Source organism: Martes martes, assembly GCF_963455335.1.
Source record: "Martes martes genome assembly, chromosome: 14".
NCBI classification, from domain to species: domain Eukaryota; kingdom Metazoa; phylum Chordata; class Mammalia; order Carnivora; family Mustelidae; genus Martes; species Martes martes.
The window spans coordinates 85,172,413-85,243,608 of NC_137902.1; the positions used below are offsets into that span (position 1 = coordinate 85,172,413).

General features: G+C 52.1%; 1 long non-coding RNA gene across 2 annotated transcripts; it reads right to left on the reverse strand.

Annotated features, from left to right (window-relative positions):
• Positions 1–8,263: 8,263 nt before the first annotated feature.
• On the reverse strand, positions 8,264–21,502 carry LOC308355088. Of its 2 annotated transcripts, none has more exons than XR_013967922.1 (3): positions 21,346–21,502; positions 14,388–14,706; positions 8,264–8,993 (listed from the first exon to the last, which is right to left on the reverse strand). It is a non-coding gene; the product is annotated as an uncharacterized lncRNA (long non-coding RNA). The 2 variants fall into 2 exon arrangements; XR_013967923.1 differs by lacking the exon at positions 8,264–8,993 and adding an exon at positions 11,806–12,625.
• Positions 21,503–71,196: the final 49,694 nt, after the last annotated feature.

Consider the following 71,196-nt stretch of genomic DNA (forward strand, 5'->3'; position numbering starts at 1 on the left):
CCTTCGACTCCTCGTCTGACCTAAATTCCCACCACGTAACTGGAGCAGGAGTGACACTCCGGGACAGCTAAGCCCCAGGGGGCCACGGCCGAGGGACAGGAAGCGCCCAGAGCACGCCACGCACCTCTTCCTCGTATCAGGGCCACCCTTGGCCTTGTCACCTGCGGTGGTCCTACCCTGCGACATGAACTCCGGTTTTGTAGATGACTGTCAGACCTCCTGTTAGATGTCCTGGGCTCGCTTAGATCTCCACTTTGGCTCTCCTGGCGTGAGGTCTCTGTCCTGCGTTAGGCTGGTCATCTCGTGTCGAAGGCGGCTGTCACACGCGCTCCTGCATGGCAGTGAGGGTGAGAGGGGAGATGCGACTGGAGTACCGGAGCGCCTCAGACAAGGAACGCGGGCAAGTTCACAGCGCCGGGCGCCCTCGCGGCTGAGCAAGACGCCGAGCGCGCGGGGGAGACAGGGTGCCTTTGGGTGAGCTTACGGGTGGGCCTGTAAAGGTTTGGACCGAGGGCTCTGCGCGTGTGAATAAATACGCGGGAAGCATTGGGGACAGCGGGTTCTCTGGGTTCGCCTTCCCTTGCCTCTCATCCAGCAAGAAGAAAGCACGAAAGAGCCTCCAGTCTAATAACCGTGAAGACTTTAAAACCCAGAGCAACAGAGAAAATGACACTTTTTCACACAAGCCCAAAGCCAACAGCAAGGGACCCGGTGACAGCTTCAGCTGGGTCAGCCAGGGAACAGCAGAGCGTCCGGAGGAACAGAATCCCAGGGCTCTACGCTCCCCTCTTTCCTTTGGCCACATGCCCGAAATGCTCTTGATTGTTAAGGAAAGATGAGGGACACGAGGTTGTCCCTCAGATGGGATCTGCCGGTAACGGTGCCTTCGAGGGGTCGGTAGCCCAGGTGATAAGGAAGACAAGAAACCCGAGGGGCACCCAGTAATATAAGAAGCGCTACATGGCGGGGTGCCTGGGTGGCTCGGTGGTAAAGTGTCTGCCTTCAGCTCAGGTCACAATCTCTAGGGCCCGTGTCAGGGTCCCTGCTCAGCAAGGAGCCTGCTTCCCTCGCCCTCTGCCCCTCCCCCCACTCAAGCTCTCTCTCTCTCTCTCTCTCTTTCTCAAATCAATTAATAAAATCTCAAAAAAAAAAAAAAAAAAGAGCAATGTCCAAATGGGATGGGAAGCAGAAAGGAAGGGCTCATCAGGTCACCCGGAGGGGGGCAACCTGGAATGAGGCAGCCGAGGTGAGTCTTAGTGAATCTGGGGAAACTAGCAGGTGTCCAGGAGGGGCGGGCAGGGGCCAAGGCTAGAGGCCCGAGGGGAGCACAAGCAGTTGGGTAAGGCTGGAGCCCAGAGCCCGAGCTCAGAGACCTATGTGTCTGGGGCCTGGCTCAGATTTGCATGTGGGTCTCGGATGAGAGTGACGTCATTGCAGCATGTGACCGTATTTGAAAGATTTCACCAATGGCAATGGCAATGCAGAGGTGAATGGGGGCGGGGGAGCAGAGCGATGAGCAAAATAGCAACAGACGCTCCCAGAATGCAGTAGGGATGGTAAGAGTGGGCACAGGTGTTGGCGGGAAGACGATGACATGACCCACCTTAACGGAGCTGCAGCGTATCCACGTGGAGATGTCCAGTATGTTTGGGGGAATCACAGTGCAAAGCTCTGTGGCGTGGTCTTTGCTAGAGATGAAAATCCGGGGCTCATTCAAATGTAGAGGTATGTGGGGGCCACAGTTAGGGTAGGGGTGCTGAGGGGGCACGTGCAGCTGAAGGAGAAGACGGGACCCAAGAGGCTGGGAGCCCCAGTGTCAGCTGGACCCACAAGTTTCTATGAGAGGCGGAAAAGCAGAACAGAGTCGTAGCGTGGACATCGAAGGAGGGGGAGAGTTCCAGGGGAGACAACGAGCAAGTACAGTGACAACTGTCACAAGTAAGGGAAGAAGCCAGTTTTCACTGGACTAAAAAGGAAGAGGAGGGGAATCAGTGGAAACAGCAAGAAAGATACAAATAGAGATCTTCCTAGACCCACGACGGGGTTACTTCCAATAAACCTGCCCTAAGTTGAAAATACCCTGAGTGGAAAACTCACAAATGTCATAGCTCAGGCCAGATGACCTTAAACGTGCTCAGGACACTCCCATGAGCCTAGAGCTGGCCAAGCATCTCTAACACAAAGCCTCTTTGATAATAAAGCATTGAATATCTGTGCAATCGTGTGAAAACGAGAGTGAAAACAAAATGGCTTGTGGGGGTGCCTGCGGTGGGAAGCGCGTCTGCGACTGACCCTCGCGATCAGGTAGTCACCCGAGAGTCGAGGCCCCGCCCAGCTCAGGAGAGATGATGGTGCTGCTAGGCCGGGAAAAGATCCAAATTCCAAGGACATTTTCTACTGAATATGTATCCTTTCCATACCATCCTAAAGACAAAAAATCACAAGTCGAACCCTCAGAGGTGGGAGGCCATATGTACTCAGGAGTGTTGAGACGACCGCGTGGACACTTCGCTTCTCTGTCTATACCTTGTGCAACTCCAATTTTGCAATAGACACTAGCGCACCTTCCATGTGACAATCTGTTCAGCACTGGGGATACAAACATAAACAAAACAAAGTCCATGTGCCCAGAGAACTTTCCATCTAATGGTTCCAGAGAGAAGTCTGGGACACAGGCATCAACATGCAAGATGATACATTCCGGACATAGCACAGTCATTGTCCAGCGGGAAAAGACACAATCCCTCCTCTCAAGGAGCTCACCATCGGGCTTGCCCGCAGACAGCGAGAATGTAGAAGAGGGGAGGAGGCTTCCACTGAGGGGCACTGCACTCTGGGCATCCAGACAAAATAGTGAAATCAGTTTTAAGTGGGGATTGAGCAAGGTTTCCAAGAGAAGGTGGCGTTGGAGTCAGACCTTGGACAGAGGGCTATCGGGTTAACGGGATGGCAGAGATGGCCCTTTCAGGCGAAGGACGTAATATGTCAAGAAGTCTTATGGAGAAACGTCTGGAGACGCTGTCTTAACGTAAAGGAGGAAGCATACAGTATGCAGCCAGAGCACAGAGTGGGGACACCTGGAAGGGGTCAGTCGGTTGAGCATCTGACCCTCGGTTTAGGCTCAGGTCGTGATCTCAGGGTGGTGAGATAGAGCCCCGCGTCGGGCTCCGAGCTCAGCGGGGAGTCTGCTGGAGGTTCTCTCCCTCTGCTCCTCCCCCACTCATGCCCACTCTCTCCCCCTCTCTCTCTCTCTCTCAAATAATAACTAAATCAATCTTTACAGCACAGAGTCAGACTTTTTGGAAAAGTTCCTTAAATCTTGGCCCCATCACATCCTGTCGAATCACCCCGATCCAAACTCCAGACCTGCCCTCGGACGGAGGCTGGCGGCACACGGCAGAGTCGATGCCGACACTTTGCCTTGCGGGGGGCCCGTCCCCGCGGCTCCCCGGCGAGGGCACAGGCACAAGTCTGTTCTTTGTGCCTGTCTGTGCACATCTGTGTGCGTACCCTCCGCTGCCGGACTGTATTCTCGTGGCCTCTCCCCGGTGCTCCTCGGGCGATGATATCACGTTGGCATCAAAGAAAATAAAACAAACACGTTGGTCCACAGTGGGTAGAGATAATTGAGGAAACCTGTAATGAACTCGTGCGTTCGGGTCTGGTTTGTGGTTCTATCACAAAGATCACGTATCCTCGCTCTTAAAAAGACCTCACGTCTTGATTTAAGTGTTCGTTTTTGAAAAACGTTGTTTTGTAAATACCATATAAAGATAGGACCTTGGTACAAAATAGAGGACTGTGGGGTTTCAACATAGTTGGATAATTTTTAAAAATCAGAGCCCAACTTTTAATTAAGGCAAGGGAGCTTAATTTAAACAAATAAATGATTAGAGGTGACTACCAGTGTATAAACAAGAGCATAATTTTTTTAAAATGTGATCCTCATTCTTTCCATTTGAGGTAACATCCTCGTCTGACTTTCTAGCCCTGTTCTCTCTATACAAGAGGCGGGGAGCTGAGGTTTTGGCTTCTATTAGCAGCCACTTTTTTGGCGAACAATAGGACAGAACACACAGCAATCAAATCAGCCTCGAAATTGGCCCAAAACATCAAATAGGCCTGGACATGATGGTGTATTTTCAGGCACATATAAACTTGGCCTGCATTCTTCAGGGCGTGAGTCTGGCACCTTTCTGGATCAGTAAATAAGCTTTTTGAAAAGCCCAAACAAACCATAAGGAAATCCTGCATTTTGAAACAAAAGGTATAAAAGCTAAGTAAAGACACACACTGCCATTGTCTGCTTTGCCAGGATGTGAGCTGTTACCTTGGGAGAAAGATAACAAGATGCCGTATTTGCAGGGCCAAGACTCCAGGTCCCATGAAAACAAGATAAAAAAAAAAATAGCAAGAAACAAGAAGTGCTCCCTGGGCTCTCAGCCGGCCCAGGAGAGAAAAAAATCGGGAGAGCGGCTCCACCCTGAAGTTCTTAGAGAAATGGAAGTGGCAAGCAAGGAAGACAAGAGAGAGCAGCAGGACGAAGTTAAAGTTTTCCGGAAATACACGAGGGCAGACAAAGACCAGAAAAAAAAAAAAAGGCAGAATACTGTAATGCCAGCCAAAGGAACTGAGGGGAGAGGGTTTGCTTTTAAAAACGTGTACTAACAAGTTTGCATTTTATTTTGCATCGCCGCACATCTGCATATTTAAAAAACTCTTACCTCTTCAGTAGTAATCGTTCAGTACAAGAAGGTGTTACAGTCGGTGTCTCTGTGTTCTAATTCTAAGTGTTCTTTTATTCCAGGTCGAATAGAGCAGTTAAGGCACCTATAACAGCATTTAAAAAAATATGTTGTAAAATAATAAAGGTAATGTAATTAAAAAAAAAAAAGTGTTTGGTTCCCCCCCCCCACCTTTTTTTTGGTTCAGGGGGAAGAGTGTGGAAAAACAAAATGTAGGCCCATTTCATGAATGAAGAAGAAGTTGAAAGATAAATGACTCCATATTAGCTGAGCTTTAAAACTGCTTTTTTTTTAAATGATCTCTCTTTTTTTAAGATTTTATTTTTAAGTAATCTCTGCATCCAGCGTGGGGCTCGAACTCATGACTCCAAGATCAAGAATCGCACGTTCCTCTGACTGAGCCAGCCAGGTGCCCCTAATTTTATTTTATTTATTTAATTTATTTATTTAATTAATTATTTTATTTTATTTTATTTTAACCAAGAAAAATCAAAGTAAGGGGGAAGGACACCTGGCAACTAATGAAGATGCTGTTGATAACATTTTTTTTTTTTTATTTATCTGAGAGAAAGAGAGAGCACAAGCAGAGGGAAGGGCAGAGGGAGCCGGAGAAGCAGGCTCCTGACTGAGCAGGGAGCCAGACTCGGGGCTCCATCCCAGGACCCCGAGATCATGACCTGAGCTGAAGGGAGATGCTTAACCGACTGAGCCACCCACGTGCCCTTCTGTCAATAAAGTCTTGATAAGGGCATGTTAAGGGGGTATCTAGAGAAATTGAAGACAGGTGAATGAGAGGTTGAACTAACACGCGTCCCAGGGTATTCAATGAAACGAGCTAAAGAATGTACAAGAGCGCGGAGGCAGTTATTTTCGAGTGCCATCCAATATGCAGGAACACTGAGAACAGGTGTCTTAACATTATATCGTGTTTCATGGTAATATCATGCGTGATAAATGCATCACTTGTTCTCCGAGTCAGACACGTTAGCCTGGGTCTCATCTTTCCCTCCTCTCTCAGGAGCAATGTGATAGGATTGAGTGAAGCAAAAGATGCTTCAAATGCCTTTTGGTTTTAAATAGAAACAGAAACATGCTTCCCAAAAAAAAGAAGGGAACTGAGGCATTGGAAAACCAAGGGAGTTGCTGAAGACCAAAGACCAAGTCAAAGACGAAGTTCAGACCCACTGTCTGAACCAATATCCCCAAAAAATCTCCCCACAAAAGAACAAATTCTCCCCAAGAAATCTCCCCCGAAGATGGGAGAGCACAGAAGGTGACCCGGGTCTCAGGGGTTAATGCAGGCATGCCCGTGGGGGTGGGGGAGCCCACGTTTTAGCTGGAGCCGTTAGCATGGAAGCAAACCTTGTCTACCGCTCTACTGGTTCTCTCCAGCCGTTTTCCTATGCCAAGGGACACTCGGCCAATGGCAGAGCTAAAACTGCAGACCCCAAGTCATTCTTTCACTCCCTTCCGCAAACACATTTCAGAAGGACCCTCACTCTGCTTGGTGAGCTGCAGAATGAATCTGAGCCTGCCCCTTACACTGCACGGTCGAGACAGGGGGGTGAAGAGTTTTACCGGCTTCTGCACGTCAATGAGACCAAGGGAGACATTAACCTCAGCCAGTGGTAACCGGAGGCAGGCTTTGGGGATGTAGGTGGGTGGAGGAGAAGACGGTGGGTGGGCGCCCCAACGCACTTGATAAGGTCTCTCACCGAACCCCTCAGCACAGGGCGGGCAGACGACAGATGCAGACCCCGTCCTGGATGGGTCTCTGGGGCCCCCTCCCGTTTCGGCCCCTCCAAACCGGGCAGGGCATCCCATGCCTCCTGCACACACCTGTTACCCGTTCCCAGGCCCCCAGCTGGGAGGGCCGGCAGGGTCAGGCATGACCTGCCTGCTCGGGCGTGCTGACAGGGCAATGACCGTCAGCAGAGAACAGCCGTGCCAAGGAGGAATGTCCTCTTCTGGGCTGGCTCAGCTGGGGGCAGGAAGGCAGGGGCAGCTGGCGTTAGGTGAAGCCCTCGATCTCCCCTTACGAAATATTCGCCGAAAGTGGATTTGCGTTGGCCTGGTTCTAAGAAAAGTCGCTCAGGTGGGATTTGAACAGCAGAGGCAGTGTGTCAACAAAGCCAAGTGATAAGCTGCTCGCCATTGCTCTGCGCTAATGTGTCCAACTGTGTACCACGGGGATCGGTTTTATATCTCTCTACAGATCGGTGTGTTTTTATGACAACCGTCTCCATAGCAACCAGGTGTCCAGACACTAAATGGATCTCAAGGATATTAAACCCGAGCCTGGTGCCGGAAGCCCACTCTGACGGCTGTGTCCCTGGGGCCGTTACTGGTCGAGGGCTGCGGGGAGGGCTCAGGGGGCGTTGGGGGGTCCCCCAAGACCCAGCTCCGCGTGGGGATGGGGTGAGGGGAGAGGAGCTTCCCTCTTCTCACAAAAGAGTGAACAGCAGGTAAACTCCACTCGCACGGAACTAAATGGGGACGTGCTGCCAACACCAGAGACTGGAGAAATTATGTCAATGGCCATGGAAGAAATAACCAAGCGAGAATTCTCCTGGAAAGGCCTGAGTGGGCACGTCTGGGGGCCAATATTCCAAAATGAGAAGGTGTATGGGACTTACAGTGCAGGAACTGAGGAAATCGGGGTGGCGGGGGTGGGGGAGAAAGAGGACGGGGAAGCTTCAAACAGGGAAACCACACAGGAGCACAGAGCGAAGGGCTCAAGGCTCTGGTGGGGCTGAAGCTGGCATCCCAGTCGGGGAATGAGCCCCCTCCCGGCTGCTGGGGTGAGGCCAGACAGCCGACCCAGGGAAGAGGGGCAGGGTGGTGCCGGGGACATAGGAGGAGACCAGAGCATCCCCTCGACGTGCTGTGGCGGCCGCTCTCTGTCGCTGGAGTCGCAGGGGGCTCTGCCCATAGGTGAGCCCGGCCGATGCCGGGTCCTTCTGCCCCCAGCCACGCTGCACCTGCGGCTTCTTTTGTTTCGAGGTGATACCCACGTGCTAACTGATAATGCTGTTCCAGGCAGAACCGGAAGGAAGGCACCACAGATGGAAATGGAACGGAGAATTAGGCAGTTGGAACCCCGGGAAGAAGTTTCCCCAGCGACATCCAAACAGGCTGCAAATGGCCTTTTGCAGGGAACTCCCTGTCATAATCTAAACCAGGACTGGACTAGGCGGGGTGGACGGCCGAGGGCTGCGAGGGAGGACAGCGAGGCCACCTCATGCTCCCATCTTTCTCTCCGCCGTCGTCCCATCGGCCCACGATTCGTGCGGTGGGGCTGTAACGTGGGGTTCGTCGCTTGCACGAGGACGCCTGGGTCCCCCGAGCTAGGTGTGTCCCTCGAAGAGAGCCGCCCTCTCCCGAAGGAAAGCTCGGGGTTAAATCTGCAACTGACAGCGTGTCTGGCAACCGAATAAAAGGAAACCACATTCTCCATGAATGAAGGAAGAAGCAGGAGGAAGGTGGTTTTTTGAAATTTTTTTCCTCTTTCTTTTTTTAAAACATGAGTAAGATCCTCAATATGTTTGAGATTATTTAGCAAATTCTCTGAAAGGGGCCTTGGGTCACAAAGTAACAGATTGTGGAGGTAGAAACCACATTCTCCCGACGTCCCCTCCCCTCCTTGACCCCAAAGATAGCAGGGTGGGCGTCGTGGGGGTCTCTGTGCAGTTAACCGTTCACAATTCATAAAAGTCCAGACCTCTGCACGATAAGTCCAGTCCTTGGAATGTTATTAGAAAATCCTATTTCTGGTCTGTTATGAAACAGAGGTTTTGATGTGCTGCCAGGTTTATGGGGAACTCTGGAAACAGAACACTTGCTGTTCTGAGGAGCTGAGACCAGTGGGTGTTACATAAAGCTTTCCTAGCAACTCAGGTTTATCACAGAATGGGAGGCTGCAGTGGAAAAAAAGCAAACGAGTTAATGCAAAACATGAGCCAACCCACTATCCCCATTTGCTCTGAGGCCAGCCAGCAAATTTGTGGGAGTGATTTTTAACCCCTGGGGCCCTGCAGGCCCGGGACTGTGGACTGTGGTTGGCTGCAGGTTCAGCCCCAAAATGCTTAGACGGCTGGGAGCCGAAAGGCACCTTCACGCAGAACTCACGGAAATGCAAAGCAGTTCTTTTTTTTTTTTTTTTTTTTCCCTCTGAACCAATTGCTGATTGAAATTCACACAAACACATCTTCTTTCCCCTTCTTGGGCCGCTCTCAGTTTCTCTGGGCGCTGCAGGCATAAAAGGGAGGAAGGTCACATCATCGAATCCCTGCCAAGGAAAATGCATCTTATGGCGCGACTGTGTGTCTGAAGTAAATGGATAAGAATCTCATTTCTAAACTCTTGGATCCAAAATTATGCAGATTAGCATCGAATCCCTTTCGGAAGGTGGCTGCCAACTTCTGTAGGGTTTCTGAAAAGCATTCGTCCAGCCGATTGTTGTAAATCTCTCAGGGGTGGGAGGGTAGGGGTGGGAGGACTTGGGGGCAGAAAGCACACAAAGTACCGTTTGAACCGCAAATCGAGGCCAATGGCCTACGAGGATCTGCTCACACATGAGCAGTGCTACGGAGAAGAAGAGAAGATTTCTCGACCGTGAGGGTGGGTCTGACATGTTGGGCTGGGCGGCCGGGGCGTGGGGGGTGGGGGGTGCTGTCAAGAGGGAAGATGGTGGAGTTGGAACTCAAGCAGAGAAAGGAGAGGCGGTCGCAGGAAGCAGGTTCCCGGTGGGTGGCCCTTTTGAACCTGCCTGGGGACTTCAAGTCTCTCTCTGTGTTGCCCACTCCCCGGACGGTTGGTGAAAGAAGCATTAATTACTTGATTTGGGAAGGAAAAACGCCCATTTCATAAAATCCCAGTGCCCCGTGTCCCTGTGAAAGCAATTATCCCAGTGGGTAGATAGCCTTTCCTTACATAGATCAGATCACCCCAAATCTAGAAGAGCCATACCCGCCCGTCCTTCTTTGCTGAAGAGAGCACAGAAGGTAAAAGTGGCTTTTTTGCCTTCAAACAAAGAAACCCAAAGACCTCCTAGTCGGACTGGCAGTTGCAGTCACTCAGTAGAAGGTGAATTTCTATTTTAGGTAGACCTTGAGAAGTCACCAGAAATCCAAAAAAGAATTTGCCCCGAGATGCCTCTTCAAAGATTTATTAAAAGCGAAAACAAAGAAAGAGGGAGGACATCAAAGCAGGCAACAGATCCGCTGCAGGAAGGCAGTGGCGTCCAGCCACGGTCCCTTCACCATCTAATAATAAGATCTTATTATACCCATTTGATGATAACGAGAAAGGGAACCCTCTGCAGAAGGCTTCACCCCAGGGTTCCTGCCCCGCCCGCAGGTGGGGGCGCCGGCCTGCAGACCTCGGACGCCGGCCAGCGTCTGGTGGTGGAAAGCCGTCCGCAGCCAGAATGGCCCTAATGAGCCAATTCCAATTGAAATGAGATCAATACTACTCATTTTTCTCTTGCTGGCTCCCGAGTGATTCATGAATCTGAAAACTAGTTCATGAATTCATGAATCAGAGCGAGGTGGGGAGGTGTGGGGTGGGGGGGCGGGGGCACGTTTGTGCCGTCGGGAACCTCAGTTTCTTTCGTGAACCCGGCCGCGAGTTGCATAACGCTTGCCTGCCTGCTGCTTTCAACCAGCCTTTTCGGAAACAGCTTTTGGCTTCCGTGTAGTCACCTATGTTCCTTCTCCAAAGGGACAGAAATGACGCTGTGTCCTGATTGCGTGTTCCTCTGTCTTGGTGGGTAGCTTTACGCCCTTTGTCTGTGTAGCTGAGGATGCGTGTGCGTGTCTGTGTGTGTGTGTGTGTGTGTGTGTGTGTGTGTGTGTGTGTGTGTGTGTAAGAGAGAGAGAAGGAGGGAGGGAGAACCGGCAACGTGGGCCCGGCCGCGGGCCCTTTAAACCTGACCGGGAGCCAAGCTGATTTCTCAGCGGAGCTTCGTAAGGAAGCCGGAGATGGGGCCGTTGGAAACCACAGCCCTGCGAGTGCTGATTACAGCCTGCGAAGGAAAATGAGATTTTTATCTCACAGGAATTCAGTTATAAAAATAAAATACAACGTCTGGCTTGATTCAGCTAAATGTACAAGCGCCGGGGCGTTTTTCATTTAACGGGGAAGCTGGACAAGAAGAATGACCTAAAACACGGCGCTTCAAGAAAGTCAGGGGAGAGGGGGCGGTTACAGGAAGGAAGTGGGAGTGGAGGGGTGTGTGTGTGTGTGTGTGTGTGTGTGTGTGAGAGAGAGAGAGAGAGAGAGAGAGAGAGAGAGGGAAGGAGAGAGCGAGGGAGGGCAGGAGGGAGGGCGGGCGGGCGGGCAGGGGGAGGTGGAGAGAGAGGGAAAAAGCCGCCCTGCTGGCACATGGATACAGCGGGATGATGTCACTGGAACAGTTGGAGGAGAGCGGAGAAAAACAACTTCGGAGCTGTGCTAATCCTGTTTGCTGCCCTGAAGGGAATGGAAGGCGGCCAAGGCAGGGAGTTCTGGGAAACCATATAAGGCTGCCAAACAAGCTTTGCCGCCAACATTAGGAACTGACAGCTTTGTTCTTTGTAGCTTGGCTGCCCGCCAGAGGCCTCATTTCAGCTCCACGGCATGATTACCCTGGCGGGCCGCCAGCCCCGCGCTGAGAGCTCCTTTTCTTCTCTCCGAGGCTTTTTTTTTCCTCTTTCCCTTTGCCAAACATGGAGCAGTTACCATGGCAGTGGAAAGTAAAGTTTAAAACACACACACACACACACACACACACGCGCGCGCGCGCACACACACGCACACACACGCACGCACGGCCAAGTGCAGAGGCACGCCTTGCCCCAGCTGTGCCACGGGAGCCGACCGAAGAGGCCGCTCCCCGACCCACCCGGCCCCCGACCGGAGACGAACATGCTGGAAGGCTGGCCGCCGAGCGCGGGGAGGTGACTCCGGGATACACGGAGGCCCGGGCCCGCTGTCGGCAGAGAGAGGGCCCGGCTCCCAGGCCCCGGGTGCCTCCCCCCCGCCCTCTCTCCCTCTCCTTTCCTGAGGCATTGTGGAGGACGTAATGTGAAACGGAAAATGTCATGATTTCCACTGGGAATGCGTCCACGGTTTTGAGAAAGCTCCAGAAACCCGGGGCCATGGAGCGCTAGAGAGGGCAGGAAGGAGGAGGAGGGGTGCGGACGGCCACCGTGGCCCCTAGTCACCAAGGTGAACCCCAGAGCCAGCGGCCAAGGCCGGGAGGGCCGTGCGGGCGGCCGGAGCAGAGCCTGGCCGTGACCCCGGGGTTCCGGGCCGCGGGGGGAGGTGGGGGTGGTGGGGTGCCCCGCCGGAGGGCGCCCCGGCCTTTGGTGCAGTGGGAACCCGGGTGGCCACTGGGCCCTGGAACCGAGGGGCAGGGCGGGCCTTTCTGCCCCTTGGCAGAGCACGGGTTGTTTCGCTTTACGAGGGGACTCTGTGAAGAGTCCAGGCGACTATTTTTAATCGGGTTCATGTTTCACCTGCTTGGAAAGTGGAACGTCTCCTGGGAGGTGACAAGTCGTGATCAAAGGCCAGTCTCCAGGCAGAGAGCTGGCAGGCTTCCGAGGTAAAGGTTACTTAGAAGTGGAGGCCGGGTTGCCCGCGTTCCCCACTGCACGATGTGACACTCCTCACCCTCAGGGCTCGGCGAGATTCTCGGAAGGGCCTCTTCTGGTTCTAGAAGGTGTCGCAGCAGGGGCTGACTTGGCCATTTCCTGGCGTCTTCAGTTGGAAGCCGGAAAGGCCAAAGCAGGGGCCACTGTCACGAGGCCTGCCAGGGCCTCCCTCCGCAGCGGCTGGGCCACAACCGGCCCTCGGAAAGGGACTCCTCTGCCTTGCGAGAGCGGGCGTGCCTGCCTCCCCTGTGGGCAGCAGAAGTGCCAGACAGGAAACAGCTCAAGGTCATGGAGGAAAAGGTTGGCAAGTAGGAGACAGACCCCAGAGTCCCCGTTCCTGCTCCTCTCTGCTTCTATCCCAGGCCTGAGTGCCTTTCTCGAGAAGCCTGGGGCTCCACGGGGCAGGTGGGGGCGCCACGACCTCTTTGGGGGATGCCCCCCCGGGACAGCAGTGAGCTTCAGGGGGCAGTTCTCCTCACCCATCCCCGTTGGGCAGAAGCTCAGCCCCTCTCTGCCTCCCCGGACCCCTCGGCCCTGTGCCCCCACCGCTGCCCTCTCTGTCACCAGAGCCGAGGACGTAGCCATGGGTAGGTGGTGACGTGAGGAGGTGAGTTCCTTTAAACAGCACCCACAGCCCTGTGGTCCCGAGGGGGTAGCAGATCGCGGGAGGGTGGGAGCAGGAGGTTAGCAAGGGACACACTTCTGTGGCGGGCGGAGAAGACAGAGCGAATAAACACTTGCTGAGAGGCCGACCTGATCTGAAGACAAACTCCACTTTCTTGTGACTTAGGAGACGGAAGGGTGGTCTGGGGCTAGACGCAAAACCACGACATTGCCATCCCCCATCTCCGCAGGGGACTCCGAAGCAGGCGCAAGCACCCCTCTGGCCTCGGAGGAGGGGACCAGCTCCTGGGGTCGGTGGAGTAGCGGCCCTGATGTGTGGAGGGCCTGGCCCGGGCCCTGGAGCTGACTGCCGTGAAGGAAACGCTCACTAGTGACTCTCGGGAAGCAACATGGGGTCCCTTCGGCACACTGGAGACCTGGTATCGGGGGACATCTGGTCCCATGAAAGGCGGCAGGTCCCCAACCCCGTTCGCTCTGCCTGTCTCGCCAGGTGCGGCCTGGAAGACCGGCCTGGGGCCTCGATGGCTGAACTCGCCCTCCTCACCTCCAGGAGGGGGGAGATCCAGTTCCCCGGCCTCGTGTTCAGACAGGGGGGTGTTCCATTCTCGGTCTCAGAGAAGGCCAAGTGGTGCGGGGGGACAGACAGCCTCCCCCCACCCCAGGACAGCAGCGACCCCTTGTCTGCCTCACCCAGCACCTCCACGGGGCGGGTCACCTGGCCCCACAGAGGTGAATCTGGTTCCCCCAGGGGCTCCTCCTTCCTCAGGATCCATGAATTTGACGGGGCACACATGAAACAGCAGAAAAACCATTACCCCCACGTACAGATTAATGTACGTTTCCTATTAGGTTTGTCAGGCAGACAGAAAAGGAAGATCCTGGGGGATTTTTCTTTCCTGAGAAACCAAGGGAAAGCAAAAACAGATCTATCTGTAGTGTGTCTGTGCGTGTGTGCGTGTGTCTCTGTGTGTGTGCATTGTGTGCCTGTACGTGTGTCTGTGTGTGCATGCATGTGTGTACGTGTGTCTGTATGTACATGCGTGTCTCTGTGTGTGTGCGTGTGCGTGCATGTGTCTGTGGGTGCATGCATACGCATGTCTGTATGTGTGTCTGTGTGTGCGTGCGTGTGTCTGTGTGTCTGTGTGTGCATGTGTGTGTCTGTGTGTGTGGCAGGAGGAATACCCAGCAACAGAGGCCTAAGGCATGAACACTACCTGCAAACACGTTAGCTGCTCCAGCTGCCCTGTGATCTTGTATTTCTGGGGCTGGTTATCCTCCCTCATTAAGAAGCCCAATTTAATTTCTTGCCTCACCTGCATGGTAAAAAATAATGACATACAGACGCGAAACCCGCACTAAAAATCAACGTACAGAGAGATTCTACCTTTGCCTTTGGTCATCCCAGCACTTCACAGCCGTACATGGAAAGCATTTAAAACACTGCTCCTTGCAGACAGTCAAGTGAGACTCGTCACTAGCCCCGTCGCTGGGAGAAGCCTTTGTATGTCCGTGAAAGCCAAGGGTTGGAAATTCAGATGAGGCTCTAATGTGGATTTCGTGGCGTTGGGGGGCCTGGTGGTTGACCAGGTGAAGGATTCTAGGAAGACCATGTAACAGAAGAGTCTCACCTCCGAGGTGGTCTCCAAAGTAGCACGGCGACCGTCACGGGTACAGGACTCCTCCTCCTTACTCGGAGCTTGAGCCTGAACCAGAAAGGGGCATAAGTGATGAGGCCTTGCGAGCACCAGCACCCCACACCCCCACGCATATCCCCTTGTTCACCCCCCTCTCCTGCAAACAGCTCTCCCCGGAGTCCGGGCATCTTCAGCTCTAGGGGCTTAGGATGGGTCATTTGCCTGGGGTGGGAAAGACTGTGGCCCTTTGTATCCACATCTTTAGGGCTCCAGCCAGCTGGGTGTGGTGAGTTTAAAGACTGACCCAGGTGCGGAGAGCTGCTTATAATAGCCATCCCCAAATCAGTGTTTTGGAGCTCACAGAATTAGCTGTGCCCGAAGAAGCCTCCGCGGCTGTTTCTAGCAGGAGGGAATTAGGAAAACTGCCATTTATCAAACTGGTTTTGAGGATTTTGAGAAGACTCTTGAGGGTTTGCCCGAACGTTTGACTGTTCCTAATACACTGTCCTACATCGTGTGTCTTCCTGGGGCAGGCGGTCACAAGCGGGTCAGCTGACACACGCGCACGTGAATCTTTGGGTAGAGTCATATTTAAAATCGTGCCACCTAGGATTAGTCAACAGGTTCATCTTTCTTATCTCTACAGCTGGTTTTACGAGTGCCACCAGACCAGATGGAGAGAAGAGCTCTGCCATCTTTGTGCGCAAGGCCCCGTGTACACCCACCCTGGGCCTACGACCCTCCCCACACCCCAGAAGACCGCAGGGACAGTGGCTGTCCTTCTCCCTTCTCTGATGAGGATGCGGGGCAGGGGTGGGCCTAGGGCCCAAGTTCTCTACAGGCCCTGAAGACCACCCATGAGGTGGGCCCAGATAAAGACCCACAGAGGACGCTACCTGGCTCCTTCCCCAAGGAAGCCCAACCCAGAATGCCAGGAGGAACGTCTCATAGGACCACAGGCCGGGCCCAGATTCTTAGGTTGCTTCCTGGTCCGTCTGTATTTGCACAAGAAGGCATCTGGGAAGACTAGGAATGTACTTTCTGGCCACAGAGTGAGTCTTGGTGCATAAATCTGGGCTGAGGTCACACAGCGCTTCTGTCCGCCCGTCTGTGACCAACGTGGGACAGGACCGGAAGGGGGAAAGGGATGTTTCCCTCACATGTGTGCAGACAGGGGCTGTGGGGCTCTGGAGGGGAAGCGGCCGCTGAGTGAACCTCCCTGGAGGGTCGGGCCCGCGGGCTTAGCTCCGGGGCCTGCCTGCTCTTGCCTCCCGCGTAAACGGGGAGCCTGGTGACCTTGGGCAAATCTCGCACTTCTCTGGTTGTCTCGATTTCCCCACTTAGGTAGGTGACATCTCTAAAACATTTGATGATTCCCATTGAGGGAGAGCTACGGGCCAGAAACTTCACAATGGCCCGTGGCAATGGATGGGGTGCCAGATGGGTAGGGCGGATGGCGGAGGCCCGCAGGTTCGGGGCGCAGCAGGGGGGGTGGTAGGGGGAGGAGGAGAGAAACCCTTATTCACTCTGCCGTGAATGAGCCGGATTCTCAGAGTCTGCACAGCTGGACCCAGGGCTCGGTCCCTATAGGTCCCACACGTGTCCGGGGAGCAGATCCTGCTGTAGGAGACCCTGGGGTGGGTTCCCTAAGTGCTGGTGCCATGCCCGGCAGCTTCTGGGCTCATCTTGCTTCTTCAGCCACCATGTGAGCTCTTGGAGGGCTGAGGCTTCATTTCAGCTTTCCCCTGTGTCCCTGTAACCGGCAGGACACAGTGCCATGTTGGAAGTCCCAAACATCTCTTCTTGGCGGACTGAACATTAAGGGAAGGGTGAGCCCCCGAGAGGCACATGGGCTTCCCTATGTCGTCTGGACTCAGGAGCAGCGACACGGCTCCTCAGATAACCGAGCTTAGCCTTAAAGACAGCAGAAAGCCAGGCGGTCTCAGGGCTGCCCTGCGCCTTTCTACCACTTTATGTGCAACAGCAGGGGAGGGGTTGGTCTTCGTTTTTTTTTAAGATTTTATTTAATTTGACAGACAGAGATCACAGGTAGGGAGAGAGGCAGGCAGAGAGAGAGGAAGGGAAGCAGGCTCGGTGCTGGGCAGAGAGCCTGATACGGGGCTCGATCCCAGGACCCTGGGATCATGACCTGAGCTGAAGGCAGAGGCTTTAACCCACTGAGCCACCCAGGCGCCCTGGTCTTCGTTTTTTGTTTTTAAACATAATAGAAAAGGCTCTAATGTTCAGCCAGAAGGTATCCTTGCAGACCGTGTAGGTTTTTACCAAGCAACACTGTGTATAATCAGGAAAAGGCAAATGTGTGTGTCACCAACATCTCCCTATAACTGCAGGAAATACCAAGCAGAAGGAATAAAGGCATCTGTCTATCCAACCCTGGTGTGCCCTCCCTCCCCTTCTGCAGATGTGGATGGGCAATGCTGGGCCAGGCTCCTATTCCCCGTCACAGATCACCTTAACATCTATGTTGTTTTGTATCTGTTGGAGTTTAGGTTAGGCCCATGGAGTTCCTCCCACAGTTCACAGGCTGGCTTTGGCTGCAAGCATTTTTCCCACCTCATGCACATTCATTGAACCTTGCCTATGTGCAAAGCCCGATGCAGGGAAATGTGACCCTTCGGGGTCAGGAAATGCAATAGAGACAGTATGTCTTGATTCTTTGGGCGAATTTCTGATTTAGAAGTATGACCTGTGATTAAGGAGGATGGTGGCTTGTCTCCAGGTGGGGATTTCCGCCCACACTCAGCAGCTACAGTTGAGCAGGAATGCGGTCCTCGTCAAGTTCCCCCAGAGACATTTATTGCATGCCCGCCCTGCGCAACTGTCCACGGCAACCCCGATCTGCTTGGCAACAAGGACAGACTCTGCCTTCCTGAGGCTCAGCTTCTCCAAGGCTGCGGTAGGGGTGAGAGACTCTCCATGGCACATCCAAACCCAGAGATATTTGGCCTGACTCCAAGGGAAGAAACTATAGCTGTATTTTAGGCCATACTAGGGGCTATTGATGGGAATCAGTAGATGAGCTTAGTGAAATCTGGGAACTGGACCCAACCTGCATTGCCGCCGCCGGCGCCCCAGAGAACGTGGGCTTCTGAGCCAAGGACTCGTTGTGAGAGAGGCTCTTAGGTGTGTTGTCTCCCTCCAGGGCAGCCTTCCTTTCCTGCCTTCCTTCCCAGCTAGGGCAGGAGAAGCCCCAGGCTTGCCTCTCCTGGAGACGTACAGTCCCTGGACTGGATGGTCAGGAAAGCCTGGCAGCTTTAACACGCGAGAAGGAACGGGCCAGCCTGGGATCAGTCCCGGCCAGGAGGAAGGAACCACCACCAACCAAATTCCTTACCACGTGTGCACTTTACAATTTCCAAAACGCTGTCAAAGCTCTGACCTCAGAGGGGGAGGCGAGGCTCGCTCTCCCTGCGCAGGTCCCTGGTTTCAAAACCGAACCACCAGAAACTCAAAGAGCAAACAGCAGGGACCGCCAGGAGCCAGCAGGGTGCCCAGCCTCTCACGCGACCCGCTCCACCTTCCGATCGCCACGAAGGCAGAGACAGCCCGCAGGCCGACGGTCTGCGGCGCTCGCCGGTCTGAGTCTTTCACCATCAAAAAGAAATCCGGTAAGACCGGCAGGGAAGGGAAAAAGGGAAAGAAGGAGAGTGAGTCGGCAGAAACTGGTACCACGATTCCCGGGCTGAGTCACGGTTTTAGAGGGACCCGGGCGTGCGGCCTTAACTGGGGACAGATCACGAAAATCCACACACATTTCTGTCTGGCATCATCTCTGGCGAGCAAAGCAAGAACTGGCCTATTGGTCTATATTCGCATCGACACGGCGCATTAGAACGCACCAAAAATATTTAGACACCCAGCCGGTCACGCAGCAACCGCCGGGTTCGAAGAAGAGCACCGTGACAGTCATTTCAAACTTTCAGTGGGAAAGCATCCTCGACAGGGCTCTTGAGATAGGCAGAGGGTGTTGGGACAGAGACGGAGCTTGCTCGGCGTTCTAAGCCCACCCAGCCCCGTGCAGGGGGCCTTGTGGGGCGTGGTTCTGTCAGGATGCTGTCCTCTCCATTCCGGCTCGCCCCTACGAGGCATTTTTTGGTTCCTAATCCCCCAGGCTGCTTCTCCCATTGGCACGCCTCCTTATGGAAATCTGGCTTTTTCAAGTGTGCTTTCAGATCCTCCGTTGGACGTGGTAGGCACGATGCTGTCCCCACCCTGGGCCACCAAGGAGAACCTCCCTGGGAACCCAAATGTCCCGTTGGGCCCTGGGCCCACTCCCAGGGAGTTCCCAGTCTAGCTGGCAGAGCAGAGAACCAAAACAGGATGGGACAGCACCTGGGCAGGCAGGGGAGGCCTCTCCGCCGAGGTGACCTTCAATCCTGGGTGGGGGAGGGAGCCAGCTCTGCAAGGTGTGGGGAGCAGCATTCCTGGACAAGGGACCTGCTGGGTCAGGGCCTCGGGGCAGGAGTGGGTCTGCTGTGTGTAAATCAGAGCAAAGGTGACTTGGGAGGAAGGTGGGGAGCCTGCGGGACTTCCAGTGTGTGTCCTGGCGAGGATGGAGACCGGCCAAGGTCGGAGGGCCTTAGGGCCGGGTTGGGTTTGGTCTGCGGTGTTCGGCCATCACTTTGGTGGTCGTGTGAAGAAGGTGTGTGGGGGGGAGCCCAAGGGGAGGCAGGAGAACTGGCCAGGAGGCACGTTCTTGGTCCCAGCGAGGCGGAGAGCTCTGACGGTGGCCTCCACGGGACTGTTGCTGCCACGGGGGCTCTAGCACGAGCCTCGGCAATGCTCCACGCGGGTTGCCATCCTCCCAAGCTCTCCCGCCACAGAGCTTGATTGAAGCCAACTAAAGGAGACTGCTGCATCATCTCTGGCTTTCAGTGGCCTCACAGAAAAGATACACCTTGCCAGAAGCTTCTCCCACGGAACCCAGCAAGCACCGCACGGCCATTTCTTGGCTTCCCAGCCCTACCTGCCACCCACCCGTCCAGCTCCTCACGCAGAACCTGGCTGCTTCTGGCGTCTGACCCTTGGCTCCATCTCCCGGCCTCTCATCCCAGCTCTGCCCCCTCAGCGCACGGGCTCCAGGGACAGAACACACAGCAAGGACCCTCCCGTTCGACGTGGCCCAATGGCGCCAACACCGGTCCCCACCATCCTCCCGGCAGGTGGATCTCACCCAGGCCCAGCGTTGCTGGGAAGACCACCAGACCAGGCTCAGAGGTGAGACAGGAGAAAGGGAAGAGACTCACCTCCCGAAGCAGGGGGAGGCAATAAAACACGAAACGCTTGCCTATGGCTCTCCAGAGGGGTATTCTAGAATGATTGTCAGAATAGTAATAAATACCACCCCTGGGTGAGTGTCTGCCCTGTGCCTGCTCCCGGAAGGCATTTTGCATTTTCTGATCTCACCACAATCGTGAGACGTGGGGATTGTCCCCACGTCACAAATGAGGAAACTGAGGTTTGGACAGCCTTAGAAGCATGCGATGATAGCTCAGCTAGCGGCGTGGAGGGACGCCCCGTCCCAGGCCTGGGCCTCCGTCAGAGTCAGCCCTGCCTGTTTATCCGTCCGGTCTCTGTGGTCGTATTAATGGGCTCCTGAGTCTTTCTCGGGCATGTCTGTCCTGTTTCCCTCCGCTTCGCAACAGCTCGGGGAAGGACTGAACGCGACGCTTCTCGTGTCTGGTTCCTCGGCTCCGGGCCAGGGGCTCTGGACCCAGGGAGCACTCAGTGAGGGCTACGGACTGGCTGACTCAGGCCCTGTCTGCCCACAAGAGCCATTTCGAGCAGCTTTGACTGAAATACGGAGGGAGTCCCTCAACGTCGAGCCAGCCGTCTGGTCGATTCTCTCCTTGTGCCCCAGCTGCCTGCAGACTGCGGGTTCTCTCCTTCGAGAAGGAAGCCAAGGGGCGGCCGAGGAGCGCCGCTCCTCTGAGAAAGACAGTCAGAGCTCTCTCCACACTTGCAGCTTGTCAGAGGGATCCTGACTCTCCCAAGTGCGCTGGCTCTCGGCTGGCGACGGTCGCCTCCCACCACCCCTGCCATCTTCACCTGGCAACGATGGTGAACACCTGCTCCAGGCACAGAGCAACAACCTGGCTCACCGTCCCTTCTCTGTCATCCTGGGAGATGACAGGGAAGGAAGGTGATTCTTAAAATTAAAAAAAAAAAAAAAAGAAGTCTGGGATTATCCAAGAACTTACATATTTAGTCTGTACACAGAGAGTTGAATCGAGCATAGACTTCATTAGTAAAGGAAATTGGATCCCAAACAAGTCGGGGTATGTTCCCTGGGTAGGACCATCTCAATCCTGCAACCCTACTTTTTAGGATTTAGGATTAAAAGGAAAAGGAAACGCACACATGCGTTTGCATGTGAGCCTTTGAATGTGTCCAGTACAAACCGATGGCAGTAGCCGGCTCTCAGAAAGGGAATGGGTGTCTGGGGCAGAAGAGCGGGAGGGAGACTTTTCACAATAAATTCTTTGAAATATTTTTAAATCGCGATCATATGAATAGATGGCTTATTTAAGAAATAAAGAGACAGACTTTTTTAGAAAGCAAGAACAGGGAAAGCAGAGCTACACAGAGATGAAGCGATCCAAGCTCTCGGCGACACCAGCAGAGTCTCCTAAAACACACGCCCTTACAATAATAACCTCATCATTTTCAGATTTTGGTGGCACTTACAAATAACTTTTTCTGCAGGGACCAGCTCTTGGAGAGCTGCTGGTTTCCTTCTCCATGCTCCGTCAGGCACAGAGCAGAAGGCACGGGTGGTTACTGTGACGGGGAGGAGAAGCGGCGGAGAGGAGGTGAACCGGTATTTGTGACTTCACAGAACTCCGCAAAAACCGAGCCGGAGGTAGGAGCAAAGGGGCAGAACGATGGCCTCTCCAGCTGGCCTCTCCCCAAATCAACCTTGAACAAGCCCCATCCTTGACCTGGCTGGTTTCATCATCCATTGCTTTGGGCCCTGGTATGGAAGCAGGACGAGAATTTGCAAACAAGAAAGAAAGAGAAGCAGACGAGAGCGAAGAGAAGGACGTCAAGGGGAGGCCAAGGGGAGGCTGTGGGCGCTGCCCCCATCCACCTGCCCAACCCCAAGAAGTCAAGGGAGCTTGTAAAAGCCCGCAGGCTAATTCCCTAATTCCATAGCCTTTAAAGAAGCAGCTCTCCTGCGGCCAAGGTCAGAGGCTGCGGCTGGTTCCCAGCCTTCCCCAGAGGCTGCACCTGCCTGAGGCAGCTCCTTCCACCCCCAGGTGAGGGAGTGCAACCGTGGGGAGGGAAAAGGAACTTCGGGGGAGGGATATCCCCCCAAAAGAAAGTCTCCTCTTCCCTCCTTCCAGAACCATCAGCTCAGGGTGGCGTCACTCCTGAGCCGCTTTCCACTCACAGATAAAAAGAGGGGGGGGGAGGGAGGGGAGGGAGAGAAGCAGCACAGATGTGAATTACTGGGTAACGCTGAGGGGCTCCCCTACTGAGCCCGTCGCCATGGCAACACACTCTGGTTCTGGACCACTTTGGGAGGGGAGGGGGGTGCAAAGAATCAGAGGGAAACAGCACGAAAGCAGCAGTGCGAGTCTGGGCCTAGGCTTTCTGTATTTCTGAAAGCATTTTTTTTTTTTTTTTTTGGTACAGATGAATTTTGTTTTAACCCCTGCCTCCGGCCCTAAGCCTGTGTGCCGAGCCGCCACGGGGCGCGCCCAGAGCTCTCAGACCTTCCCCATCTTCTTTTCCGTGTTTACACCTGTCCATCATCCCGCATCTCTCCAAGCCCGTCCTCCCTAAATAAAGCAGGGGGCTGGGGGTTGTTTCCTCCAAACATGCTTTATTATACTTGCATATTCAATGTTGCTGCAGTCAACCTTGCATCTGTAATTTGGATTTACTAAATTCCCCGCTTCTCTCACATTTCTACTTGGCGTGAGTTCTCTGAGTGTTCCTTTGTTCTGTGCCTTCGTCCTCCAGTGACGACTCTGCAGTGGGACCAGGCACGGGGAGGCAGAGCTCTGTTTCTGCAATGCCAAGAGCCGAATCGGGCGACTTGTAGGGTGGGGGGCTGGCGGGTGGCAAGGAGCGGAGGGCGACGTCGCTGCAGTCACAGGTCTCAGACATGAAGAGGCCTGAGGGAGAACCGGTCATCGACCAGTGCGTGTTCCATTTCTCCCGGAATAGCTCTGCCTTCGTCAGGAGAAGACGTTTCAATTACCGAACCGCTTCGTTCTCAAGAACGCAAAAAGTGCTGATTATCTCGTGGGTGGGATTGTCCTCTCAAGTCACCAGGTTCTTCTAGGACACACTGAGCACCCAGTGGATGGAGATAAGGGGCCTGGTATTCCATTTAATTCTCCTATAAATTCCACTGGAGAGAATCTTATCGTGCCCATTTTACAGATGGGAAAAGTAAGCAAGCAGCAGAGCTTAGACTGGACCCCGTCGTGTCTGATTCTGAAAACCATGCCGTTCTGCTGCCCTTGCTCCCTCCTTGGAGTGTAATGATGACGAAGAAGCCAGTTGGAACCAGCTAGAGGGGGGAGGAGAGGAAGAAGGAGCCTGACTCTGTCTGCCAGCCACTGACCTGCTCTCAGGGCTGCCGTTTAAGTTGTGGGGATCGGAGCTCAATGTCACTGCGCAAATTATCGACACACCTTCTCACCACCTCCCTCTTGCTAAACAGAGGAGCCACAGGGATGGGCAAGAGGGAAGCATGGCAGGTGCCGGAGACCATTCACCGAGACCTTAGTTTATGGTCCGACGTGGGAAGGTGAACTTCCGTAGACACTCCTTTGAGGTCATTGCCGGGTTATGGCAGCTGTTGGTGTAGACGACAGTAATTACAGTACCATGAAGTGCCATTTATTGAATGTTTACAGACATCAGGCGCTATCTTAGGCACTCTGTAGTCATGACTTCACATACTGGCTCGAAAAGGTAAAGAGATTTGCCCAAGGTCCCACAGCTAGTAAGTGGCAGGCCTTCAACCTGGCCCACAGAGTTGCAGACCCGTGCCCTTTGCAACACCAAGCACGGGCTCCCTGAGTCATCCATTCATTCGACAAACAGATATTCAATACCGAGGATGGCAGGAGCTGCTTCAGATGCCACGGATGAATCAGTAAATGAAGATTCTGGACCCCACGGAAGGGGAGAAGGAGTGCTATGGAAAAAAAAAGAAAAAACAAAAAAAAATCCCCAAAACCAGAGTGGGAGAAGAGGGCCGAGGAGGCAGGTGAGGCCAGTGAGGCCGGCGAGTTCAGTAAAGGTCGGGGTGGGCCCACCACGCAGGTGAGAAGGGAACTCGTGCTCAGGGAGGGACGTAGCCCCAGCACTGTCAGGGCAAGAGCGGCAGATCAAAGGTACAGATGGGACGAAGGCTCCACAGGCCACGTGATGATTCCGGCCGTCCCTGGGTGAGCCAGAGTCCTTGCGGGGTTCCGAGCAGGTGTAATACTACCTCCTTTACGTTTTCAAAGCGTCACGGCTGGCGTGTTGAGAGTACAGTGTTGGCGTCAAGGCTAGAAGCAAGAACGCCTGTTGGAGGTCACAGCTACGGTCCGCGGTGACGTGATGGTGGGCAAGGGTGACGGTTCGTGGAGCTGAAGAGCAGCGGTCAGATTCTGGATGTATTTTGAGGAAGGGGGGTTTCCCGACAGTGTAGATGGAGGGGCTAAGGGAACGAGAGAAGTCAGTATGCCTTCGAGGTTTGGGACTCAAACAGCTGGAAGGAAGGTGTTCCCACCCGCCTAGATGGGAAGGCTGGGGGTGGGGCAGGTTTGTGGGGGAGGGGCCCCGGGGCTTGACGAGGAACTCCGTTCTAGACATGCTGAGTTTAAGATGTCCATATACCTCGCAGAGATGTCAAGAAGGCCTTTGGGTATATTTTGAATGCGGGAAATATTTTAGGACATCTATAAATAAGGATGACTTTTAAGATTTCAGGTGTAAGCTTCATTCACCAGGGGAACAAAAAAACGATACCAAACTTCCTATTTCGCATAAAACATCTCATGGATTAAGTGCCATATTATTCAGTACAATAGAAATTCCTGACCTGGGCGGGCAGGAAAAAAGGAGGAAAATCACCCAGAAGCAGAAGAGGAAGCTGGGCTAGCATTAGTAATTTTTGTTGTAGGTAGTCAAGAACTCACTGAATAACATTCAAAGAAACCTTACGTCTGAGGGATAAAGGACATTTGAAATGAGTACTTTATTTGAATGGAGAATTAAAATTTTCAGATAGATCTGGAAATAAAAAGCCTGATTAACTTCGCATTAGGTTAACAAAACTCCCGGGACCTACTCATTGACCAGAAGTGAGCCAGAGGGCCGACAGGTGATTATTGGTAGTTCTTTCTCTGAATTAAGAAGGGCTGGGAAGCATCGCTGTTCTACCTGCTCCACACCAGACTGACTTTAACGTGCTTCCAAATTTCTCGACTCATTGCTACAAGACTCAGAAAAAGGATAGATCTGTCACCCGAGGGTTGGAGCTCCTGCTTTATGAGGTTAAGTTACCGCCCGCAGCGCCATTCCACTCCGAGCCCACGCTGTTCCGCGCACCTTTTGATATCTCTACTTTTTGATGTGTGGGAAAGAATCTCATCAGTTCTGATCTTGGAAAATCACCAGCCAAGGCTGAGAAGTCTCAGGTATAAAATAATCATGGAGACTCTGAGAATCGGCCGCACCATCTCAGTCTGTACAAAGTTCAGAGAGCGCATATAAAACACTTCTCAGCAAGGCAGAGCTGAGACCTCAGGGCAACAAGCAAGATTTTAAGTCTTGTTGGAGAAAACTGGGCGCCTTGTCCTCAAACCCACCATAGACATCTTGACGTTTTCAACGTTTTTCTCTTGGGCTCTTGATTCTGTTTATAAAACCTCTCACCGTCTTCACCAGCAGGATGTATGACTAAGGGGGTCTGTGTGCATTGAGTTAAACAAAGATGCCTGGGCCTTGGTGGGCACTGACAACGTTTTTTGGGAGGAGAGGGACAAGGAAACTCCCCTAGTAGTTCATCTTGGCTCTTCCGTACACATCACTGCCTTGGCTCCTCTGTACTTAAGGGTGGCAGCCTCTGTCACTGCCCCAGCTTAGACTGTGGAAGGAGGTTTACAGGCTCCAAAGAACCAGGGGACATTCCTGACAGAGGGTGATGGCTGTCAGACCACACACACACACACACACACACCATTTTCCTTGTGTATCGAATGTCCACTGAAATTACCCCCATCACTGCTAGATTTGGAAGTCAATGAAAACTTTTCGCGTTGAAAAACATTACGTATACAGGCTTTCTATATATCTATATCTATATATCTATATATCTATATGATGATAACTTTGCATATCCCTGTCCTCGCCGGTCTGTGAGCCCCGTAAAGACAAGGATGGGCCCTTCAACTTTATACCCATAGCAGGCAGCCCTCAGCTGGTACACAGCAGGTACCCAATGAACATCAACTGGTTGAATGAGGAAACTAACTCACCGGCCTTGTCTGGAGGGTCATTACTAGACCACAGAGTCTGGAAACAAGCTCAGAATTTTTCCATTTGCTGACCAGAGGGCGGATGAGAACATGCGCTCGAGGTCGACATGTTCCACAAAGAATGTTTTCTAAGCTCATTTCTAAGAAGTGGGCCAAGGAGCGAGGCGTCTTTCTCCCTTGAACTCGGGCCTTTGTGCCTCTGCCCAATGGAGAGGCAGTGGCCGTCCTGCGGAGTGCCGCTCCCGCATCATCTGCTGGGAACGTCACAGTGGAGGCTGCCCCCCCAACACCCCCCCAGCTGCAGGATAAATGTCAGGGGGAGGGAAGCGCTGCGGCATCGGCAGACCACATTCTACTCATTCTGCTGAGGGTCAGGCTTTGAAAATATCTCTAATTTTGTTTTCATAGCTTGTTAACCTTTTCCTTCCCAAAACAATGCCCGTGTTTGTTTTGGCTCCTTTCACGTACCGAGGACGGGTCTGAGTTGCTTGCACAAAAGCATTTTTCCCTTAATCTCATTACAAGGGCTCCTCAGTCTTGAATTCTTCCCAGGGCTCACTTGCTGTGAAGTGATTTCCTCTTGGAATCGGTTTCTCTTTGTGAAGCTGGGAGAGCAAGCGTGTTTGGTTTTGTAGGGAAACGGGGACAGAGAGAAAAGACAAAGACAAAGAAAGCAAAAACAAGCCACGCTAGGAAGGACGGGGAAGCGCCAACGTCCAGCAGACCCAACCTCGGATTTCTTCTTCCAGCCGCGACATCCAAGTTCAAGTCTGCGTGAGGGTGCCGCCCGGGGGCCGTTCTCCTGGCCGTTGTTTCTCCTCTACCTCAAGTTCACCACACGTGTGGCTGAGAGGGCCAAAGCTTTCACAGCGGCTATTTCCCACGTGGTCAGAGTACCTGACTGCATCCTCTTTGCCCCTTGAATGTTGGGCATCTGCCCGTTGACCACGCTGGCTTGGCACTCACCTGGGCGAGTGCACAGACACACACACGTGACATCCCCAACATGTTCCTTCTAAGCACTGTGGACAAATTCATACCAAATTTTTATTCTTATGTTTTAACATTCACCTTCAGTTCTTGGGCAATTTTACATGCAACCATTGTTGGGGGGTGAAATTTTCTATCCTTCACTAAGATATTTCTTTTACCTTTCAATTGTGTCACAGATTGTATCTGCACATACAAAAGCGAAATGAGGGCCAGAGGATTCTGGAAGATGAGTGGGGAGCTGGGGGGAACTGACACCAAAAACTAACTAAACCAATCTGCCCTAGCCTGACTCACTCAATGACCAAGGAAAGAGAAAAGTCATGTTTTCCCTATCATGTGTTGTACAGACTCCTATAGACTATATGTAGATCAGACGCACGCTATCATAATACCACAGGAAACATGCCTTCGCCATTCTCAGGTCCACACTTTACTTCCCACGGCAAAGAGAGAAATGGGGTGACTGCTCTTCGAGGAGCAGCACAGACAGAGGTGAGAGCAGGTGCGCTTGGCATTCTTTCTGGGACTGAGCCCCGGCTTCTCCTGGCACGTTTCTTCCTCATCTAGCAGGCGGGGCTAATAATAGTGCCTGCCCCCTGGGACATCAGGTAGCATTTTTTTCTTCTCCCCTTGAGCATGAATCTGGATATGAACCGAGAGAGAAGAAATAATAAAGCGGGAGTCCCTTCTCTTCAAGAGCTTTGAAGCCCGTGAAACTTACAAATGAAAGAAGAGCCTACAAGAAAAATTCTTGACAGCATCTCCCATGTACTCACACAGGCTCTGCCACTATCTCTTGACCGAGCGCTCATGGGAAATGTGTGTGGGTGAGGGAAGGAGCCCGGGAAGCCAGAGTCCTGGTCCTGCAGCGGCTTATCAATCACCATTCATCTTGGAGGCTCGCAGCCCCCATGCCCATTTGCTGAAGGGGAGTGACTCATCCTGACGCCAGCCTCCATGGTGACAGTTAATTGAATTCCAGAGCTGACGTTTCTTCCTACCTACAGCAATTCTTCCAGCTCCCAGCTCAAGATTGCTCTTAGCAAGCGGCTGTGTTCATGAGAGAGAGAGGGGGAGAGGGTGTCTTTCTCAAGTGATTGAAAGGTCAGTGTTCATATGCAAGATTTCATTTTGCTGTGACTTTTGGTCTTAGAACTTACGCAAACTCTGTCCAGGACCAAATGGACCGGATGGTTTTTACGGCCAAAGATTGCTGTTTGCGTCTTCCTACGAGGCGCAGGGCAATGACAGACCAGCCAGCAGCTGGCCCCTGTTTTGATAGTCCTTTATCTTCCCAGTAATGACCAAGGGCAGCTGTTATTTGCCGACTGCCTGGTTGCTGGTTGGGAGTGTAGAAACTAATGCATGTGTAGAGAATTTTTTTTTTTTTTTGAGCCAAGATTTATTTCTGGAGTCCCTTCACAGAGTGTGTATATTTCAAAAGGAGAGTGACTATGCAAGGTGAGGAAGACCAATATTTCTATCTGGAGCCCCGAGTGTTTGGGGCGGGCTTGACTGGGCTGGTGGAAGTCAGGTTGTCCTGGATTACAGAGGAAGCAGGTGGCAAATAAATGGGGGTAGTAGATGATTCATTGATGTGTTTAGCAAACTGCCTCAGAGATCATGTGCACACAGAAGCAAATAAACTTTTTGGGACATTCCAAGCTAGGCAGTAGATTCTTGGAAAGGGACCGCCCCCACGCCCCCGCCATGTGGGAGGCTTGGCCCCCTCCAGATGGTTCTTTAGAAGCTCTGTCTGACGGCGATGTTTCCTTGGGGTCGGTCATGGCCTCTTTCTCTTTTGTTCCTGGTTATTCGGGATTTACCTGAGACAAAATGACAACATGGGTGAGCTCCTTGGGGCCGTCCCCTCTGGAAACCCTCTTTGTTCCCAGCGAAGCCTTGGTTCCCAGTGTGCACCGGCCCGGTCGGGTCGGGACCCCGCGCAGGCAGAGAGCTCACCACCGCGGGGGCAGGACGAAGCATCGGGCTGGGGGCAGTGAGTGGACAGAGGTGAGGCCAGTGCGCAGGGGTGGTCCGTGCGTCTCGCACCCTTGCAAAATGACATAGGGGTCCCTCCCGGTTCTGACTGTGGCCCTGAGGATTGGAGAAGGACAAATGTTGACATTGGCAGAAAGCTCGGTGACCCACATCTTTAACTCTCTGTTGTTACAGAAAAGACATCTGACTCACACGTGTTCAAAATAAAGCTCTGCTTCAGACCTGCTCTAAACCCCCTCAGATTGCCCGCAGGCCAACAGTCTGCCTGGAAGGGGGTTGGGGAGGGCTTGAGACCAGCTGGTTTGGTTCGGTGACGTTGGTCTTCCCGTCATTTCTATCCAACAGAATCCTTCCTCCTTATTTTCCAATATGGAAATCCATTCGAGAGATGCGGCTTTGTGTCCTGGCTAGTTATCTGCAGTTCTTAACTCTTTGGGGTCTTGGGGTTTTTCCCCTGAAAATTCTGGAATAATAGTGGTACTAACACTGCTAATGATAGGAACAAAACCTGACCGGCTGAGCTGTCAGGATTATTATGAGGGTCTAACGACATAATGAATATGAAATCTCTTGGAAAGTATAAAGTTCTCAAAGTATCATGCAGTATCGTAGACAGTAAGAATTTTACCGCATTTCAATCCCATAGAAACAAACAACAAAACCCTATTTCTATGACTTGCACAAAAAAAAGGCTCTCTCTGGCCCTTCCACTCTGGGATGTTTGCACCTCCCATGGTTTACCACCTGCTGTGCAGAAAGACCACAGTTATCAGAAATCAGGACTGAGTCCTGACTCCGACGTTCACCTCTGGTGTGACCTCGTTCAATTACTTACCCCTATTAGCTTCAGTCTTTCTCTTGTGTCACTGATGTAATAATTCCGAGATGGAGGGGGTTTTGCCTTATGGGGGGGTAGAATCGAGTAAGTGTTTGATGGGCTTGTAATACATGTTCAACTTGCATTTGGGTTTCCTAGCTTGGCATTCAAGGCCCTCTGTGTGGTCTGAGCCTGTCCTGTCTTCCCAGCCCCCCGTTTCTCCCTTCATGTCTCACACTCTGCTCACACCTACCAACCAGCTGCGTCCGGCCATGCCCCGTGCTGCTTCTGTGACTTCGCTCCCCTTCCCTCTGCCGCTGATGAGCCCTCTGTGGTCGGTCCACAGTCCGTCCCCCTTCTGAGACCTGCACGTTTGCTCCTCCTCCCAGATTTCCCCGAGCGGCTCAGCAAAAGACACCACTTTGCTCTCGGTTTCCGTGGCTCCTCTTCCGAATTTCTTTTACGCCACATTTCACTTTCTGTGCTGTGTTTTTAGATATTCATAGACATGTCCTCTCTCTTCCCTAAAATAAACACTTGCCGAATGAAGAGATGAATGTATTGCCTTGGAGTAATTGATTCATGTTTGTAGCGGCCTCCATAATTAGATTATAAGACTTTAACAGGCAGGGACCGCATCTTATCCACAAATACAATTCGATGAAGCAACACATTTGAGAATCCAATCCAAAAGGGCCTTGGGTAAGGTGTTTTGGGGTGGGGACAGAGTATGGGAGACACATTCCCACCCTTAGGCTCACAGTCTGGCTGGAAAGGCAAGACCAGAAAAATGCATGGAGAAAACCACCTAATGTCCCTTAGTAGAGGAAGAGATGAAAAAAAATTCTGTATTTATGTAATATACGACTCCTCAACGATGAACATTAACAAGCTACAGATACATTCGGCATGGGTAAATCTCAAACAAACGAAAGAAACAACCAAAGCAATGTTGAGCCAAAGAATCCAGGCACACAAGACCATCTACCATCTGATTCCGTTCATACGACATTCTGGAAGGGAAAATGGAGCTAGGATCATGGAGATCGGAGGACTGGGGGCCTGGGCTGGCTGGCTGGGCGGCGAAGGGGTTGCCCATGAGGGCAAGGGGCACTCGGGAGCTCTCTGAAGCGACGGAATGTTTTATTGTGTTGGGACGGTGACTATGCTTGTGCGGTGTGCACATGTATCCTCAAACTGTATACATTTCAATTCAGGGCATTTTATTGTACATAAATTATACCCTAATTAAGTTGATTTAAGAATGGCTAGAGAACTAAATAGTACTTTAAAATGTAAATAACGGGGTGCTGTTTTTTTACTGAGGTGGCTCAGTCAGTTCAGCCTCCGACTCTCGGTTTCTGCTCAGGTCATGATCTCAGGGTCGTGAGATCGAGCCCCGTGTCAGGCTCCGTGCTCTGCAGGGAATCTGCTTAGGATTCTCTCTCCCTCTTCCCCTCCCCACCCTGCTCTCACGCGTTCGCTCTCTAACGATTGAATAAAAAAATAGGCAAATAAATAAATAGTAAGTAAGAGTTCAAGACAACGGAAGGGTTACAGCAAGTCCTGACCAATGGTGAAGTTTATCATGGTGTTGAGAGTTGTCAGGACAGCACTGTCCCTTCAGGCTGTGGCAGTCTTTAAAGCGGGGACCAGAGAACAATCTGGAAAATAAGGGAAGGAGGAGCGTGGGTCAGCTGGGGAGCATCAGGTGCTCCTCTTGTGTCGATCCCAGTGCTCTTCGCAGACCTAGAACCCCAGAGAGCCCTGAAATATTCTTTTTAATGAATAGCTGAGCTCAAAACCATACCTTCTTTCACTTTCTGTGCAGGAAGGGTAGCCATATGCCAAGCGAAGGCCATGTATGTCCACAGTCTGGTGGGCACTTCGCGTCTCTGCCCCTTGGCCCAAGCTGTTCCCTCTGCCTGGAGCTCCCTCCCTCCCACCCCTCTGTCTGGAGAAATCTTGCTCATTTCTCAAGACTCAGCTCCACCTCCTTGGGGTCTTTAAGGGTCCAGCCCTGCTGTCCTCCCGGCAAGGTTCTCTCTTCCCAGGCCAGGCCAGGCCATCACAGCAACTGACTCACCCACCTCCCCGATCCTCCCTTCGCACCACAGTCAACAGTCCCCAAGTGGGTCTGGAGCAATTCCTAACCAGGTGCTCGACAACTAAGCAGAGTCATTTTTTTTTAATGTGTGCAAGAGGCAACACCACGTAACCCGGCCTGGCTAAGGGCCAGTCTGGTTTCAATTTCATCCCAACCTCTGCTCCTTGGTGAGATACTTAGCCTCTCCAAGGGCCCACCTCTGCAGGTGGCTGCGTCCTGCCTCTCCGCTGTCCCAATGCCCGGTTCTCTAGAAGGTTCTAGAGGGTTCGAGGGCCCAGGATCATGAATTCGGAGGGCTGGGAACCATGTGTTGTCATGCAAGTGTGCAAGTAGTAAACCACGTGTGGTCAATCTCCACTTGGTCCATCCTGCTGCCAGTCAGCCCCCGGCAGCCTCTGGGCAGGAGACCAGAAAAGGGGCTATGGCTCACAGACTCATAGGATGTCGAAATGGTAGAAGAATCTAGAAGGCTTGTCTGGGCCAACAGATGGGGAGACCGAGTTTAAAAATGTAGAACGATAGTCTCACTACGGGGACCTTAAAAAACTGAATAGAGATGTGAAAGAAACATTTTTGTCCTCCTCTAAACCCAGGGGGTAGCAAGGGGAAAAAAAATAAATCCATCATAGTCACCCGGAACAGGACCCATCCATAAGGAAAGACATGCTATTTTCAGGTTTCTAAAAGGATATTAGTAACAGTCAGGGATGGGGGGAGTCCACATAAGACCTGAACTTGGCAGACACCCTTTGAAAGCAGACAAAGGTGTGTGTTGCTGCCTTGTGGCCTTGAGCCTTTTCACTCTGCTTTGTCCGGCTGGCTGGGAAGATTAAGGTCCGGGAGTGTGATTGTCTGTTCATTCCAGCTGATACTGGAGTTGTTTGCTTTGAACAATGTGACTTTGTTCCTTTGTTGGATGTGGCCGGCAGCAAAGCTGTTGCTTAGGAAAGACACAAACACAGAACTCGCTAAAAGTAAGACAATGTTTTGTATGTGGCAGGGTTGGCACACGAGCCGGGGTGCCGGTCCAGGCAGCTTCGTGCGCCTCTCGAGACACAGATCCCCTCTCCCGGTAGCAGGGAGAGGCCTGGATGACTCCCTTTCCAATGCCACCCCAAGGCCCATGTGCTGGCCCTGGGTTATTGCCAAGAAGGTTGCTTAGAACAATTGATCAGAAGCCAGCAAAGAGAGACTCATAATATTTAAAAATCATTTGCAATTGACTTCCTCCGTGGGAAGATCCATTAGCTGCTTTCAAAGGGCAAGAAGAGAAGCCCCCAAGCTGGGAACCCCGGCTGGTGTGAGGCACAACCACTATAAGCGTGCCTACCGAATGCCAGCCGCTGTGCTCGGAGCTGCCTATGCCTTCCCCGGCCAAGGCTTCCCATAACTTCACTGGACAGGGTCAGGCGTGGACTGGAGCCCGCTCTCAGAGGGTCCCCTCTCCCCAGCTCCGCGTTCCGTGACATCAGGGTACGCTGGCTTACATTTAGCCACGATGCAAGTATTTACACCACGGACACTGGCGAGTGCTATCCCACCAGAACTTCCTTCCTTCCTTCCTTCCTTCCTTCCTTCCTCTCTTTTAGAACTAGCGGTTCAGCATTTCCGAGCACACCACTGCCCGCGGCAGGACTCACACAAAGGGATTTTGCTCAGGGACATCCAGGCCGCCCCAGGAGCTCCTGGGGACAGAGACATATGAGATCTTCCTGAGATGAGGGACCGAGCGGGTTGTGGGCAGGACAGGAAGCCCTCGGGACTCCTGGTGAGCAGAACCCCCCGGACCTGCTCTGAAGAGCCCCCAGGAGGCTGAGCTGGGGTAGGGGGCGGCGCGGAGAAGTGACTGTGGCTGGCTCCCCACCTCTGGCTTTTTTGGTTTCCTCTTTGGGACGAGAAACTGAGATGCCATTCCAACAGCCCTCGAGGTGCCCCGGGGCCATTCCTCGGGTCCCCAAGCTCCCGGGAGGGAGGCAGGGAAGGCGGGCGTGGCGCGTCAGCGGTGGCCACAGCTCCGGTTTGCAAACCTCCGTGCTTTGTGACCGGCCGGGCCGGGGCTGGGGTCAGGCAGGTGGTCTGGAAAGTGGGCCACAGACGGTCAGGAGACTTCTTCTGGGTGTCATTTCCGGGTCACCCGCGCGGACTCGTCACACGCGTCGGGGGAGCGCCGTCGGGGAAAGGGAGGGACGTTGAGGGGACCTGGGCGTTCTGGGGGGAGGAGGAGGAATGGAGCAGACGCCCAGGGGCTCCTGAGCGGAGCGGAGCAGCTGCGGAGGCGCCTCTCACCCGCCTCTGGCTCCCCATCCCTCCCTCCCCCTGCAGACGGGCTCCGGGATCCTGGCGCAAGGGTGGAGCGCGGCTGCCGGAGCGAACTGGCAAGTTTCTATTACTTCTCGACCACGAAGATCCCCAGACTGTCTCCGGGGCCACCTTGGACAGCCACGGGACGTGGGTCTGGTACTGGCTTTCCATTCAAACTGCGCCCTGGAAAACCCAGATTTGGGTCGCAGAGAAAAATCACCACACTTCCAATAAAGCCCGTGACAGATACGAAATGCTACCGAAACGCTGTTTAGCACCATTTTGCCCTTCCTTGTGTAAATCAGCGCAGTCGCGGGCGCCACGATAAATTGCCTCTTGTTGTGCATCAATAAACTTTACAAGATAATGGAGATAGAGTAGTGATGTGGTTGGTGCGTTTCCCCCTCCTTTCTTAACTTTCTAAATCCTTCCTGGCTTTGTGGAATTGGTCCCTAGTACGGTAGTAAATGATGTATGAAATGAAGGATTGCCTGCCCCCCTGCAAAACCGTGGCGTCGCCATCCTTGTTCCAATATTTATTATTTGGAGTCGTGTTTGGGGTGGCTACAGTCAGAAAAGCCCATCGACCTTAAAAAAAAAAAAAAATTAGGCCAAGAAAGAAGGTGGGGCATAAGGAGAAAAGCTGAGAGAGATTCGCATAATAAGAAAGAGACTGGGCCTCTCGTATCACAAGACTGGGTTGACCGGCTTTCCGCTGATGTTGTAGGATGGTCGGAGAACGGAGCAGAGGCCTTCTCTGTCACCAGATTGCACACTCAGCCCTTCCCTGTTGGTCCTACCAGTCGGAGCAGACGGCTTGCTGCATCTGGGCCAAAGATGGGCAGACCTGGTTGCATTCATGGTTGAGCAAAATGTCACAAAAATGTGTAACTGGTCCATCGAGACACAGGAAAAATGTCATTTTTTCCATGGGGTTTCCCCCACAGCAGTTGTGATCCACATGGTGATTCCTACCCCTTTCTTTCTTTCTCTTTCTTTTTTAATAAGATTTTATTTATTTATTTGAGACAGCAGGAAAGAGTACAAGCAGGAGGAAGGGCAGAGGGAGCGAGAGAAGCAGACTCCCTGCTGAGCACACAGCCTTATGCGGGACTCGATCCAAGGACTCTGGGATCGTGACGTGAGCGGAAGACAGACGCTTAACCTACCGAGCCCCCCAGGCGCCCCTTCCTGCCCCCTTTCAAGTCTCTCTCTTCCTGCGTTTGTTGTCCGGGATCACGTAATTAGCCTCTGATTTGTCCATTCTTGAATTATCCATTTACAAAATTTAGCTCATTTTTAATCCCAGTACCTAATAATTAGGACTGAGAAACTCTAGGATCTTGTCTGAGTTCAAACTGAAGTTTTGCTTCTTACTAGATGTGTAACCCAAAAACAACTCACTTCACTCCTCTGTGCTGAGCTTCCTAGATGCGGAAGCAAATTGTAGCATATAACGTGCTGGCAAAAGACATTCATTTCATACGTCACATCTCACGTCCTTGTCTTCTTTCCTGCTACCCCTCCCAGACTATGAACTCCATACGTTCAAGAATCATTCTGCAAATGTCTCATATCTGTTGTAGAATCGAGCACAGTTCGGGATGTTTGTTGATTGACAAGCTGTTTGTTCAGGGAAAGACTGAAAGCTACTTCCAAATCTCTCTGTTTGTTTGTTTGTTTGTTTTTTCCTGTCATTTTGTGTATTAGCCAGCACATTCTTATCAGCCAAACAATTACTAGAGTCACTAAAAGCAACACAAAATATGCTCCCGAGTTCAATAAGCAAAAGCAATAGATCTAAATGACAAGCTCCGTGTACCAAAGGAGGCCACACATTCATCTTTCTGGGTGATCAATTTTGGGTAGATGTGATATCACTTTTCTTGTAAAACAAGCAGTGATTTTGTGTTCCCTATAATGGATGTATTCTATTTCTACATTTGGAATCAACACGGGTTTTACCTGAGTTTACTAATCGTAGCTATATTTACTGAGTGTCTACTATGTTGGAACGTGCTGATAGCAGGCTCTGGGGAGACAAAAAAGTAAGCCCTCCTTTGTAGCGTTTGCCGACTTCCATGGAGGAAGCACTCTTACCATGTCTCGTTCCAAGCGACCGACGTGACGTCGCGGAGCAGACAGTCAGCTCTCGTCCTGGGGCAGCAGGGGCCTCTCCAGCCCCTCAACCCCTCCCCGACTCTGGCTGGGGCTACCTGTGTATTAAGAACAATTTTCACAACAAACCCACAAGGAAGATATTGTGGTTCCCATCCTGACAATGAGGAAATAGGCTTGGAAAATACTTTGCCCCAGATCACATAGCAAGGAAGAGGTACGTTAGGGTTGAAACCAAGGTCTGCATGCCTCCCAGCCCACAGTCTGTGCGGCTCACGGCATTTCCTTGTCATACCGCTGCGTATGGACGGATGGATGTGGGGGCCCCATGCCACAAATCCTGGCAGGACTGGGGAGGCGGGATTGTGTTCACACGAAGATCCGAGATTGCCCAAGAACTCCAAACCCAACCTTGAGAGACAGGAGCTTTCTCACAGCCGACAAGACGGGCACCTGTTGAGTTCGTTGGGGCAGTTGGTACCTTGTTTATTTCTGGCATGTTTCCACGTGATGTCATCGACCTGGTCGTGTGGGACCAGCAAAGCGTCCAGTGGCACCGTGGGTTGTTACTGTGTCTGGAGCAGGGTGAGGAAGGGGTCGGGAGGGACATAATTGTTCCTGCCCTTCCAACAGCTACTGGCCAGCAAAGTGTGTTGGCTTTCAGGGGTCCTGTTGTGCTACTAGAAAGGACATTGTCAGCACTTCCCAAAAGTCTCAAGTAGTCCCGCCGTGCAGGGAATTTTCTTCTGGGAACTCCAAGGTTGTTCCCTGTCTCTAAAGCTGGGAACAGTCATGCTCATGTCTCTGTGACCCTGGGGAATTAATGAAATAATGTCCGTGAAAGCTGCAAACCGTTCAGATGACTGGAGGCACACAGACGTGGAGAGCTTTTATTTTCTTCCTGTGACTTGGTCTTTAAGACATCACATCTTGCTATCATAAGACTCAGATGTAACCAAAGCAAAATAATAATAATAATACTAGCATTCCGTAGTTACTGCCATTTTAAGAGTCCTATGGTAATAAATAATGATAATGACAAGAATAATAAAAACTTGTGTTTAGATAACGTGTTTCTTCCGAGGAGCCCACAGCACTTTACAGACACAAGAAGAGCTATCGACAGACTATTCATAGGGAAAAAATTGACTGTGTTTTAAGAAGTTACTCTGTGGGAGATAACGGTTCTGTGATTTTCACAAATCAACTGGCAAACGCAATCTCCATTTCTGGTGCAGACCAGGAATGAAAATGCCAAATGGAAGGAGGCCGAGGGACCTGGGGAGAGCAGGGAAGTCGAGAGGGCTCCTCTTCCCAGTCCTTTGCTCAAACACAGTCTAGACACAGTCTGGGACAATTTTGACTCCAAGTGATCCCGGGACAAAGGGCCATTCAGGGGCGTGGACATTACTATGAAAGGACAACTGCTGGGTTTCTAGAACGTCCTCGGGCTCATCTCTGGGGTCCAGGTGGAGCCCATCGGATGGCCACAGCAAACACTGGGAAGAAGGGTGAAGCTGGAAGACCGCCCCAGAGCACCTCTCTTAAACCCCAGACCCCACCTGGCTTTTTAAAATACATCCCTCCCTTCGCTTCCCACCGCCTTCTGAGGACACAATCCTGACAATCCCCGCCCCGCACTCTCCCGCCATGCACGGCAGGGGAGGGGGAGGAGGAGAAGGGGGAGGCCAGGTCTGTTACAGGTACCCTCCCTTTCGATTCTCACCAAAAACAGGATGATAGAGACATGTTATCCCCATTTTCACAGGAGGAAATCAAGGCTCAGAGAGGTTAAGTAATCTACCAAAGGCCACACAGCTATGGAGAAGGCAGAACCAGGATGAAAACCCAGGGCGGTCTGGTCCTCCCAGTCCTGTAAGAAGTTCAGGAGGGGAGCTGTAGCAGGCTGGGGCGGCTGGCCCCAGAGCGCCCTGCCGTAAACATCACGGTAAAGGTCAGAGGTGGAGAACGTGCCACAAAGCCAGGCACCTGAGGACTAATGTTGTGGCCGCATCACACAGAAGGGAAACCGCGGGTGAGAGGGAGAGAGACTGGGAGCAGGGACGAGGCTCGAGTCTCCGAGCTGGCATCACCTGGACAAGCGGGGAACGGGCTGGGTCTGGGGGGCACTGCAGAGAAAGAATTTGGGGATGGATTGTCCGTGGGGATAAGACAGGGCTCAAAAGCGACCCAGGGCAGCGGCTCTTAATCTTCACCGAGTCCAAAACCCCACTGGCATTCCCGGGAAAGCGGCGGACCCCTCCCCTAGAAGGTGCACAGGACGACCTCACAAACGCTGACGTCGTCTCACGGGGATGGCTCTTTCCGGGTTAGCGATCCTCGTTCTGGGAAGGAGCCTAATGGAGTGGGAACATCAGTACCGTGTATTTTCGGCTTGGAGGGTTTTCAAGACAATTGTGCATTTATTTTCAGAGAAGAGAGGAAAGCTCTCTTAAATAGAAATTTTAAATCTTCTTTATTTTTAATGTAAGGGAGGAGCCGCTTTCCTCTTCTGTTTTCTCTTCCGCAAATCTGACAACAGGACAGCCACAGACACCCCTCAAAGCCACTTCCCAGCTCCTCGGGGCCCCTAGGCTTGGAGATGCCTATCCACAAAAAGGATACAAATCCCAGTTACTGGAGGGAGAACATTTGGGGACAAGGGTCAAAATGAGGGGGGAGCGTTGAGGGGGGGGTTCTAAAGACACTCCGGAAAAGCTGGCGTCTCAGACTCGCCAGCAGACATGAGGCCTTAATACAGCCAAGCGTGCATCCGGGACACGGAGTGTTTGCAGAACAGGGCGGTTACGTAAGAAAACACCCCCTAAACACACGAGAAAGATCCAGGATGGGCAGAGCTCGGTTGGGAAGAGGGTGTTCTTGGATGTCCCTGGCAAGTCCCCTCCTACCCTTCCCGCAGAGACAGAGGAAAGGAAGGGAAGCTAAGGGTGCCGGGAGAAGAAGACAAGAAAGATGCTCGTAGCAGGAGAGGAGAAGCAAAAAGTCCCCAGATCCAACTTGGACCCCACTTTGCTTCCCGCAACCCCATGTGGTGAGGGCAGCCCAGGTCCCGCTCTCCACTCAGGGGACTAAAGTCCAGGGTTGGAGAAGGGCCACTGCACGGGGCAGGGCTGCCTGGAGCCCAGCCTCATGATCCGCACACCAGCTTCTGCTGGAAACGCTCCTTTCCCAGGGCTTTCCAGGGCATTTTCTGCCCAAACGATGAGCCGATCCACCAGCGTCCTTCTCAAGCCAGGTCGATGGGTCTTCATGAGAGGTGGCTGGGTGAGGACCCGCAGGTGAGGCTGGTCATGGGTTCTCTACACCCGTTCCTGCTCGGCGCTCCATGCAGGGGTGTGTGTGTGTGTGTGTGTGTGTGTGTGTAAGAGAGAACAGGATGCGTGAGTGCGCACATGTGCAAACCATCAGAGCAAAGGACAAGGGCCAGAGGCTTCCTTCACTAAAACCACGAGTTCCCATTTATAAGTACATGTTCACTCTTTGTAGACGCTATAGGATGGGTGCTGCGTGTCAGCTCTCTGATGCAGGTGACAATGGCTTAAGCCATTACTCGTTCCAGACCTTTCTGAAGCCCCGAAAGACTGTAAGACTCCAAATAAAAGGATCTTGCTGGAATCTGAGGCACCATCTTGGGCCAGGAGGTAAAACACTTTTTTATAAGAATGGGAGAGCCGAGTTCCAGAAGAGGTTGCCTAAAAACTGTACCCCAGCATTTTAGAGGGTACCACTGAAGTATGGTTACTGCTCCTGCTGGCTCCCCCAAACCAGCTCTTCCTCTACCACCACCCCCATTAGCTTTACGTGGAGACCGGCCAAGAGCAGGACACACATTTGACCAAAAAATCTCAATCTGGAGCTGCTTTTCTAGAAACTTCTATTGATGTGATGCATCCTAGATCATGGCTGTTTAACTGGGACATACTAAAAATAATAAAAGCCAGTGGACACTGAGCATTTAATATGTGCCAGATTTGGTGCTAAGTGTTTTACATACATTACCTCATTTTGTCCTTAAAACAGCCCTATGAGCGAGATACTATTATTATCCCCATTTCTTGGTTGAGAACACTGAAGCTAGGAGTTCAGTAACTTGCCCAAAAGCCACACAGTCCGTGGCAGAGCCATGACTTAAGTGACTCCGTCCGATTCGAGAACTTCTGCTTGAACCCTCTCCATTGTACAGAAGAGTATTTTCTGGAAGTTTCCAAACCTTTCTTGCATTCAGTCCTAGATACCAGCAGCGGAATAGCCTGGAAGACGGCGGCAGGAACACACACGGGCAGCAGACATGGGTGGCCTCTGCGAAGGGTCAAAAATCTCAAAACCCCTCCCACTCGGCCACTCAGGTGCAGCCCAGCCGCGGGCAGATGCGTCCCAGCAGCCTTTCCCTCTGGAAGGGCTGTGGGTTTGAGGACTCCCCCCGAGCTGAGCACGAGGGCCCCTCTGAAATGTTCCCAGAAAATGCTTCTATGGCCACATTCTCTCCTTCCCGTTCTTCCTGTCAGCCTCTTCGTGCCCCTTCTTTCTGCTATACCCGAAGGACACGGCTGTGCTGTGTGACCTTGACAAGCGGTACCATTCTGCGTCTCCTTCTTCCTTCGGTTTGTAAAATGAGCTGAGTCATTCCTACCCCTCAGAGTGGTTGTGTGAATGAAAGGCCGTGCAAAAAATATGTGTAATGGGCCTAGCACATAGCAGGTGATCAGAAAAGGGGGGTGTCCTCCCCTTCTTTCTCTTTCCTTCTTTTTTTAAAAGTTTATTTGTTAGAGAGAGATAGAGAGAGAGAGAGAGAGAGCATGAGCTGGGGGAGTGGCAGAGGGAGAAGGAGAAACAGGGGAGCTTGATGCAGAACTTGATCCCAGGACCCCCCAGGACCCTGGGATCATGACCTGAACCGAAGGCAGATGCTTAACCCACTGAGCCACCCAGGCGCCCCTCTCTTTCCTTCTCTCTCCACTTTCTATTTTGCTCTCCTCCAGGCAGTGGACCACAATGGCAATTTTTGACCCCCTGGATCTTCCAATCACTTCCGTGATGTTGTGAGTCGTGGTCAGCGGGGACCAACCATGACCACCATCTGGCATCTTCCTTTTATAAGTAATGATTCTTGCTATCTGGGTGCTAATCTCAGTCTCTATGCTGAGGGAGCTCACATATTGGAAACAGGTAAAAATGTGAAACTCTCTTCTAAAATAATTTTAGATTTCGAACTGGAAGGTGACCTCCAAGAACACATGTTCCCCAGACGCTGCTGGGAAGGAAAGTGAAGCAAGTCAGCGGGAGCCGCCTCAGAACGAGCAGCCTCCAGGGCGTGGGGGGAGGGGTCAATTGAGTCAGACTCTCGATTCGGCTCAGGTCATGATTCCAGAGTCATGGGATCGAGCCCCACATCGGGCTCTGCACGGAATGTGGTGCCTCCTTGGGGTTTCTCTCTCTTCCTCTGCCCCGCTCCCTAAAAAAAACTGTAGCAGTCTCCATTTCTAGAAAGGTTTCATCTGGGCTGCATGGCGCAGCTCCTCGCTCATCCCCACCGTTATCCTTGGGAGATGGGCGGGCTCTCAGCCCCTCTCCCCCGACCACCTGCAGCCTTCTTATGGGTGGCAGGACATTCTCCATCACCAAGATGGCAACCCTGGGGCTTGGCTGTGGTGGACTGAGTGGGCCCAGGAGAAGGGACTTGCCCCAGCAACCACGAGGAGCCGAATGAGGCTGAGACTCCAGGGGATGGACCGGGTGGGGACTTCCAGGTGCCCAGGTTGGGGGCATTCTGGCGGACTGGAAGGTGACTTGGGGAGAAGAGCTCTGAGCGTGGGGTGGCGGTGGTTTTGTGTGATTTTTCAGACCATCCTCTGCGCTCATAGGTTGATTCTTTCTGATGATGCTCCTGGCCTGCGGGCTTCACAGATGCTCCGGGGACACTCCAACAGCAGGGCTAGACGTGTTTTTGCAAACCGCATTCCAGAGCCCTGAGGATCCCCGCAGAGTTATCTCTGAACCCGCCCCGGTCTCCAAGGACAGCTAGTCCTCCTTAGGTAGTAGGATTTCATCATAGGAGGAGCTCTGCCACCAGGAAAAACTTGAGAGCTTTTGCCTAGATGACGTCCAAGGTCTCTGCCCCCAGTCTGAAGGTGACCCGGCACCCTTGCTCTTCCTGGAAACACAGTCGGGCCCGGGGAAGCGTCCCGGGCTGAGGCAGCTCAGCCAGGCGGCCTCCCCAGCCCATCAGAGCTGAAAGCTATGATTTTCATTTTTAAAAGCTTAAGAAAAAATGCACAAGGGCCAAATGTCCAGGAACCTGTGCTGAGGAAGGCCCCGCTGCGTTAACTGCAGGCGGTCTGGTTGTGAGCCCTGAAAAGGGATGCTGGGGACATGAGGAAAACCCCGCACGTCTAACCGCAAGAGCGTCCCTGCTCTCCTGCGAGGAGCTCCCCATCGCCACCCTTGGGCTCTTGCTTAGCGTGGGTGAGAAGTCAGGCTGCGACGGGGGCAGGGGTGACCCGCCTTCGGTTCTGATTTACCAGGGATGAGGCATAGAAAGCTCACCCAGGACAAAGCCAGAACCAAGAGAAGAAGGTTGTCTAGGCTCAGGTTAGGAATCCCAGACCCAGGGACAGACAGCGCCAGGACACCACGGCCCCAGATCATATTCCGGGGTCGTTAGGTTCCTGAGTTTGGCCAAGTGCAGTCCAGACCTGCCTGCGTTAACGTCGTCAGAAACACAGTCACGGGCGGCTCTCTGCCCGGGGCTGCACAGAGCGGCGTAGATAGGACACTGCCCTTAAGAAGTTCATGAAACGCAACCACTCCACAAGCAAACTCCCTCCTACTCCCCGGACCCCGCAGGTCTCGGGACTCCCAGCGATTATGATGCCCCGGCTGCTGGGACCCCATCACGCTCTCCCTCTCCCTCTCTCTGCCTCATCCATGTCCCTCTTTCAAAGCTCTGCTCCCATCCCACGACCCCACTTCTTACAGGCTTCTCTCCCCGCCGTCCTTTCAGATGAGAAGCAGATGTAAATGCTGGGTACCCATTTGTCAAAACTAACAGGAAGCTGGGATACAGGTCTGGGCAGGCTGGTGAGAGAGAGAGAGAGAGAGAAAGATGGGATGACGCTGTAGGGCTGGGGCTCACACGCTCTAACAGGAGGGAGGAAGCATGCCAGGTCTGCAGTAGACAGGTGGGTTGGGGTCCCTGCACGTCCCGCAGGCCAGAGCACTGCGGAGTCGGGGCTCAGAAGCCCCTCACAGCCGCTGCACAGTCACCCACTACCTTTCCCTGACAGTTAGCACCCGCTTGGGGATGTTTCTCATCTTTCCTGTTACTTCCGGACGGCAAATGTATGTGGATGTGTTGTAGACGTAAGCTCACAGGTATGTGTGCAGGTACCCTCACAATCAAAACGTATCCTCTGTAGTAAAAACAAATGAAACCAAAACAGTATTAATTATGGTTTGGATTGACTCACAGAGATCTGGGAGCATCATTTAAATAAAAACTAGACTCGTGACTCCAGTGCTATTATACTTATTTGAATTTTAACAGAATTTTCCAACCTATCAGCCAGACCCACACTTGGGCGGAGGTACAGTTTTCAAAAGCTGAAATCACTCCCGTCTGCTCCCCACTTGGACAGGTCTGGGATTCTGGAGCTCTGGCCTGATCACGTCCCTGTGTGTGCGCTTCTCCCCATCGTGTCCCGTAGCTGCCTGCCTCGCAGCCAGCCCTCGGGTGGGCGGGATGCCCCGGGGTGGGCGGGATGCCCTCAGCGTGTCAGCAGATCCACCTGGGAATCGACGTGTACGCTCACGTCCACACTGCCCCTTGCTTCTTTCAGCAGGCCCGGGTCCCGTGACCCCATTCACAGAGCTCTAAGCAAAGTCCGTTCTGTTCTTCTGCCCTCCCGGCTCACCAGACCTCCCTGGGGCCGGCAGTCAATGACAGGGACTCCCACCTACCCTACTTGGAAGCCCCTTCCTGACACCTCGGAAAGGTCCAATGGTCCCTGGAAACTGCCCGGGGATTTGGGACGTGGGAACCCCTGCTTGTCAATGGATTGACCCGAGAATCCCAAATTCTGCAACCCCTGTGACAACCAAATCATGGGGTGTCCCTTGACTTCCGCATTGTTGTGGAAGAAAATCTGTAACACAGGGGCACCTGGGGGGCTCAGTCGGTAAAGCGTCTGCCTTCGGCTCGGGTCATGATTCTGGAGTTCTGGGATCAAGTCCCGCTTCGGGCTCCCTGATCAGTGGGGAGCCTGCTTCTCCCTCTGCCTCTACTGCTTCCCCTTTCTCTCTGTCAAATAAATAAATAAAATCTTAAAAAAAAATTTGTAACACATGTCCCCTTATCTGTTCATATGGAAAACACAGGTATGTGTATTATATAGCTCACACAGATACAAATACACAGTATCTATATGCAAAATCTGTAACATACATATTCTAGGACCCAACAGAGACCCTCACAACAGCCATCCCCTAAGGTCTCCACAGCCCCCCATGTGTCAACCAGCCACAGGCTCCCAGAGGCCCTCCTTGCCCCCATAAGTCAGCTCTGTGCATCCGTAACTGTATCTGCTGTAATCCTGGGTGGCTTCCTGACAGGAGAGAACGTTCCTTTTGACCCGGTGTTAGTGAAAACAGAACTTCCTCTGTACGGTTTTACACATCCGATAACTGGAAGGGTCTCCTCAGGCCGGATTCTGATTCCCCGCATCCTGCTTCCCTACCGATCCGGTCCAGGACGCGGATGCCACGGGATCTGCGTGGGCTGGGATAGCACCCAGGCCCGTGGCTGCACATGGCGAGGCCGCGTGAGCCGGCGCGGGGGCCGGAGGGGTATCCACGGAAACCCCTTCTATACCAGATGCCTTAACGCAGCTGGGGAGACGACGAAATGCATGTTTACCTAACCGAAGCCACACTAAGTGTCTCGCCAGCTCCATTTCCCTCAGCCAGATCCCCAACGGCTCAAAGCCCCTTCGACACCGTAAGAAGAAGCGTGTGGAAGCCACGTTAGGGTGGAAAAGGACAAACATCTTAACCCGCTTACTTTGCTTTTGCCAATTTTGCAAAACACACGCCCGTGAGACCCGATGGCTACGGCATCTCTGAGTCTGCGGAAGGGATGGTGCGTGGGTGGGGGGCCTGAGGCTTTGGCCTTGTGAACCCCCACCTCTGCGGATAGGACTGGGCCGCTGTTGATACGGGGGGAAGAAATGCCCACCGCAAGGTGGAGCAGGAGCCGGCACGCGGAAAGCTCGGGGCTGTGTGGGGGGCAGGCAGAAGGGTTGCCGTAGATCCGAGAGGCAGGCCAAGTGCGAAGCCAAGAGGGGGCAAATGCAGGGAAGACATCTTAGTGTCAACTCCACAGCAAGAAGTTTCGAAGACTAAAACCCCTGGCATCACCAATGGTTCCCACTTTTTCTCACTCCCCGTATCGAACTCACCAACAAATCCCGTAAGCTCTACCCTCGAAATACAGCCAGAGCCAAATCCGTTCTCGCCACCCCCGCCGCTGTCACTCAGCCCTGCATCATGACCCTGTCTGTTGCCTCTGAAAATATCTCCACTTTCTGTCCCTCTACCATCTATTTTTCACCCAGTTGCTAAAGGCGTTCATTCAAAACGTCAGCGGGACGAGTTCACTCCTCCCGTCAAAACTTCCAGTGGCTTCTCATCGTAATTGGAGAAAAAGCCCCGAGTCGTTACCACGACGAGACGACCCATCCCGTGGCCTCCCGTCTGACGGCTCAGGCTCACATCTGCACATCTGGCCCCACTGGCCTTGATTCTTCCTCCAACATCCATTGGGTTCTATCTTGGGGCCTTTACCCTACAAATCGTCACACCAAATGTCACCCGGTCGGGAGGGGTCCCCCAATGATCCCGTCACACAGACACTCCAACCCTAGCGTGCTGATTCGGCTTCCCCGATGCTCACCCACTCAGCGCTGCCTGACCTCACGTTTTCCGACTCTTTCCTGGCTGGTTGTCTGTCTCTCCTTCTAGAGTGCAAGCTCCGTGAGGGCAGAGAGGGCTTTGATGGCTGCTGTCGTCCCCAGGGCATGGGATAGTGCAGGCACAGAATAAGGAACCCAGTGGGACCAAAGCCCCCGCATCTCACAGCGCTGAGTTTTCAAGATGTGGAATGGAGGGCAATGGATGCTTAAGGAGGGGCGGAGGGTCAGCGTCTGGAGAAACAGAATCAAAAACAGCCTCCAAAGTGCTCCCCGGCAGTTTGGGGTTTGAAAACTCTTTGGTCTGCGTGTCACAACTTTGCGGTGAACCTGGCATTGGGAAGTGCTATGGCCCGATGACAAACAGTCCTCACCCAGAAGAACTCGGAGCGTCTTGGAAAGAAGCGGATGCATCGAAGGGGCCCAGTTCTCAGTCACGTCATGGAACCGGGGTGGAATGCTTCCAGAAGCCCATCTCTCCTGTTCTGGTCACTTGAACTTTCAAAATGGTCATTTGGTTCAGCGCCACAAGGGTGACCATAGAACCCATCGTCCTAATAAGGGTGCTTCTGTGAGGGGAAGGCAGGGTATTCACAGTGATGCTGGAATAATGGCGGGGTGGGGGGGTCCCGTCCAGGCCAATGGGATGCCAGTCCCCTAGACAGCTCTTCTAACCGGAGGAATTGAGTCATGATTTAGCATTTTAATGCACCAAATAAGGAAGTGAGAGTCCCCGGCCCCTCCTACGCTGTTCAGCCTCACCATGGTCACCGGCCCCCGGCCTCCCCTTCTCCTGCCCTGTGCTCCTGAGTCTAATCCAGGCCTTTTCCCTAAAAGTTACCCCTGCGTCTCCTGCATCACACATCAGCACAGGAAAGCCCATTTCACGGACCCTTTCCTTACCACCACTGGTTTTCCCGGGAGCTCCCCTTCATAAGGGCCTCTTCTGGGTCCTCCGGGCACTCACTAGCCCCTAGCAACACGCTGACCATCTGGTGGGGGAGCCTGTCCTGATGTTGCCCCATGTTCCTGGCCACGGGCTTTGGAAAAATCTCTTTCGCAGGGTGCTGCTTGCACAGATCTGTTTAGAAATTGGTTCCCACGCCCTGAGGAGGAGCTGAGCACGCAGAGCTGCTGAATGCAACTTTGCTAAGATCAAAGTTAGAACTTGCTGAGGCTTCGTGTCTGCAACGACCCAGAAACCCCTCTGTCCTCCCCTGGTGCGCAGAAGCGATGGTGAGCGTGTGTGCGGAGGGCGGCAAGGACTCAGCCCCAAGGACCACTTTTCTGCAGACCGTGGTCTCTGCCAATGGACCGACCCCACTGCCTCCCAGCACATAGTAGGTGCTCGGTAAATATCACCAGAGCCCCTGCACAATCATCTCCACGGGCCTGGAGTTGTCAAGGCTGTGGTCTGGGGCTTCGGGCAGATTCTAGAACATCGGGGCCCTTAGAGAGAGATCTTAGAAAATGGTCAAATCCAGTCCCCTCCTAGGTTTCAGATAAGAAGGCCAGGTGAGGGTCCTGAGAGGTGAGGCGACCTGTTCGCTTTCACTAAGGTCAGAGGCAACACTAGTCTCGGGCCTCCTGCCTGGTCCTCTGTCCATACCACATGGCCGCAGGCCAGCTGGCCCTCTGACGCCACGGGCCTCATGCCTCAGACCCATGACCCAGAACTCAACCCAGCCCCAGACACCCGCCCCTGGCCTGTAAGCTCAGTGCCATGGCTGTCCACGCTCCCTCAGGGTCCCCTGCCCCCTCAATTACTCTCTCCCTCCTCCAGGTGTGATTCATCCTCCTGGCACGCTGCCGCCCTGCCCCTTTCCCCACCGTACTCCTGCCCCTTTGACCAGCGGTGACGTCTTTCTCATTTTTGTTCCTCTGATGCTTCAATGGTACCTGCCCTTCATGTATGAATGAACCACTTGCTGGGTGACCATGGGCCGGTTGTTCCCCGTCTCTGGGCCTTCTGTTGGCTCTGTGAAATAAATACGACACCACCAACCCATCACGCAGCAGGGCCATGTTCTACTAGGTATGCTATTGCGTGAATATCTTGGAAACACAGAGTCCGACGACGGTGCTCCACGGTAAATGGCTCGTGCTGAGATCATTTCTTGGAGAACTTGAAAGGGGACTTTTCTATCCAAGATGAAAGAAACAGAGGGTGGCCCTGAGCAGTTCTAAGCTCGGTGCACTCTGCGTGTCTGAGCCCTCAGCCCAGAGCCCAGCAGTGGCTCCGGGTACGGGCGGGGGAAGGAAGGAACTAGTGGAGGTTAGGGGTGAAGACGTCGTGTGGAGACTCCCCGTTGAGGGGCCCCAAGTGCTCCTTCTCAGGGTCTGTCCAGGCCACCTGCCCCCAACGCTGGCCAGTGAGGGGGAGCAGCCTTCCCTTCTCAGCTGGGCGCCCGGTGCTACGGATGGAGCTGGGAGCTGCTGTTAATTAGAGGCGCTCCTTTCCTGTTTTCCACTGGCGGCTGCTCTCTGAGTTTCCCGCACCCTCTGCTGCTTCCCAAAAGCAATTTTTTTTTTAAAGAATCCAAACTGTCTGGCATAGGAAAGGAGAAAGCTATCATTATGTGAGCTGCGTGGTGGCTTTTGCTGGCTTCCCCAGTCATGTGGAGGTGGCCAACAGGATGACTCTATGGTCCAGGCATGGCCTAGGGAGCCTGGTACCACCCTGTCCTTCCCAGGCCACCAGCTCTGTTTGACCGTATTGAGGACCTGCTACGCACCAGGCCTGCAGATGAACCAACGCTGTCTTAGCCTGAAGAAGCTTTTGCGTCTAGCACCTTGACTAATAACGCTAGTGCCAGGACAGAGGTATAGACAGTGTCCACCAGGACACAGGACAGGGCCAAGGAGGAAGCAACAAGGGAACATCTGGCCCTTGGGTTGCCTTCACTAGGGCCTTGTAGGGAAAACACAGCCCCACCAGGCTCAGATCCAGATTAGAACGTGCCGCCTCACCAAGCTGATGGAGCCCGTGTTCACTCGGGACGCAAGGGGCTCTGGGAGAGCTACCAGATTTAGCAAACGAAAATACAGGGTGCCCAGTTAACTGTGAACTTCAGACAAACAACACATAATTTTTATAGCGTAAATATGTCCTGAACATTTCACGGGACATACTTTTCTTAACATAGTATTTAGGACATATTTGCACTAAAAATGATTCATTGTTGATCCGAAATTCACATTTAACTGGTCATCCTGTATTTTATCTGGCAACTCTTCTCTGAGGCCAACAGAGAGTCCCAGACCGTAAACCAAAAAGTCCACTCTACCCAGCGCTGGGTTACATGGAATGTATCACACTTGGGGAAGATCCACAAAACCAGGAGGAAGAAAGAGGTGAGTGGCCCCTGTGTGTCACCAGGATGGAAGAAGACAGGGTTCTAATCCCAGAAGCATCCACATTATGGGTACGTAGGCTTATTTTAAACTATCAGTGTCCAAGGGGAAAATGACGGTGATGGTCCCAGGTGGGGCCTGGTGGGTGGGCCTGGTCCACTCACCAGGAGGAGGAAGAGGTAGGATGGCGGCCATCTATGAGAACTCAAGCCTTAGTCTGGTAATTCCCAGCCCTTCTCCTACTGCTGTTCCCGTCACGGTCTGTTTTGATGCCTACTCTAGTCCAACCCCAAATATGTGCCAACCGGCTGACATTGTTAATTTTCCCTTAGCTCAAGTTTGATTCTGTTTGAGCATGGTTTCTGAATTTAGAGAACTCTTGGACATCAAAAGAGTATGATCGAGAATGTCTGCCAAGTGTAGAGCCTGACATGGGGCTCGAACCCACGACCCTGAGATTATGACCTGAGCCAAAACTGGAAGTCAGACCCTGGACTGACTGAGCTGCCCCTAAAGTTTGTGTTCCTTAAAAAAAAAAGTTTAAATAATAATAATAATAATGATGAAATGCTGAGACTTTTGCAAAAAAAAAAAAAAAGAAGAAGAAGTCTGCATGGTAACCAGAATGTTCTAGATCACCAAAGGAGAGACAGGAATGGGAGCTGAGATGAGGAGGGCAAAGCCTCAACCACCCAGGGTCTCCTTCTGGAGGAAGTGGCCAAGTGGAGTCTGGAAGGAGAGAAGCAACCCGAAAACCAGCCCCAGCCGGGCCCAGGAGTGGTCTGCATGGAGAAGAGAGGCCCCAGGCAGTCGCTCAGCCCCAGCACAGTACAGACCAGCCCAACTTCTCAGGAGGAAGAAGGTGCAACCTGTTCTGACCTCTCACATTGCCGTGTGGACTGTGAGGAGCTCTCCTGTGCATTTCCTCTCTGTGTGTTTTTGTTGTTTCCTTGGTGTGTTTTTATGAGAGAGGGAGAGAGAACCTCAGTCAGGCTCCGCATCCAGGGCAGAGCCCGACTCGACTCAGGGCTCCACCCTTGAGATCATGACCTGAGCTGAAATCCAGAGCCTGACGCTTAACCCACTGAGACGCCCAGGCAACCCCCCACCCTCACCCCCCCTCCAGGGTTCCTCTTATGTAAACGACAGTCAGCAATGCCCTGGGCCCACACATGGCATAAACCAGGCCTGATATTTCAAACCCTCTCTGTTCACGGGGCATTCTGTGCTTCACTTTGTTCTCCTCTCCAATTTCCCACTCCACGAACGGGGCTCTGAGGAGTCACACGTGGTCGATAGGGAAGTGCCCTTTGAGCGGTTCTAAGAGGCCATCCCCTCTCTGGGCTCATCTCTAGTTTCCGTGTGGATATCAATTATAGGCTTTTACATAAGAAGGCTAATGCGTTTTCAAAGCAGGCAGATCACCCTCCCGTGTTTTGACAGTTTGGCTTTAGTTGAAATATAATTAAACTTCTCGAAGACAAGGGCTTTGAAACTCCATCTCCACACTGTTTACATGTCTTTTATTCTTTTCTTTTCTTTTTTCTTTTCTTTTTTTTTTTTTTTTTTTTTTTTTTTTTTTTGCTTAAGAGTTGGGTTTTTACTTGCTGCAGTACAATTAACTCGCCCTTCACTTTCTGCACTCAAAACAAACACTGGTTTTCAGCATTGAGCTTTTATAGTCTGCAGAGCGGAGAGTGGAAAAAATAACATCTGAAACAGGATAGGCTTTTGATGCTACCTCCTTATGACAGACACATTTGAAAACCACCGCTGGTGAGTCACTCACATTCTGCACATACCCTCTCCAAGGAGCAGGAAGTGTGGGTATTTGAAACCCTCAGGCCATGAGAAGTTTTCAGATGCGTCTTAAGGCTTGGCCGGCTCCCCTCCCCGCGCGAGCCAGCAGTGGCCATGCTAAGCATGGCCCAGCCCTCTGCCAGCCTCTCTTCCTTTGTTCTCCTTGCCTTGGTTTTGCTTTTATGCTAGCAAGCCGGCTCTGAAAAGTACAGAGCTAGCGAATTTCTAAAACCAACAAAAACTTAAAAAAAAAAATTAGCAATGACAACAATCAGAGCCCGGCGGTTGGTAGGGGCGGGTGGGGGCGGGCAGATGGTGCTGCAAGATGTCCTCAGGCGGCTCGCTGGGGACCCAGCCTTGTGGCTCTGTGGCCAAAAAGAAATAAAGAAGTCGGGTCCCAGCCAGGGCTTTCACTTCTAACCCGACTCATCAGCTGTGGATAACGAGCCCGCGGGCCTCTGCTTCACTATCGCCCAAGGCCAGAAGGACAAGAAAGGGGAGAGGAGGGTTGGGGCAGGTTGCGGGGTTGGGGGGTGGGGGGCGGAGAAAGGAGATAGAACTGAACCGAACTGAAATGACTTTAGATGAGGGATTTTAAAAAAAGAAAGAAAGAAAACAAGGGCTCAGTGGAAATGCGCCAGATGTTGTCATGAAAGAAGTTATAAATCCTAACCTTGTTTGGGAAAGGAAGGAGGCCCGGGGAGGGGTGAGCTGCTGGGGATGGCGAGCCCCCAGAGGGAGACCTCCGCGCCCCCGTGTGGAGGGGAGTCTCTCCAGAACACCGGCCTCTGATATCACCAGCGCGTGACGTGGAGGGCGGTGGACTCTTGGGACAATGCATTTTGCACTTAAGCTTTTTCTGTTATTGGTGGTTTCCTTAAAGCGAAGGAGTCGGGTGGGAAACAGAAGGCCAGCCTCGAGCATCTGCGGCCCAGTAATGCGAGATGTGCCCTGGATGGCTTGGGGGCTGGGCAAGCCACGGCAGCAGCCCTAATACTACAGGCTACGAACGCCAGGCGCCTCCCAGTCCTAGGAGAACCTCAAGCCTTCGTTGATGGAAGAAACTCCTGGAGTGTCCATCAGCAGCTCCGGAAGGGATGCAATGGCCGGGGGCATCCCATCCGCCTGGAGGGGCTGGTAGTGAAATGCACGCTCCTCGGGCTGGCAGCGGGGATGTGCGATCGTGGGGGTGTCCCGGCACAGCACGGGCTGTTCTGAGCATTCGGGCTCGGTCACGAGGCAGCATGTGGGACACACCAGGGGTAACTGCCTGTATCCTCTCTGTGTTGCTGCTGAAAACAAATCACCATAGATTTGGCGGCTACAGCAACACGTATCACCTTACAAGTTCCGTACGATAGACGTCTGACGTGGGACCCACCAGGTTAGAATTGAGGGACGGCTGGGCTGGCTGAAAGCTCTGGGGAGAAGTTGTGTCCTCCTTTCCCAGTGTTTAGAGGCCACCTACATTCCGCGGCTTGTGGCCTCCTTGCTCTGCTCTGCACCTTTCCTCCATGATCACTTCTCCTCTGACTCTCCTCTCCCACCCCCCGTCCCCTTGGAAGGACCCTTGTGATTACATCGGCTCCACCGGGAGAATCCCAGATCTTAAAGCCAGCTGATTCGCCGCCTGAATCCTTTCTGCAAACTTCTTTCCGCTTTGCCACATAACAGAACACCTTCCCGGGCCCTGGGGAAGGATGCTCCACGGCAGCTCCAGGAGGCAGGTATCGTTACTGTCCCCACGATATTAATGACGAAAAAGTACAGACAATGTCCACGGCTATGAAAGGGTTCAGATAGGACCAGCACCTGAGTGTCCCCTCAGCGAGAGAAGGTTCCCTCTGTTATGCCAAAGGCCCTTCACAGCCAGGAACGGTGAGTTATCAAGTTATGTTCATCCTCCTGGCCTTGACACTGCCCAAGTCCTGACCGCACGGAGCTGAGTTTCCAGCTGAGAGGTCGAAGGAGCCAGAAACACACCCAGGCCTGTGCGCTCTGCTTCCACCAGGATAACAGAAGCCCCGGGACAGCCGATGTGTGGAAATGGCTTCGCTGCTCGTTTCCATGGGTGGAGAGGGCCTCCGCGTGGGAGAGGGAGCAGTGTCATAGAATGAAGGATGGACCACCCTTTGGGGGACCCGGGGCTCACTTGGTTGACGGGGAGAGCTCAAAGTCTTGCAGGGGGGAGGTTGGCTGCTCTTTTGTGCGGCCCTCAGCAGCGGAGCCCCGTGGAGGAGGCAGGGCTGGCCTCCGCACAGGGGACCCACCACCCACCTCTGGTCTGCACGACCTTCCTATAACAACGGAGGGAAGGCAGAGCCAGAAACCCAAACCAGAGGGTGCCTCCTTGGTCCAAGACGCAATGGCCGGGTCCCGGTTGGCACGATCAACCATAAACCGGAGAGAGCGGAGAGCCAGCTTGAAGCTCTGCGGGACCCCAGGGAAGCAGGACTAAGGGAACCTCAACCGCCAAGTTCCGCAAATTTCACAAGTTCATTACAAACCCCAGAAGGGTTTGGTTGCTTAAAAACGATTTAATTTTTGCAATCTCCCAGAGAGAGGGTGCCTCACATTAAAACTGGTGTTGAAAACAGTGGCTCTGGGGGATGAAGGATGTTCCTTCTCCAGGAAGGGGAGCAGGCAGGCACGGAGATGTACCCCAGGGTCCGAGCCCTAGGAAACCCTGAGTTCTGACTCCTGAGGCGTAAGATGCCCGTTCCCATGGCGGAGCCAAGCCTCCCGGTGTGTAACCAGAACGGCCCCCTTCTCGAGGTTCACCGAGAAGTCCGAGCGATTCTTTTCCGAACTTTGCGCCCCGTGAGAGAGAAGACGAGGCGGACTCTTGTCACCGTGGAGAAAGGAGCGAGCGCTGACCTCGGACGGGACGGGGTCTGAATCACAGCTCGGCCACTTCCTCCCCTCGTCCCTCTGACAGGTTCCTTAGTTGGGCCTCAGGTGCCTCAGCGGCCAACGGAAGAGACACGGGCCCTGCAGCACTGGCTGTCGGGGGTGACCGTTGTGCCCGGAGGAGCGTGATCGCCAGGAGCTGGTGGTCTGTGGTGGTCTGTGGGGCCCGGACCCAGTCGTGGCGGGTGGTCGCCACGACCCTGCTGCTTTGCACACCCCCGTCAGGATGACCTTTCTACGGCAGAGGTCATCCAGGGTCATGCTGCCTGTACAGTTGCCACGAGTCCACGAGTAGAACACGTGAAGTGCTCTATGCAGGAAGCTCTGTGCAGGCCTGGGAGGGGCACACGGCAGCTGGGGAGCAGGGTCCCAGGCCCTCAGGCCCGCGGGTGTAGACAGATAGCACAGCTGGCCACTGCCACCACCGGCACCCCGGGGACATGCACCAGGGACGTTCCTTCCTTTCCAGCCTCTTCACTTGAGTGAAATGCTCAGGGCACAGAGCTTGGCCCCCTATTTTCTTTCTTTCTTTTCTTTTTTCTTTTTCAAGATTTTGTTTATTTATTAAATTGACAGCAAGAGAGGGAACACAAGCAGGGAGAGTGGGAGAGGGAGAAGCAGACTCCTCACCGAGCATGGAGCCCGATGTGGGGCTTGATCCCAGAACCCCAGGATCATGATCTGAGCCGAAGGTAGACACTTAACCAACTGAGACACCCAGGCGCCCCTTGGCTCCCTATTTTCTAGTTCAACACCAGCTCGCTGTGTGGACCAAGTGGCTTTTGACATACTTCCATTGTTTGGGCTGCCTAACATCGTTCGAATCACTGGTGCTCCCTCATGTTCCCCGGAGCCGGCCAAACACACAGGGAGGTTTGGTGGTCCGCAAAAGGACAGCCCGCCCTGGTCCGCAGAGCCCTGGCTTGCCGAGCAGTGAGCTGCACGCACCGCACACGGTGCCTGCATGTGGGGAAACCGAGTCATTTCCGACCTCGGGTGCTCAGCCAGGCAGCAGGCGGCACAGCCGAAGGGAAGCATGATCTGGGCCTGCGGCAAATCCCACGTGTCCACCCCCGCTCCCCCGAGCCCACGGCCAAGCGCATGTGACCGCGCGGTTGCTGTTTGCTAACGGCCTCTTGACCAACGGCAGTGAGGACACTCTGTGCACCCCTGCAGGGGGCACGCTTGGGAGACATTGCTCCGAGCCAGAGAGAGGGAAAGACACAGGGAACGCACAGTGCGGGAGAATCAGCCCGGCCGGCTCTGCAGAACGGGACAAACTCGATGGCGGCCCACACCTGTCGAAGCGGACTCTGCAGGAAAGAGAATTAGCAGAACGGGACTGGGCGTGCTTCCAAAAGCTTTGTGTGTCTAAACCCATTCACGGCAACCCTGCTTCACAAAGGGGAAACTGAGGCAGGTCAAAGAAGGGGCCCTCGGTTATAAAGCTGGCGAGGGCCGCCGCTGGGCCCGGAACGCTCCATCTGACTTCTGATGCCGGTGTCCACGTGCTTCACCTTGGCGGTGACTTGGCCAAACCCAGGACATCTCGCAAAGCAAAGAAAGAGGGATCTGAAGATGTCCACACCCTCCCTCGAGCAGAGGGAGAGGGACGCGTGGTCCGCAGCTGCTGGGAAAGGAGCAAGGGCGCGTTTCTAAAGGAGCCTCCACCCGGGAGATCCCGTCTTCCCTCGGAGCCCGAGAGGACCGGGAGAGATGGTCCTGCTTCCGCCCAAGTGCATCTCCCAACGGGTGGAGAGGCGCAGCCACCCCCTCCTGTTCCCCCAAACACTGTCCCCAGTGCCATTATGCAAGGGCCTATTACAGTGGCCTGTGGAAGTCACTTTCGTGGTCACGGTTTTCAACTGCAAATAAAAGAGGAAACCACTTCAGGAAGAGCACACTCACCCACCCCGCATCCAGGAGCGCAGGAGCGCCCGCCGCGGACGAGCCTGGGGGCACTGCCGGGGGCAGCCGACGGCCTGGCAGATGGCCTGGCCGGGAGCGAGTGGGGGGAGCCAGCGCGGAGGGACCCCGGCTCCAGAAGTCGAATCTCGGTGTGGAGAGCAGGGCGCTTCCCGGGAGCCGGCCTCTGCCCCTCGGCCTCTGCCCTGTGGCCCCTGGGGATTCGTTCTGAGCAAACACCCAGGGGCCTGTCCCAGGCCCTCTCAGCGGGTTTCCTCCAGCACACACCAGTGCTTCAACAGTCACCGCCGTAGCTAGTGACATTCCGTCCCAGCGGCAGCCAGGCGGCCCAGGGACACTCCAGGAACATTCCCTGCAATTCCCACCATCCCCTGGGGCCTGTTCACAGCCTCTTGGGTCTGCCGGGCATCTTGACTTCGGCAAGGGCTCCTGAGGGTTGGACGGGCAATGATGCACTGGGGGTCTTATGGGTCTGACAACACTTGGGGCTGACACCCGAGTAGATGGGGCCACCCAGAGGGAGCGGACAGCAGAAGTCTCGCCATGAGACAGGGGCTCATCCCTCACCCTCAGGAAGGGAGGGCTGTAACGCCCACCCCACAGGAGTCTATGGGTGTAACATGAGGCACTGGTTTCTTCGTTCACCGAATATTCGAGCTCCCACTTTATGGAGATCCCTGGACGTGGCAGGATTTGGAAAACCCTGGCTGGAAGGAGGAAGGGTGATTCTCCTGGGGTAGAGGGGAGAGGCCTGGAGGGGCTGCTGGCCTCAGGAGCATCTGCCCACACAGCAAAGGGTATGGGAACCGGGGTCTCCCGCATCTTCGGGGTGCCAGGTAGCTTCTGCCAGTGGGGTCCCTGCTTCCCTGGCCTTCGGGTACCTTCCTCTGATCAGGCCCTGGGGTGGCAGACTGCACTCTGTCCCCGGGAGCAGCCCCAGAGCCAGCTTAGGCGGGACCCGCGTGCAAGCAGGAGGCGGACTGCATGCGTGCGGCCCGATTCGGCTCCTGTCCCAGGCGCCGCAGCCGTGTGGACACGCCCCACACTCTTCAGACGGTGCTCCAGGCGACCCATAGCTGCCGACCCAAGACAGGCTCCGCGGGACACAACCAGGCCTGGGGAGCTCCCTGCTTGCCCAAGCCCCACCCCAGAGACCACCAGCTTCTCAGGCTCTCCCACTGGCCTGATGGACGCTCGAGGACGTTGGCAACTGAGAAGCTGACGGAGACCATCACGGAGTCCAGGCACCGTCTCCCCTGTCCCAACCTTGCTCAGCCCCATCGATTGGGGGCCAACAAAGCAGCTAAAAGTGACCCGGAAGAAGCCACCTCTTCCCTAGAGAGGATGCCCACACCTAGAGGCAGAGGCAGTGTCCACAGGGGTTGGCTGCAAGCCAGCAAAAGAGCATTAAGCTAAACTCTGGAGCACCCGGTCTTGGGCCAACACAGCTTCCCAGGACGGCGAAACTAACTAGGCTTCTCAAAGGTTCCCATGAGCCCTTTGCCCTTTAGGGAGAACATTCTAGATCTGACGCAGAGAGTGCCAGGCATGAAATCGGCTGATCTGAGCCTCTCCTCTGCCAGACTTACTGGCCCTGTGACTCTGGGCAAAACCGTTCACCCCCAGTGTCTCCAATTCCTCATCTGTCCAATGGGCACAGTAATGCTTGTGGGTCAAAACTACGTCCTGCAAAAATGCTTTGTGATTATAAGGAGATCTAGGAGCTTAAAACAGGAGAGTATTAGACACAGGCTTCCCGAGGGATGGAGGGGAGCAGATAGAAGGTGCCTACACCTGTTTATACTTCTGAAGTCCTGGAAGCTTAGCTTGCTTTTGCATTTCCCTCCTAGCCCACGACACGCTCTTCGCCCACGAGCATCTAGTCTGCTAACTAATTCCCTTCCGGAACACGAGACCACGGCGGACCCCAGCCCCACGTCCCGTGCACACTTCCAGGGTGGAGCCTGGAGTGGCATGAAGGGAACATGGATTGTGTGTCGGGACAGACCGCCACATTAAACATCCCTGGTCTCTACCTTCAGAGACCAGATAAAACTAGCTGGAACCCTGAATGAACTGGACCTTGGCCAGTGGGTATTTCAAAGCAGACTGAAACTCTAATCTACGTTATCCACGCCAAGCATCTCCATACCAGCGACGCTACCCTGCCAGGACACAGCGCATCAGTGGGCCCTGAGAAGCGTGGGGCACTTAATGGGCTGGTGACCTTGGGCAGGCTGGCAAAATTTTGGACTCTGTGGTGCGAGGATCCATTAGGGAAATCCTACACTGATCGATTGGCTCTTCTGGGTAAAGTGTTCAAGAAAGCAGAGCTCTTCTTGGTAGGGATCTAAGAGAACCCATATCATGGTTGTGTTGGGAAGAACATGGCCTTCAGAACCAGATAAATCTTGATATGGTGTGGACTCAAGGGGGTCTGTGTAGACAGGGTTCAGGCCGTCAGCTCTCTGAAAGGGATGCGGCAGGGGAATACATAAAGTTTCATTGTGTCCCCTGCATGTGTCCCCCTTACTCAGATTGTATATTTGGGGGGGGGAGGGTCATGGGAAAGGGGCAGCTGGAGATGATGGCTGTAGTGACAGCCTCCCAACCCCCTCCCCCCACTGATGTCACTGTCTTGGTTCAAATTCAGGAACTACTATTTCCCATCTGTGTGACCTTGGGCAAGGAACTCAGCCTCTCTGAGCCTGTTCTCTCATTTGTAAAAGGGGAATATATTGCACTCTGGCGGGGTTTCTGGGGGGGAATTATGCTATATAACATATGGGAAAGGGCACAACGCAGGCATATCATAGGCACTCACCGTGACCAGCCATCGCTGGTCCCCAGATGTCTTAGGATCCTAATGAAGTATCCAGATGGGTACCGAGACCTGGAAAGCTTTAAAAAAAAAAAGAAGAAGAAGAAGAAGAAGAAGAAGAAGAAGAAGAAGGAGAAGAAGAAGAAGAAGAAGGAGAAGAAGAAGAAGAAGAAGAAGAAGAAGGAGAAGAAGAAGAAGAAGGAGGAGAAGAAGAAGTTAGATTTTGTGGGGGGTTGCCTTTGGATTTGGTTGCCCCCCAGCAAGTGTGTTCCAAGAGGATGCCACATCTGCCCTCCACATTGTAAGACCAAAACGCCAAGCAGCTGTCCTACTTGAAAGCAAACTTTCCCAGACGGAGCTACCCAGGCAGCGCCGGGCCTGAGGATGAAAACGTCGCCATCGTGAATGAATTAGACCAGTGGTTTTCCTCATGTCTGGAGGCAGCGGAATCTTCCTACCATGGAAGATTCTGGGTTTTTCTTCTGAGTTGCCCCCCACCCCCGAACTCCGAGGGTCTGGACAAAACAGGATGAGGGAGGGGTACGTGATAAGCACGACCTTGGTACCAGGGTCTCCAGATGCAGAAGCAGTCGGGTTCGTGAGGGAGCTACTGAATCTGCCAGCAGCCAACACAATGAGCTCACGATTCATTCATTCGTTCAAGGAGCACTTGCTGAGGGAGCCCCACAGCTTTCCTAGAGATACTAAGAGAACACGGACACGGTCGCCATCCCCGCACTTGGAAGACTTGTCCCGAAAAGAAACAACGCTGGCTGCGTTAGGAAGGAAAGTTGCAGGATGTCTGCCTCGAGACCCGAGTCCGTGCATGGCAGAGCCCCCTGTGTGTCCTTGTGGGGAGCCAGCCCCCTCCCGAGAAGGCAGGCCCCCGGCTTCTGCTCCACCACGCCATTGGGGATGCGCGGCGTCTGCCGGTGTCAGGCTCACAGCAGCCTCAGTGAACGACCGGGGAGTCCCTTTCCTGCCCGCGAGTTGCCGCTTCCCACGGACTGGGAGTAAGGGGGAGAAGCCATTTAAACAAAACGGCTTTTGGAACACACAGGAGTTCGAAAGCTAGAAGAAAGGGTGCTTGGCAAGAGACATTTGGGATTGGGCGGCTTGTGCCGCTCATGTTGTTTGATGCTCCCATAAACCAGCTGCTTCCGTCGCTCCCTGAACATCAGCTCCCGAGGGACCAAGTCAGCCCAGGGCTCTCTGGGCAACAGCGGTTGCCTGGAGAACACGCCAGCCCATCCAATCGGCGCTCAGCAGGGGACCCCAAGGGAAGGCAGCACCCACCCAGAGCCTTCATTCCCCTCCTCTCTGTGGTTTCCCTAACAACAGACCGCGCACACACACACACACACACACACACACACACACACGCCCCCAGCAGTCATTTCAACAAAGCATGGTTCCCAGCAATCGACACAATAGATCCCTCTCCAGGGAGCAGAGCCGTCTCCGTACCTGGGGTTTCCAGAAGCCCCTGCCTCTGGGCACCACTGGGGGGGTGTGACACAAGCAGCCAGCCCTGGGACCCTCCGTCTTCTCCCACCAAGGGACACTGGTCACCTCTCTCGTCCCCAGCCTGTTCCCTCCATGCACGCGGTCCTTGGCTTCCTCTGAGAAGCCCCAGCCAACAGGATACTTACCCTCATCTTCTCTGATTCTGGGGCTCCTCCCGGCCCCTCCCCAGCACACCCCCAGTTCATAACCAGCTCACAACCAGGACCCGACCTTTGGCAGGCTCTGATACAGCAGCCCGACGACAGAACCCACTGGGAATTGGGTTCCATCAGTTAAAACGGGATCAGAGGGTTCTGGGTAAGTTTGTCAAGCTAGGAGAGGCCTAGCCAAGGCCTCATAAGGAAGGAGCCGTCATGCAGCCTCAAGGCCACATCCAGAGGCCTGGGTCAGAAGGAGAAAAGCAAGCCTTCCCTTTGTGGTTGGCTGCTCCGCGCTGTGTGGTCTCAAAGCCTCCGAATCGGCGAGGAGGCCTCAGGCCAGAATTTCGGGCTCAGACCTCCAGGCCCAAATGGGTAGGCTCTCACGGATGGTGGAAGATGTATAAATTCAGTGGGTGGTTTTTGTTTGCTTCTGTTTTTTGGATATAGATGGGGGTTAATACAGTTGTCTTGAGAGTTTGGAATAGAAAAACATGCCCAGCTGAGTTCTTGGCCCCCCACAGGAACTCACGCCACGGTAGCTATCGATCTCCCCCATCTGGGCACCGGGATGGGTCCCGCACCGCCCTGCCCGGTGTGGCCGGACTCAGGGGAGCCTGCCGCGTCTCGCGGAGAAGGCCGCCCGTGCCTCTCCACCTGTAAGTGGGTCGTGTCTTACTGCGTCGTCTCATCCTCCGATGAGAGTGTCCACTGAGCACTGGGCGAGTCCCAGCTACTGCTCTTTTCAGCTGTGCTTCATGAGAATGTAAGGCAATCCAGCTTACCGCGGGGTTTCGGTGTCGCCGAGAGTTCCAGGGCTTTGTGGCCGGGCGCATTCATTGCAGACAAAGCACAATGAGGAGCATCTCACCTTACCTAATCACAGGGCGGCCCAGCGCAGCCCTGGGCACGGCTGTGGTGTGCTCCAGCTGAAGCTCAAAGGGCTTAAAGAAAACCCTTTCTTTATTCGGGAGGTATTATTATCCAGGGTTTACAGCGAGAGATAGGGAGAGGTGAAGTGACCTGCTTTAAGACCACACAGTGAGAAGGGGCTGGGCGGCCAGTGGGGCCCGGGCAGCTGACTGATGGAGCTCCTTGGCAGGAAGAACACGAGCAGAAAGCTGCCCTCCCGGGAGCAGCCTGAACTTAGTTACAAAGGCCAGGGTGCATGCAACTGGAAAGCCTTGGCTTGAGGAAAGGTGTGCAAAGGGCACCTTTAGCCTCGAGGAAGTGGAATGCAGGACGGGGTCGTTGCAGGCGGAGAACGTCAAGACCTAGAATGCCGGGTTAGGGGCCATTCCTCAGCCCCTAGCAGGGGCCCACAGCCTGCCTCAGGGACTGACCCCCAGAGAGGACCTGGTGTCACCCCTGCTCCTGCATGACCTTATTTTTAGCAATAATGACAAATGCAGCAATATTAGTAATGGATCAAAAAAGAAAAGCAGAGAGTGATTTTTTCTTCTTTTTCTGACCCTTCTATAGATGGTCATGCTTGTCAAAAAAAAAAAAAAAAAAGGAAACTTAAACCCAAAATACAATAAGCAGTACAATATCATAACATATCTAATGGATTCGAACTTTAAATTATGTTAATTTCATTTTAGGGACATCTATGAATTTTTGGAGGAAAGAAAAAAACTTATATATTGGTGTATTGCAATAAATGAAATATTGATAGTTTCTGGTTTTGATACTTAATTTCTTTCATTTGTCCATGACTTTGTTGATCTTCACATTTTCGTACTCATGTGGCCAGTGTGACCAGATTTGTCCATCTACCTTTGCTCCTGGTTGATCGGAGCTCTAACACTGATTTTTAATTTTGATTTCAAAACATGTTTTTCACATACAGCAATATCTAGTTACGAATGATCTTAAACAACAGAATATGTAGGGCGAAGATTCATGAAAATCTAATTTCACAATAAGTTCTAGAAATTACAATACTGTTTATATCTTTGTTTCTCCAGGATCCATTCTGTTGTCGGTCAAATGTCTCCATAGTTGAAAAAAGATTGTTTTAAGATTTTATTTATTTATTTGACAGAAAGAGAGCACAAGCAGGGAGAATGGCAGAGGGAGAAGGAGAAGCAGACTCCCCGGGGAGCAGGGAGACTGACACGGGCTCAATCCCAGGACCCTGGGATCATGACCTGAGCTGAAGGTAGACGTTCAACTGACTGAGCCACCCAGGTACCCTGAAAATTTTTAAATAAATAAAATAAATAAAAATAAATAAATAAATGAATAAAATAAAATAAATAAAAAATAAATAAAAACTCCAAGTGGTTACATAGATGGACAGAATTGAAGTAAGAAATTATCTAGCTGGGGAGGAGAAGTCACATCCAGTCTCTACACACGGACACAGCAGCTAGAGATGACCTATAAATGTAGCTCTACACTCTGGGCTTCCTGGCAGCCAGAGGGAAAAAGGAAATGTGGCCAGTCAGGGCATTCACATTGACAGAAAGGAAGTCGCTGTGGGAGAGCCCTAAGAATGAACGGCTCCTTGTGAACCCTTGCAGAGGATTCCCCTCAGGGCCAATCATGTCTACCAGGGGAGATAAAGAATTACAGGACAGTGTGATTCTGCTTCTGCTTCCCATACAGTTTGGTATTGGTTTCAGACCTGGAAAGGATGAACTTAAAAAAAGGCAGCAGGGCTCCCCAAAGCCCTGTGAACAACCATCAGAAAGGAAGTGATCCAAAAAGAATAATCTTATTAAGAAATATGGAAATTTATGGGGTCACCTGAGTGGCTCCGAAAAAGAAATTTGGAAATTTATGTTTAGGACAATTTAAAAGTGGGGTTTGATAAATGACACTGTTTTATCCAAAGGACTAGGTCAAGAACAACGAGGAAGGTAAAGCAGAGAGCTGAGCAGCCAGGATGGCTTCACATTGCATTTGAACTCCACGTTCAGGCTCCGAACTTTGGCTCTGGGGTCTGGGCATGCGCAGACCTGGGCCTAAATCCCGGCTTTAGGACATCTTCCCTGCAGGCAACGGCAGACTGGCTCATCTCAGACTATCTACCTGGAAAGAATGGATAATGTGGGCAAGATATTTTTTTAAAATCTGGTGGAAACCATCAAAAAACTACCAATGTGATGACAAACTAAAGAGCTAAAATCCCAGAAACAAAGCATGAGCAGCGAATGAGCTTCAGACATGTTTTTCCCTTGCACCTGGCACTGTCCAAGCAGCGGCTGAGAAGCTGAGCGGAGCTTCCAGGAGTCTTATGGGGCTGGGGTGACAAAAAGGGAGCTCAGGGCCCAGCAGGGAGGAAAGGCCTGGTTAGACACCTCAGACTTTCAGCTGAGACTCCTCCAAAGGGGTGATCCAGAAAGAGAGCTAGCTGGAGGCAGAAATCCGGAATCATTTTAAAAGAGCTCAGTGCTTGACTGGATTAATGTGATGTAAAATGAAGCAATACATTTCTAAACAACCCATGAGTCAACATAGAAATCACAGTGGAAATTAGAAAATATTTTAATGAAAAGATAATAAAACTGAAACATATCAAAACTTATGGGATGCAGCCAAAGCATGCTTAAGAGAAATTTATAGCCTTAAATGCATCATTAGAAAAGAAGAAAGGATCGAGAAACAATGAACCAAGTTTCCATCTTAAGATTTTTAGTAAATGAATTGCAAATTCAACTATGACATAATACAAGAATGGAAGTAATAAACAGCAGGAATTAATGAAGGAGAAAATAATAATACAACAAAGAAAATGGACAAAGCCAAAAATTATCTTTTAAAGACTAGTAAAATTGATAAGCTCCTGACAAGACTGATGTCTTTTAGAAAAGGACAGGCACAAATAATTAATATCAGGAATGAAAAAAAGATATATCAATATAGCCTGCAGCTATTAAATGAGAGGATGTTCTGAACCAACTTATAGTCTTTTATCTATTAAATAAATTAAATCCATAACGAAAAATCTTTCCACAAGGAAAACCCCAGAACCAGATGGTTTCACCAGTGAATTCTTCCAAATACTTAAGGATGAAATACAATTAATCTTATATAAATTATTCCAAAGAATAGAAAATGAGTAACCTGTCAGCTCATTTTTGAGAGCTATATTATCTTAATATCAATTACCTTAATAAACCTGACTGGGAGGGAAAATTGCAGGCTATTTCTTTCTCCTAAACATGGAGGCTAATCCTAAACAAAATATTATCAAACTGGATCAACAAACAAAATGGGTTTTATTCTAAGAATATGAGATTGTCTTGATGTTCCAGAATCATCCAGAATGAAGAAGGAAATCAAGATCAACTCAATAGATCCAGAAAAAGCACTTCATAAAATTAACCCTTAGTGATAATAATAAGAAGAAAGAACTTTCTTAGGAAACTATAAAGAGAGGGAAAATACCTCAATATGACAGAGTATCTATAAAAATATCTCTAGTGTATATCATACTTAATGTTCAAATAGTGATACTTTTCCCCCAATATCCAGAATAAAAGAAGGATGCCGGCTTTCTTTTGTTCTAGTCATCATTATACTTAAGGTTCTAGACTTTGCAATAAAATGAGACCAGAAAATTAAATTCTTAGAATACAAATGAAAGAATAAAACTGACATTTTTCATAGGCTATGCAACTGCATGTGTGAAAGTACAAAATATTTTGTAGAAAAACAGTCAGAATTAATGAGGTAATCAAGCAAGGTTGTTGGATAAAAAACATCAGTACACAAGAGTCAGTAGCATGTAACAGGAACAAAAAGCAGAATCCCCAAAGAAAACATTGATAAATTGGACTACATTAAAATCTGAATTTTCGTTTCATCAAAAGAAATCATTAAGAATGAGAAGGGAAGCCACAGAGAAGAAGGTATTTGCAATCTATACAAGTGACAGGGGATTCATAGCCAGAAACTATAACGAGAAACTACATCACCAAGAAAAACAGACCACCCAATACAAAAATGGGCAAAAGACCGAACCAGACCAGTATATATCCAAATGACCAATAACATTTGAAAAAAGTATTTAATTTCTCTAGTCATCAGGGTGATGCAAACTGAAATACATTCACCAGAATGCTAAAACTTTTAAAAGCCCCAAAGTATCAAAAGTTGGTAATCATATGGATACCCCCAGACTCTCGTAACTATCTGTTAGGAGTACGAACTGGTGCAGACACGCTGAAAAACTATGTATCTACCAGAACTGATGTAGGTATATCCTATAATGCAGGAATTCCAGTTCTCAGTATATACCCCACAGGGATGTATCCCCCCACAAGATATACAGGAGAATGTTCCAAGCAGCATTATTTGCAACAGATGAAAAGCTACCAAAATGACCAGCAGTCCATGAATGTATAAATAAATTGTGGTAAATTCATACCATGTAAATTTTTACAGCATTAGAAATGAGAAAATGTCTTGTACCCTTAGCAATATTAGATCAACTTTACAGACATTAATACTTAGTGGAGAAAAGTCCAGATAAAAAGAACACAGGGTGTACGATCCCATTTCTATACAATTCACAAACAAGCAATCAAATCTTCGGTGAGAAAAATGCTTACCATGGAGAAGAGGCGATTATTTGGAGAGGCCCTGGGGAGATTTCTCTCCTGCTGGTGAGATTCTGGCTTTGGACTTGGGCAATGTGTTCACACTTGTGATAATCCAAAAAGTAGCACACTATGTGTTTCTTTATGCATGTCATATTCCTTTTTACGCATATTATATTTTGTTGTTAAGAAGTTTCTTTACTAGCCAACTGTGGGCTAGTGCTAAGTTCCTTAACTATGTCGAGGTTCTGTCCTCATGTGTAAAATCAGTGTAATAATAACTACCTCCAAGAGATTGCTCTAAAACACAAAGTGATGTACGTGAAAAGGACAACACAGGAGTGGCCGAATAAATGGTCCCTGCTTTGTTATCACCATCAAGGATTTCACCCACTTCATTATCTCCTTCTGGGGTTACCTGGGCTGGGCTGCTTGCAACAGCAGCCAGTCCCCTTCTCGGGCCCACCAGCCGGCAGCAAGCCTAGGGTTTTCAAGGCCTCCTGGGATACCAGCCCCCAAATGTTTGCAGGCCCCAGGTCCTCACACTCACAGTGGGATCAGCTGTTTGGAGGTGTGATCGGGATGGGGCTGGAAATAAAGCTTCTGTCATCCCAGATGACTGCAGCCTTGGGCCTCCCCATGGGAGTCTCAGAGCCAGGCCTTCAGGAGGCCCGAGGAAGGGGAAATGTGGTCATTTGATCCAGAGCAAGTCCGCGGAGCGGAGACTAGTGAAAGAGAAAGGGAGTGCAGACAGCAGCCCTTATAGTCTGTCAACCCCTGGGAAGAGAGAAGGGAGTGCATCCAAGGAAAACCAACCTGGGACTTTGGGGGACAGGGGAGATCATAAGGAATGGATCACCAGGGCACCTCAGTAATAATGGGTGCATTGTGACGGCATCCCGGGGAACACACAGACTCCATTCATCCTGCAGATGAACAGGCATCTGCAGACTCAGCTTTTTTTTTCTGGAAGTCATGGGAAATCATTAAATGCGGGCTACAGCTGCTTTTTGCCAAGTCACTTTTTTTTTTTTAAAGATTCATGTTGTTTTTGTTCTTGCCTTTTTGACCCAGAGCCCCTCTCTTGGACCTAGCTTGTCAAGCTCCTTCTTCACCTTGGGAGGGAGCATCCCCAAGCCCAGAGCTTGCCCACATCTTTCCCGATTATAAAAAATCGCCTGGGGGGTCTGATAAAAATACAGATTTCTATGCCTCTACCTAGACCTGCTTAATAGAATCTTTAAGGAGGGCATATCTGGGAAGCTATAGTTTTAAAGAGAGCCTCAGCTGATTCTGATCTTTGTTCAAATCGGGAGACTCACACTCCAGCCCAGTGGTTCCTTCGACGTCCCGGGAACTTTCTCTGGCAATGCTTCTCATTGGGCAACATAACCTGTCCCTCTTTTTTTTTTTTTTTAACCAAGTCTCTCTTCTTCTATGGAATGACCTCTCCCAGTGGTAGTTCCAAGCTCTGTCCACTGAGTTATGTAGCTCTTCCCTTCTGTTTAGACCCTGAGCCTCAAACTTGGGGGCTGTGGTCCCTACTTGCATCCCCATGGTGCTGAGCTAATGCCTCCCCACCTCAGCCTCACACTCCTACACTGGGGAAATCAACCAAATGATGTACTATAGCTCAAATACAGTTGATTTCTTTTGAGGATTTTAGGATAGTTGGCAAGACCGTGAGGTAACTCAAAGCCATCCTCCAAAATCATTATAGACTTCCAAGTGGTATTTTGGGAGTTACCAACATTACCACTAATCTTGCCCTAAAGCACCACTCCAGACCAGGGAAGGGTGCCTTGCCTCGTCAGTATTTCTCACTAAGCATTTATCCAGGGGCTACTGCTCAGAATTACAAGTTAAACGGCGTCTTAATCAAAGTTTTGGTAGCAACGAGCTGTGGGAGATAGCTTTACCTAAATGGGTTTCTTCATCGTTAACATGCACAGGTGGGAATGGTTTACCTGCTTTCCAGAGTCTTCGTCATCAGACGGGACCAAAGGTCTCAGTACGTGGACAACAAAGCTTTAATTGAGTAAGTGAATGAGTGCGAGAGTGAGGGAATGGTGCTAGATTAAGAAAGTTTTGTTAAGAATAACTAAGAACAAATGTTGGGTCTTTAAAAAAAATAATAAATCCCATAAGGTACGAGGCTGAGATCCTCTGAAGTGGTGCCTAATTTAGAGATGGAGTCCTGCCAGGAGAATGTTCTTCTCTGCCGGTGTCTGTGCTGACCCTCTGTGCAATCTGCTGGTTGCCCGAAAAGACTCGCTGGCAACCGTCACTTGGGTTTCAACTTCTTTTGTCTCTCGGCACATTGTTGAATTGGGACTGTCAGGGAGCAGAATTTGATGACAGCTTTCGGGTTTGATTTGCCAGTGAGAACGCTTGGCTGGGTGTGGGGCTCCCGTGGTGTTGCTGGCCCATGGCCTTGAATTTCTTCTGGTTTCAGTGGGCCCACTGCATTCCCCAAATGGCCTCTTGAAAATGGTGTCTCACAAATGAGAAAACGTGTGTGTGTGTGTGTGTGTGTGTGTGTGTGTAAGTGTGCATGTACGCATACATAGGGAAGATGGTCCTCGGGACATCCCACCTCTTAGACGCCTGGCCTTTAAAATGCTATTAAATCATCTTCATCACCATCTGCAGATCTGTCTTGAGCATGCATCACTCGGACAGCGCTATTCCAGATGTTGAGGCGTGCAACAAGATGTGGGACCTGCCATGGCGTTCAGAAGTTTTCAGTCTAAGTCAGGTGCAGAAAACATATATACGTGGTCAATCAACCCTCTTCCACTTGTATCAGATTTCTCCGTTGCCTGCCCTACAAACCAATTCTGGGTAATTGAAGCAGGATATGGAATCGTTGGCAAGGCTAACAGACCAGGCTTGGTAAATGGGTGTAAGCCAAGGGAGCGAGGAGGCAGAAGCGACCTAATGCCATCAATGGACACAGCCATGATTTCTGGGCCACCATCGATTTTAACCTCATCATCTCTGCGTCGTTAGTTCATTCACTGAGTAAATAATTTCGTAGGAGGCTGGCAGTGTTCTAGACCTAGGGATTCAAGCCTGTACCGAAAGACACTAAGCTCTGCCCACATGGAGCTTACATCCTTGTGGGGTCATCTTCTCGCTCAGGTTTGGCCAAGCTCTGCCATACAGAGTCGCTGTGGCTGCTCGGTGCCCCACAGGTGCACCTGGTGCACCTGTGCACAGGTGAAGTGAATTCCTTCAACTTAGGAGAGGATATAGACACAACCGTTTTCTACTACCCCTTAAGTTCCAGTCCAAGTCTAGATAATGAACATAGAAGCATTCAGGAGAGGTCGAGCTCTCCTCCAGGTGGGATGACATCATGTGGTCATGCATCTAGAATGGGCTTTGGGGGAGTGTCATTTGTGGGAGGGGGGAGTATGTCTAAGGGCCCAGTTGGGAATGTGTCCTCCAAGCCCACTGTATTAGAAGAAATTCACAGGGCGCCTGGGTGGCTCAGTGGGTTAAAGCCTCTGCCTTCAGCTCAGGTCATGATCCCAGGGTCCTGGGATCGAGCCCCGCATCGGGCTCTCTGCTCACAGGGAGCCTGCTTCCCTTCCTCTCTCTGCCTGCCTCTCTGCCTACTTGTGATCTCTGTCTGTCAAATGAATAAATAAAATCTTTAAAAAAAAAAAAAAAAAGAAGAAGAAGAAGAAATTCACAGAACGTGACTGTAAAAAAAAGATCCGGAACAAAATACCTATCCTTGAAGGGCTGGGTAGGAGAGTGTTTTGCCAACAGCTGCTTAAGTAGATGTGAACAAACCATTTATGTGTGACCTCCTCCTAACCCAGAAGTGGCTGGTGTGAGCCCCCGGGGGACGCAGAGGGCACGTTGGAGCCAAACGACCATCATGGCGCTGACAATGACAGTCGAGATTCTGGGCTCTGAGAGCAGCAATTATCCCGCAAAAGGATTCCTTGCCCTTCAGCGAGAAAGGGACGTAATGCCATCAAAAAGAGAGCGTTTGCAAAAGGCAGGAGCCAAAAAGTTTAATTACATCTTCGTGTCAATTTGTTCTTCTGTAAAATGGAGATACTACACCCTTCCCTGCCAAAAGCAAATGGATGAGGACGATAAATGGAGATTAAAAAAAGTAGAGTGGGAAGGGCCCAGGATATGAGAAGACATGGCAGCTGTGATTACGTCTGTGATTTAGGTCTGTGCGACCTTGGGCAAGTCATTTTTCTGAGTCTCGTCGCTCATCAATAAAATGAAGATCGCAATTCTTGACAGGTGTGCAAAGAACAAATGAGATAATGTGTGTGAAAGTCCTTTACAAATTATAAAGGGCGTTGCCAGTATAAGGAAAGACACTTATTATCCTGTAATAAACGCATATGGCTATTATCAGTAAACTGCAATGAAGGGTTTTGAAGACGTTCATTAACTAACCGATTCCCACTGTTCCCTTCCCCGCCATACAGTTCAGCTTCCAGCCTGCTGAGACCCCGCCAGCCTCCAAAAAGCCAGTGGCCACAGTACCCTGGAACCCTCGGAGCCACACGCTTCCTGGGCCGGCACGGTGTGATAAATCTTGCGTATTGACCCAGGAAAAAGCCCCGACGACAAAGCCCAATTTATTATCTTAATAAATCACAAATTGTTCCTGCAGCAAATTCCTAAGACCATGCAAAGCATCCCAGTCCCCAGGATGAAAAAG